At 40.2% G+C, this 72,089-nt stretch overlaps 2 protein-coding genes across 5 annotated transcripts; both read left to right on the plus strand.

Moving 5' to 3' along the window:
• The first annotated feature begins 1,962 nt into the window (after positions 1-1,962).
• cndp2 (carnosine dipeptidase 2) lies at positions 1,963-34,933 on the plus strand. 2 transcript variants are annotated; one of them, XM_008108739.3, is made up of 12 exons: positions 1,963-2,117; positions 9,491-9,583; positions 12,499-12,642; positions 18,202-18,364; positions 22,578-22,666; positions 23,792-23,992; positions 24,418-24,502; positions 27,796-27,956; positions 29,256-29,420; positions 31,015-31,156; positions 32,100-32,247; positions 34,103-34,933. In XM_008108739.3, the coding sequence occupies exons 2-12, from the start codon at positions 9,521-9,523 to the stop codon at positions 34,170-34,172; spliced, it is 1,431 nt and encodes a 476-aa protein (XP_008106946.1). In that variant the 5' UTR covers positions 1,963-2,117; positions 9,491-9,520; the 3' UTR covers positions 34,173-34,933. The 2 variants fall into 2 exon arrangements, with proteins under 2 accessions (XP_008106946.1, XP_016848405.1); XM_016992916.2 differs by lacking the exon at positions 1,963-2,117 and adding an exon at positions 2,317-2,447.
• A 5,378-nt stretch (positions 34,934-40,311) lies between these two features.
• Positions 40,312-67,316, plus strand: LOC100554161 (beta-Ala-His dipeptidase). 3 transcript variants are annotated; one of them, XM_008108740.3, is made up of 12 exons: positions 40,312-40,451; positions 47,541-47,666; positions 49,560-49,703; positions 50,417-50,579; positions 52,535-52,623; positions 55,164-55,364; positions 56,146-56,230; positions 58,719-58,879; positions 59,755-59,919; positions 62,537-62,678; positions 64,134-64,281; positions 66,678-67,316. In XM_008108740.3, exons 1-12 carry the CDS (start codon positions 40,449-40,451, stop codon positions 66,781-66,783), a joined length of 1,533 nt encoding a protein of 510 aa, XP_008106947.2. In that variant the 5' UTR covers positions 40,312-40,448; the 3' UTR covers positions 66,784-67,316. The 3 variants fall into 3 exon arrangements, with proteins under 3 accessions (XP_008106947.2, XP_062836668.1, XP_008106948.2); XM_008108741.3 differs by lacking the exon at positions 40,312-40,451 and adding an exon at positions 44,615-44,791; XM_062980598.1 differs by lacking the exon at positions 59,755-59,919.
• The last annotated feature ends 4,773 nt before the right edge of the window (positions 67,317-72,089 follow it).

Genomic DNA, 72,089 nt, shown 5'->3' on the forward strand with positions numbered 1-72,089 from the left:
TGTTAATTGCTGCAATAGCATGTTTTTATGCATATGTTTTTGTTTGATGTTTTTATAGTTTAATGGATTTAATCTACCTTTGTGGGTATTTTATTTAGATATGTTATATATTTTTATATATTTGTAAGGCATTGAATTTTGCCATTTATTATGTTGTAAACCGCTTTGAGTCCCCCCAGGGGTAAGAAAAGCGATATAGAAATGCAGTTAATAATAATAATAATACTAATAATAATAAATAATTTTGGTAGTGGAATCAAACTGTATTAATTCTACAGTATAGGTGCACCCTAAGAAGTCACTCCTCCATTTATAAACATCGATAGAATAATCCCATGGACTCTGAATCACAGTAACACTGGCTCATTGTTATTATTTTCTAAGTCTGGTGGTTTGTTAAACAATCTAGTTATTGTGTTGTTGAAGGCTTTCCTGGCCGGAATCACTGGGTTGCTGTGAGTTTTCCTAAACTGGGCTCTACAGGCCAATGGAGACTCCACCACAGACATCAGAAAAGCTGCAAGGCCAAGAACAAGCCACGAGAGTTAGGACAAAGATTCACCCAGAGGAAAAGTGTTCTCACCATGCATCAAGGGAACTACTAACCGCACAGAGAAGCTGATGAAGAAACACAACCTACAAACTATCTACAGACCCACTAAGAAAGTCCAACAAAGGTTACGTTCAGCTATGGACAAAAGGGATCCTCTCACCTCTGCAGGAGTCTACCGTATACCATGCAGCTGTGGACAAGTCTACATAGGGACCACCAAACGCAACGTTGCCCAAACATGAGTCAAAGAACATGAAAGGCACTGCAGACTAACTCAACCAGAGACGTCACTCATAGCAGAGCACCTGATGAACCAACCTGGACACAGCATATTGAGAACTCATAAATGCTGAACCACTCAAACAACTATCATGTCATACTACACAGAGAAGCCACTGAAATTCACAAGCATGTGGACAATTTCAACAGAAAGGAGAAAACAATGAAAATGGACAAAATCTGGCTACCAGTATTAAAAACTCTAAAATCGGGACAGTAAATAAAGAACAACACTCAGAAAACAGGGGAATTCCAGACATGAATCCATTATCAAGGCTAGCTAACACTTCCCAACAAAGGATTCCCCCAGGCAGGAATCAGCCAGGCTTTGAAGCTGCAAGGCTTTTCAATGCCAATCAAGTTGATTAATTGCAACATTCACACTTGCCTCCAACATACAAGAATTATTTCTCCCATCCTGGACCTTCCACAGAGATATAAACCTTATTTGCCTAGTTTCCAATATACCTCACAACCTCTGAGGATGCCTGCCATAGATGTGGGCGAAACGTCAGGAGAGAATGCTTCTGGAACATGGCCATAGAGCCCAGAAAACTCACAGCAACCCTGTGATTGTGTTGTCGAAGGCTTTCATGGGTGGGATCACAGGGTTGTTGTATGTTTTCCGGGCTGTATGGCCATGTTCTAGAAGTATTCTCTCCTGACGTTTCGCCCACATCTATGACAGGCATCCTCTGAGGTTGTGAGGTAGGGAGAAACTAAGCAAGGAAGGTTTATATATATATCTGTGGAAAGTCCAGGATGAGAGAACTCTTGTCAGTTGGAGGCCAGTATGAATGTTGTAGTTAATCACCTTAATTAGCATTGAATAGCTTCATCTCCTGGCTTCTTCCTGCCTGGGGGCATCCTTTGTTCAGAGTCGTTAGCTGCCCCTGGTTGCTTCATGTCTGGAACTCCTCTGAAGCAAGAAGCAGCAGCGGTCTTTGGCAGAGATTCTCCAATGGCAGGAGAAGTGGTGCCAGCGCGCATTCCTCCCCCAGTGTGGACGCGTCTTCCGCCTGCAAAGCGCGCACCGGGGTCCCTTCGCCTTCTTCCAGCCCCTTCCCTTCTGGCTTGCGGCCCTTCCTGCCTGGCGACCAATGAGCCCGAGCCGAGTCGGAGCGGATTGGCCTCGGAAAAGAGGAGGAGAAAGCAAGCGAGGAGGAGGAGAGGCCCAGAGCAAGGCTTGCAAAGCGCCGGGGCTCATTGGGCTTGCAGGCGCCTCGCTGGCTACAATTGCTCTCGCGTGGGAGGAAATCCTTAGCCTTGCATTGCACTGCGTTGGGTGAGTAGAGCAGCAGCTTCACTGTGCCAAAACAAGGCAAAGAGAAAGGTTTTCGGGAGGTTTCCTTGTCCGTCCTCGCTTTGGCCAACTTGGCAAAGTTTGCCCGGATTCCCCTCGTCCCTCCCTGCTTTCGTGGACAGATGGCGAGGAGGAGCCGCGGGGGATTTGCGCCTCTCTCACCCTGCCTGCCTGCCTCCCTCCCTCTCCCCCCGGTCTGCCCACGCGTTTTCTCCGGCCATGGCTGCGGCGCTCATCCTGTCCCGGGGCTGCCGGTCTTTCCTGCGACGCAGCCTCCGCGGCCGGCGATGGAGGGCCGTCCCCGTCCGCAGGGTGAGCAAGGGAAGTCCCGGGGCAACGCGGGTCCGGCCCTGGTGGCTTCCCCGTGGGGAGAAGGGACACAAAGGCGCCTTGGGGTGGGAGAAGGTTGGGAGGTCTCCGGAAGAGGAGGAGGAAGGCAGGACTTTTCTCTCCCAAGAGAGGTGAACTGGAGAACCAAAGAGAAGATCCTGGTCATCCAAGGAGAGGGGCCCAGTGTCCACTGAGAGAGTCCTGGTCTCCCAAGAGAAGATCCTGGTCATCCAGAGAGAAGACCCTGGCATCCAAGGATGGGTTTCTGATCTCTGAAGAGAAGATGCTGGTCATCCAGAGAGAAGTCCCTGGCATCCAAGGATGGGTCTCTGATCTCTGAAGAGAAGATGCTGGTCATCCAAGGAGAGGAGCCCAGTGTCCAATGAGAGAGCCCTAGTCTCCCAAGAGAAGATCCTGGTCATCCAGAGAGAAAATCCTGGCATCCAAGGAGAGGTGTCTGCTCTCTGAAGACAAGATCCTGGTCATCCAAGGAGAGAGGCCCAGTATCCTATGAGAGAGTCCTGGTCTCCCTAGAGAAGATGCTGGTCATCCAGAGAGAAGATCCTGGCATCTAGGGAGAGGTCTCTGATCTCTGAAGAGAAGATGATAACACCCAATGACAGGACCCTTATTGTCCAAAGAGATGAACCCTGATCTCCCAAGAGAAGATCCTGGTCACCAAAGAGAGGACTCTCTTTATCCAAAGAAGGCAGGCAGATCTCCAAGGAGACGGCCATGGTCATTTAGAGCAGTGGCTCCCAACCGTTTTTTGACCAGGGACCACTCCCAAACATTAGTACCAAAAGGGTTACGAATCAGATTTTAGTCAACTTTAGATTCGGTTTGGTTATTTGTGGTGCCAATTCACAAAATTGCATTGGATAGGCCACATCAGCTCTAGTTTCTGGTATAGAACATATGTCACCTAGTAGTTGACATCTGCTTGCCCACAAAAACCATATTTAATAATCTAGAGCTGATGTGGTCTATCCAATGCAATTTTATGAATCAGCACCCCAAATAACCCCAGGCCTAAAGAAGACACCATAAAAAATTGGGGTTGGGCTGTAGTAGTAACTGTGAGGCCGCGGACCATATTTTAATTCTTGCGGACCACTGATGGTCCACAGACTACAGGTTGGGAACCACTGATTTAGAGAAAAGATCCTTCCATCCAAGGGGAGGACCCTGGTCTCCAAAGAGAATATCCTGGTCACCAAAGAGAGGACCCTCTTTGTCCAAACAGAGAATTCTGATATCTCAAGATAAGATCCTAGTAGTCTAGAGAACAAATCCTGGCATCCAAGGAGAGGATTCTGGTTTCCCAAGAGAATATCCTGGTCACCCAAGAGTGGCCTTCTTTTTCCAAATAGAGGATCCTGATCTCTCAAAAGAAGAACCTGGTCATTCAGAAAGAAGATCCTGCTATCCAAGGAGAGGACTTTCTTTGACCAAAGAAGGCAGGCTGATCTCCAGGAAGATGATCTTGGTAATCCAGAGAGAAGATCCTGGCATCGAAAGAGAAGACTCTTGTCTCTGAAGAGAACATCATGGTCTCTAAGGAGAGGAGCCCATTGTCCAAAGAGAAAATCCTGGTCTCTCCAGAAGAGCCTCTGGTTTCCTAAGAGGAGATCCTAGCCTCTAAGTAGAAGATTATGGCCCCATCGACACTGACCATTGAATGCAGTTTCAAACTGGTATTGGAGAAAATAGTGACGTTGTGCAGATGCTTATATAAGAAATCCAATTTGAGGCCTGGATGGTGACTACACAAACCACAGAGCACTCATGCATAACAAAGGCTTTCTTTTGCACCTTTTCCTGGGCATTTGTTGTTGTCTAGCTGACATAGTTTGAAGCTAGCCTTGAATTGATTAAATGGTTAGTGTAGATGGGGCCCTGGTCTCCCAAGAGAAGAACCTGGTCCTCCCAAAGAGTGCCTCCCCGCCCTCAGTTCATTGACCCCTTTTATCAGGTGTCTTCTCATCATGGGACTTCAGGCAACCCAGATCTTCTCTATTTGGACTTTGGTGGAAAGAGTATAGTAGATGAATAATCACTGGATACCAGAAATCAGCACACTGGATCCCATCCACTATGTAGAATACATCCAAAGGAATTAGTTAGCTTCAGTATTTCAGCCAATGTGGTTTGATGGCTGCCAGATGGAAGTAATCTTTGAGTCATTCAATTAAAGTCATTCAATCACTCTCTTTGTTTGGACAGGTTAAGCATCCCTTATTTTGAATTGCAAAATTCTCTAAAATTGTTGTCACTAATTTATGAGCCTGTTACTTTTTCTCTTTCACTTTTGCTTTTTATCTCTCAGTTTTGCCTACCCTCTGTTTGGGGAGAAGGGCAGGTTGTGTATGTCACCTTGAGCTCCTTGGAGTAGAGGCAGGATGTACATACAATAAATAAGTTATAGAGGAAAGAAAATGGGTATTTACTAAAGGCAGAAACCTGCTGTTTCAGGAGCACTTATCCCCGGTCAGTTCACTTCTTATCTGGACTGTTGCTGTCATTTGTATTTGGGCACTGACCTTTTGAATTTGGGGATTCACAGCAGAAAGTATTTCTGATCCCTGTGCCAACCTTTTTTTCTTGTAACCTTCCATTCCCTCTGCCTGTTTCCAGCTCTGGTTCCCTTTCTTTCTTGTGTTGCAACCCTACTTCCTTCCCCATTTGATTTCTTTCATGAATAGAACAGATTTTTAGTGTATGGCTGGCATTGCCAGTATTGGTGTATGTGGTCAGATAATGGGTTTCTTGTATAAAATTTTGTTCCCTAGCCTACTGCTCTTCAAATTTGGTCTTCCAGATGTTCTCGACTTTAATTCTCAGAAGTACCGGCCAGCAGGGCCCATGGTCAGGAAGTCTTGGCATTGAAATAATGATATCATCTCTTTTTCAGAGTCTGCCGAGTGCTATTGACTAGAGTTTTGAACTGTCCGCGATTCAGATTTTATACAAATATCTAGGATTTTCAGGTCTAGGTATCTTGGATTGTAATGTCAAGATTCTAAACAATTAGAAGTATAACATGCCAATCATATTATTACTAGTGGGTATTTTCTGTTTTTGTCCAGCTAAGCTCAGGGGGGTGTAATTGGGTCTTCTTCACTCTACTTTCTCTTGTCAAGACCCTTGTGTTCAGCTGAAAGAGAGTATTTATGTGTTACTTTTACCAGTTTGAAGTTATGTTCATCCTCCATCTACCTCCATCAGCACTTTCTTCCGGTGGAATGCAACATATCCAAGGAAGATGAAGTTTCCGTTATGTGTAGAGGCATTCCCAGAAAGCAGGGTATTTGCAAAATCCAGGCTCTTGCTGGTTTGGAGAGTCTGCATGTGAAAAGCTTTCTTGTTCAGAGGCATTGCTTTCTATGGAGGAGAATAATTATGGAGTGAGATAGACCTTGATATTCACCTGCTATCATCTTGTTTCAAGATAAATAAGTACAGGTATGGCTAAGTGAGTGAATTAAATGTATTTCTGAACTTCTTTAACTGAAAGTTTGGTATAAGGAATGTTGTTAGTTGAGGTTTGCCCATAACACCTGAACAAGGCAAGCCACCAACTCAAGGCCTTCCTGTACATTTCCTAGCTCATTGGTTACTTGAACCCTAGTTATTCATCCCTTTCCTGCAATGCACTGCGCAAACTTTCTCTACCTAAGAAGTAGGGGTTCTGATAAATGCTACCCTAAGAAGCATTCATATACATACTTAACTGGGAGGAAATCACACACAAACTTACTTGAGTGTGGTTATTTTATTCAACCACATGGCTATAGTGTTGTATGTTACTTTGTTGCACTAGCCCTGGCCCAGTTTCTCACAGTTGTCTAGGCCCATTCTGGAATTTTGACCATTGGGAGTTGAATTTTAACCAATGGGGTGATACTGAAACTTTTAATTCTAAATGAGTATGTTTGTTTTAATAGTAATTATGTTTATGTTTTTATTATGGTTGTGTTGTATGTTTTCTGTGTTGGTACTGAATGCTTTACCTATGTTGGAAACCGCCTTGAGTCCCTTCAGGGAGATAGTGCAGTATACAAATAAAGATGTGTTGTTGTGCTGAATCTTTCTGAATGGCTTTTGACCTCACTTCAGTTGTGGAATCGTGTAACTCTTCAGAGCTTGTTGGGAGTGTGGCTTTGAGTATTGCTCGCCATCAGCTTTCATGGTTATGGCTGTCACTTGTAGCTAACAACATCTGGAGCACTGTTTTATTCCCACTCCTCCCTACATAATGATACGTTGAAGAGTCTTGTGGTGGTAGCCAATTCGGCAGGACAGCACTCCTAATTAAAACAGGCCAGCTTGGAGAACGTTTAAAAGACTGGAGTAACTCGTAGTTTAAACCTGAAATGTGAGATGTGGTTTCAGGATTCCGGAATAACTGGAGTGTAAAATATTACTGGGATTGTGAAATTCTCTGTGAACTCGCTGGAGCCTCTGAATATTTGTGAAAAAGCAACAAGTAGCAATAAACATGGTGGTGAGCTTGTCGTCTACATGCAGCCTCCCAATTTTGCCGTCCATTTTTTCTGATTCGAAACATCCCTGGGACTGGGGCAGGTTTGCTACATTTTGGATCCCAAATCTTTGGGGAAAGTATTTTTGTACTGCCCTGGAGTCCACATGATCCAAAGCAATTAGAAATGTCTCAGGTCAGTTTATACGAGAGTTGATAGACTGAAAACCTAAATTTGTTCCCATACCTTTAATGGTTGTGTAGAAGAGGAAATTTCAAGCAGTTTCACTTGTCACAATGCCAGGAAACAAGCAGCACCTTCTGTGATTTCCTGTTCTGCATCACCATTAAAGAATAATAGAGTCAGCTCCAGTGTTCACTCTGACAATCTAGTTCATGCAACTGTTAAATGTGTGATGAGTGGTCTTCTTTTGCATACACAATACCAGTGGTGAAATTTGCTTCTGATTTTTGTTTAAATGACACCGCGTGCTGTGGTGTGCATATAGGCTTTGGGTCTTCTTGTCCGGATCTTTGTATAACTCACTGAAAGCACAAGAGGAAAATTGTGACATCAGTCATATATTCAGTCTGGGTACGTGAAATGGCCTATATTTAAATTCTCTTTCCTGACAATGCATGTCACGAGTATAACTTCCGTTAAACTACAGAGCAGTAAGCATTTTAAAAGTCGGACAGCTGACACGGCCTTCCATTCTCTGTTTACTCCTATCATGAGATCTGTGAAATGAATCATATGGAGGTATCCGACTTAACAAGTTCTCATGCTTTTAAGCTGCTTCTCAGCAGTTTTTAGTAGAGGAAACAATGAATTAAAAGTGCAAGTGTGCATCACAAGACTGACTGGGACTCTGTTTGGAAATAACTAATTGTGATGAGATTATCTTGCCAAATTTCAGACAATTTTTCCCTTTCTGGTGCTGCATATTTCTTGCTGTAATACAGTGGTTTTCAACCTTCCTAAGGCTGCAACCTCTTAATACAGTTTCTCATGTTGTGGTGACCCCCAACCATAAAATTATTTTTGTTGCTACTTCATAACTGTAATTTTGCTACGGTTATGAATCGTAATGTAAATATCTGATTTGCAGGATGCATTTTCATCTACTGGATCAAATTTGGCACAAATATCTGATACACCCAAATTTGAATACTAGTGGGGTTGGGAGGGATTGATTTTGTCATTTGGAAGTTGTAGTTGCTGTGATTTATAGTTCACATAAAACCAAAGAGCATTTTTAACTCCACCAGTGATGGAATTGAACCACTCTTGGCACACTGAACTCCCATGACCAACAGAAAATACTGGAAGGGTTTGGTGGCCATTGACTGTGAGTTTTAGAATTGTAGTTCACCTACATCCAGAGAACACTGTGGACTCAAAACAATGATGGATCTGGATCAAACTTGTCACAAATATTCAATGTGCCCAAATTTGAACCCTGGTGGAGTTTGGAGAAAATAGACCTTGACATTTGAGAGTTGCAGTTGCTGGGACTTCACCTACAATCAAACCGCATTCTGAACCCCACCAACGATAGAATTGGGCCAAACTTCCCACACAGAACCCCCATGACAAACAGAAAATACTGGAGGAATTTGGGAGGAACTGACGGTGATTTAGGGGAGATGTAGTTCACCTACATGTGTTTTCTGATGGACTTTGGCGACCTGTCTGACACCTCGCAACCCCCCCCCCCCCCAGGGTCCCGACTCCCAAGTTGAGAAACACTGCTGTAATATGATAAAAACTTCAGTGATGGTTGTCCCTACCAAATATCGGAGAAATGTAGGACCAGTCTTTACATCAGTGGTGGGCAAATGACATCACTCCAGGTGTTGTATCTCGGCATCCCTAGCTAGAACAGCTGATAATAAAGATCCTTGTAGACCCAGACCAGCTAGAAGACTTGGGTACTTTCCCTCCCCCCAAAAGTATGATCTTACCCCCCAAATTTTACGTGATGTTCTTCTAGTTAAGAAACAAAAATAATCTCTATGTTTTCCCAGGTTCCACAGACCTCAACAAAACATATTTTTAATATATGCAAAAATATTTCTGCTATTAGAAGAGAATTCTAGCACAGATTGCTTAGCAGTAAAACAGTTCTATATAGTTTTTAGTATTTTTCCCACATAGCATTGTACTTAAAGATATCTGCTAAAATCTTGCAGTGGTTACAATACAGAGCTATCAGTCACAAAAATACATCATTTTCTATTTTGTCTCTCCTCCTTGTAATGTTTTTCTTATGTAGAACATACTATAATGGGGAAAATGGGCCATTTTTTCTAGTCGAGCATCTGCTTCTCAAATTCACATTGCTAAAAAATCATCAGAAGCAAGACCCACATTTGTTCTCCTTTTGAAGGAGCCCTTCTTTGAATCAGACAGATTCACTTCCAGATTCAGAATTTGTCTCGATAATTATGTCTTTTTTGCATAATGGAATAGCTTTGTTAGCTGAGGCTATGATCTGTTGAAAGCTCTGAAAGCTCTTTCCTTTTTTTTACATTTTAGGTTTTTCAGCCACACTGTTCAGATCAGAAAATGTCATCTGTGCTTGAAACCCTTTTTGAGCATGTTGATAAACACCAGGACCTGTATGTTAAGGTAAGTACATTCTTCTAAAAAGGATTAAAAACCCAGCATCTCATTTAATGACAGCAAAGCCTAGATATGTATGCACCACTGCAAAATCCAACTGTTAGAAAGCAGTGTGTAGAATCATAAAATCAGAAATTGAAGATGTCACGAGGGCCAACCTATCCGGACTCCTGCCATATAGGAATATACAACTACAGCACTCCTGAAAGATGCCCATCCAACTTCTGTTTATAGACGTGCAAAGAAAAGTAGGGTCCACAACCTCCGAGGCAGTATATTCCTCTGTTGAATGGTTATTGGTTTGTTAAGAGGTCTTGTTTTCCATGTCCTAATCCCATAGAAGAGTCAGATAACATTCTTGCCAGCCCTGTATTTGGAGAATCACACTTTCGCTAAGCTGTAGTTCTCTTGAATCACAGGTCTGGTATATAAGGCAGTCTGCAAGATCCAAACAAGATAGGTTCTGTAGGTTTGTTCTTAAGTTGAATTCGTATGTAAGTCCAGCCTATATATATATATATTGCAGCTTTGAATTGCATAGGGAAGAGTTAACACCCCTGTGGCATTTGTTTTGCTCTCTGTGCCCCTGTTGAGAAGATGTCACCTCATTTTCTGTCCCTATAATAATTGAATTTTAAAAAATTCTGCTTATTGTGGAAACAAGGATTGGCACTAAAGCTTTAGTGGAGACACCTTTCCCCCATGATAACTCTTTCCGGAGTGAATTTTCCTTCCGAGGGGTAGATTTCTCTGATTTTCTGTTCTCTCATCCCCATATTTAATTATGAGACGTTTGTAAGTTGGATGTTTGTAACTTGGGGACTTGCCTGTTTAAAGTCCAGTTTCTAGGTAAAAGAACCAGGAGCAGATTGTAGAATTTCCACCTCTTTGTGATTGTGATGAGTTGATCCTCTGACACTAGATAGATCGATTTTGGAGGCCTTGTTTGCATCTTGGACAAAATTTAACATCAGTTCATGGTATAGAAAGAGCCAATTTATATTGCTGGGTTCGTATTGGGTATTTACATGGCATTTTAAAGCTGGGAAAAGATGAAGGCTAATAATGCACCGGGGGAAAGTCATCCTGTGTTGCTAATCACCTTTCACATTTCTCGTCACTGTTGGCAAAGGAGACAGGTCACATTTGTAATCCTTGGTTATCTTTTTGTAGTTTCATCTCTGAAAAGAGATGCATTTCCTTAGTTAGGAAATCACTTGTCCAGGAGGAACAGAAACTAGCTGGGGGTAACTTCATAACAATGGACCCAATTTTAAAGCATTATATTTCACAATAGCTACATGTTATAATTACACAAAAAATACAGATGGTTTAATGAGTTCCCAAGTTTTACTAACCATTTTGAGCCAGAGACAAATCTAAAAAGTAGCTCCACAAATGGAGAATTCTCATTAGGCTTTACATTGTGGGGTTGCCATCTTGCGAATGATTGAGTGTAGGGTCTGTTTGTGTGCTGGGAGAAGCATCGCGTGATAATCATTTGAAACACTATGTTCCAGCCTTTCAAGTGGTTTCATTCATGGGTGGTTTGTGGGTGCATTGTTATAGCACATATAATTTCAAATTGGGTCCATCTTTTGGAAACACCCTATAGTGAACCATACATTCCTGGTAACATCTATCAATACGTTTTATTGATTAGCCCATCGGCAGTATCAAAACATTTAACGAACACATTTAACACATACACATACAGCATACAATCCACATTACAATCAAAGTTAAAATAAGCAAGTTGTTAATAAGATCAGGATCCTGATCCAGATCAAATATCTGCATTACCCCTACACCTTGCAACTTCTAGAGGCTTTTCTGACAATAACTAAGTTTTTCAACAGTAAAACAGTACAGAAGTAACTTTTAATGCAACTTCCAAACCATGTTGAATGAAGAGGGCCTGAATATAGTCAAAGGGCTCTGAAGAGTTGAAAAATCCATTTTGAACAGAAGATTTGGGAGTGGGGGGGGGGGGGGGGACAAAAAAGAAAGTCCTCACCAGAAATGGCAAGGATTCCTCTTTCAATAAAAGTAAGAGATTGCAGGTGGGAATCATCCATCTACGATGTGTTTGGGGTGCCTCCCTCCCAGTATTGTTTACTGTTGGCAAGCTTTGGACAGCATAGGGAAGGCTGCTGGGAGTTGCAGTCCCAACATTGATAGGGTTGTATGGCTCCCATCCCCAAATGAAAGAGAGATAAGTATGTGGCGAGTAATTGGGGCTTGAGAGTGCCTCAGTGAGCTGGATGGGAGGCATCATGGCCAGGATTTGATCTATGGACTAGAGCAGTGGTTCTCAACCTGTGGGCCCCCAGGTGTTTTAGCCTATAACCCAGAAATCCCAGCCAGTTTACCAGCTGTTAGGATTTCTGGGAGTTAAAGGCCAAAACATCTGGGGACCCACAAGTTGGGAACCACTGGACTAGAGATTCCCCATATCCCACTTTCCATAATCTGTGCTGAAACTGAGACTATTATACACTGAAACACAAGTGCCAGAGTGTGTTGACATATAATTGTGTCTCAGTTCAAGTTGACTTAAAGGTCAGTCATCTTTCCACTGGTAAAATTGCCATCCCCAGCCTTGCACTCTACAGATGTTTTAGACTTCACCTCGCAGGATGGATAAAACATTTCCTGTGCATTAGGGGTTGTTGGGAGATGAAATCAAAAGTGCCTGGAGTTCACCTTATGAAGGAAGTCAAGGGATTTGGGCAATGATGTAATGAAACCACATTCTTAAGGGCACAAGTAGCTTTTGTTGTCTTGCAAGAAGATTTGAAATTTTACCTCTGCAATGTATCTCTTTTAAAATCATAACAACTGCTTTGAAGTAACTGGGTATATGTTGTATTGTTTCACTTCCTCACTCCTACCTTTGCCTTGCCACCCTAAATGTATAGCGGCTTTCAGACTGGGTAGCAATCCAGAGTGTCTCAGCATGGCCAGAGAAGAGAGGAGAAATCCGACGAATGATGGAAGTGGCTGCCAAGGACATTGCACGGCTGGGCGGTACCACGGAGCTGATGGACATTGGGAACCAGAAGGTAGGAAGATGTGCATTTGTTAAGGCAGAGTCAGAGCAGTAAGAAGACTGTTCTAGCATTCCAGAAAAGTGTGCATTTAAAATTGCACTCATTTGGCCAAAACCGTTGCTCTTCTTGTGTAAACTTGGGAATTCAAACTTTTAAAATGGCAACAAAATGATGAGAAGATGAGCAATAATCCTTGTACAGTTAGTGGTCGTGTTAAAGGTAGTCCAACTATCAGATTGCAGCTACCATCAGCCTTTTATCTTCTTGTGTTTTAAACTGTGTATATTGTTTAATGTATTTGTGTTTTAAACTTTGTATATTGTTTAATGCTGTTACTTTTGTAACGTTGTGAGCCGCCCCGAGTCCCCACGGGGAGATGGTGGCGGGGTATAAATAAAGTTTTATTATTATTATTATTATTGCCCATCACCACAAATAGTGTAGATGATGGCAATTGCAGTCCAATAACTTCTGAAGGATGTTACTGGTTAAAGATGTGGTCAACTGTTGATAAACTGGGTGTAAGACCAAAGAGACCTGCTGTTCCAAGTTAGAATAACTAAAGCAGAATTACTCAGTCCTTTCTTCCATCTATCCGTTCATCTGTCTATTTATCTATCTGTCTGATGTGCAGGGGCAATTTCTGGTCTGGTGACTATGAACTTCTCAAAACATTTGGACTACAGACTTCTCCTATGTCATCCGTAGCTGGTGGATACATAAATAGCTTTTTCCCATCCTTCTTTGTTGAAATTTCCAGCTTACTTTTGTGCTTTTCTTGAACCTAGGGTCACTATCCCTCTGATTCTAGCAAGCAACTAATTTTACTGGAATGTTCTGCTCAGGTACCAAAAAGAAAGAAAAATGAAAAGGTATCATTTATAGGAGAATAGAAGGAAGGGCACTGTATTTTAATCAAGCCTGGATAAGTTTCTTAAAGGTCTATCTTAGGAATGCCCCTGAACACTCCCATATTAGTCTCTTAACATTCTTGCATCATTTTACAACAGTCAGGATTTAGCTGCCTTTGATTACTGGCAAGCCAACAAGGAAGCTTTCTTGTTTCTTTTCATTAGTTCCTGCTTGGACACAATTTCCATCAATATGTGTTTTTGCCATTGATTGAGCAAAGGGAACTGGAGACTATATTCAGCAATGGCCAGGTGTGCTTTCATTTTGCATCCAGCTGAAAGTGAGCTACTACTTGATGGTTTTATGTCTATCACTTTTTTTTTTACAGCATTTATATTCCGCCCTTCTCACCCCAAAGGGGACTCAGGGCGGATCACATTACACATATAGGCAAACATTCAATGCCTTTTAACATAGAACAAAGACAAGACAAACATAGGCTCTGAGTGGGCCTCGAACTCATGACCTCCTGGTCAGAGTGATTCATTGCAGTGATTCATTGCAGCTGCTCTCCAGCCTGCGCCACAGCCCGAGCTATTCATACCCTGCTTTTCTGTCGTAAACGACATTCAGAGCGGCTCACTGTTCTGGCTGGATTGCAGTCCTCTCCACTGTCCCAGGAGAAGCCCTTGAACAAGGCCAGAAGTTCATTTCATCACCTTTGTCACCCTCCTGCGTGATCCATTGCATCTCTGTGCTCTGCTGGATGTCTAGTGCAGACTCCTCCGGTTCAATAAATGCAGTAGTTCTTTTGTCTAACTCCATCTCAACATCTCTGTGCTTCTGCTCTTCTAACTCAATTGACGTTTTTCAAATGTATCATATTTGGACTTTCTTGTAGGAGAAAGTTAAATGTCCTGTACACAGGGGTACCCAACAGACCATATTAAAGACGTTGTGGAATGGTCCTGGAGATCCATACTACATTTCCACTGTATATTATGTAGAGCTTATAAACAGTGCTGTTAGAATCAAAACTTTCAAGATCCCACAGATAATATGGCTACATTGCTTAGGGAGTTTGGGGAACTGTCATCTAGAAACTACAGTCTCCCAACTTATTTTAAAATAAGACAGGCGATATTGCAGCCCTGATACATACAGAAAGAGACTGAATATGTGTGGCTTCAAGAATCCCACCATGTATAGCATCAGGATCCAGATTCATTATGAATTTTGCTACAGTGGTGTGCACTGTTACACAGGCAGTAGACAACCGCCGGGATTCATTATGGTAGGAGACCTATTGGAACAATTCACAAGTACCTTCTCTCCAAACATAACACTCCTGTGTACAACCTCTATCCAGAAGGTTTTGTACTATACCATTGTTTAGCACATAGCAACAACTCTTTGCCTCCAGGCCACATTTGGTCCCCGGACACCTTGATTGTAACTTGCTATGGGTTCCCAAGCCCCCCAAATTCCATGAGCAAGCCAGCAGTTCAGCTGTTTACTGGGCAGGGCATGGAAATGTCAAAAGGAAGAGGCCTATGGAAATGATCATTTGCATCTTCTAGTAAATCATATGTCCCTAGTTTGTTAAACAGTTATTTTGTTCAGGTATATGTGTGGTGTTCGATAGGGAAGTTACGCATCATTATTTTCATTTAAATATGCTTTCGAAGAGATGGAAATTAATAGTCCTGTTCTTCCTCTCCCCTCCTGACCTACACTGTGTTCCACTGTTTGAATAGGGAGAGAGGTGCTCTTTTCTTTTCTTGTGAGGAGAAAGAAGAAAGGAAGCTGGGTAACTGTGTTAAGAGTGGAGAAATGAGACTATGGAGGAGGATAGGTGGATAAGGTGCAAGTAGAGATACCAACTTTGTTCACACTCACTATGATTATCAGTTTGTTGCCCATTGACATGTGGCTTTGGTGGCCAAAAGTTTGTCCCGTCACATATAGCACAATGTTGCCTAGTTGAGTGCTTGTGTGTGTGTGGTATCAGGAACCAGCAGAATTTTTCCCTCAATGTGCTGGGGACTAGCATTATATTTGTGCCCATTGGCTATGACTGTTTCTGGCTTTTCTGGAAACTTGCCATGGCTGGCAGCCAATAGCTTGGAGAATATCACAGGCCCTTTGAATAGCACTACTCTAGTTTTTGCTACAGTGAACGCATCTAAGAATTAAAATCATTCTATTTTGTAAGAATTTTCTTTCAAGGCATTCTGTCCTTTAAAATCCATCCTCTGTCTTCCTATCCTCATCTTCCAAGTAATTGGTGTCAAGTAATGCCTCTTCTGTGTTGTGGGCTGTGTGTTTATGCTGCAAGGGTAGACTTAGTCTTTGTTTCCTTGTAGCCAACAGAGATTTGCCTTCATCTCAGTCAAAGCTTGGAGTGAGACATTATTCCCTGTTGAACACAAAATGTTATGTGATTTTGGAAGCTAAACTAACCTGGATAGTACTTGAGTGGGAAAAAGTCAACAGTTTCTAACTAGGACTAGGAAAGAATCCTGCCTAAAACTATTAAGAGTTGCTGGTAGTTATAAAGTTGTTAATTGAAGGTAAAAATTAACTCTTGAAGTTCCATTCAGTCTGTTAGTAGATTGATCTGTCTGATAGCAAGTCAGTTTTAATCTTGTCTGCCAGACTTTGCTTGGTGTTACATTTATTTAAACTGTATTTGATAGATTTAGGTCCCTTCCACACTACTGTATAAAATCCATATTGAACTGGACTATATGGCAGTGTGGTTCAAAGCAGATACTGTGGTTTATCTACCATGATATTCTGGGTTATATGGCTGTTTGGAAGGGCCCTTACACTCCTTTTATTAAACTTAAAGGGTTAAGCCCACCCCTACCCCCGTATTTTAGTATTAATTTAGATAGGGGTGTCAAACTTTTGGAAGAAGAAGAAGAATTGTTTTTGGCTACACATAAATATGTGAAGACTATCAATAACTGATGAGCATTTTTTCCCCTTTATATCCACCACCACAAATAAGGAAGAAAAGTCCTTGCATAATAATCCTAATTAAGTGCCACCCTGTTTAGAGGGTCTTTTAAAATCATCAAGCAGGTCTTCTGGCTGAGGTGTTGGCAGTTATAATGCAAATTTATGGATAATGCTCCAATGTTTGTAGACGCAACATACTCTGATTATTCCATTCTGTTATCATCTACAAAGTTCGCACTTGAAAACCATGCAGTCGAGTTAGAAAAAAGCCTCATAATGTTTTAAATAAGTTTATGATTTTGTGTTGGGATGCATTCACAGGTATTCTGGGCTGCATGTGGCCCATGAGGGAGGTGCAGGTTGAACAAGCGTGGTCTAGATGGAGCAATGCTTTGACTTCCAAGTAGACTTGAACGTACTTAGTCCTAACCTTTTTTATACTGGTTTTAAACCACTTCATTGGATGTGTTGCAATAGCAAATTCCCAGATTAGTTTAGTGTTTACACCTTATATTTTGGTTATTTAATATTTAATGTTTATTTTACTTAAGTGATATTTGTCTTTACTGTTCTAATGTATGTAAAATAATTATGTAAAATCATACTATGTATTTTTGACATTAATATTGAAATCTGAAATATATAGTTTTTACTTTCTTACAAATTATTTTTAACTCTCAGAATCCTTCAAACAGTAAAAAATTAAATTTACCAAGTCATGATCTTAATCTTCCTATTGAAAACCATTGAATCATGCATTGCATAAATTATCTGATGCTAATGAAGCATAATAAATCTGAAAATGCTTGAGATAATTGATGTTGATGAAAGAAGGGTCTGTTCTCTTTTGTCGAAATATTTTTTACTTTATTCCGATTTCTCCAGGTTGAGCTGTAGCCATGTCCAAAGTTTGAAGTTAATACTCAGGAGAAGTCTATATGTTGTGTTCAGTGTGTATTTGCACTTACCATGCTTCCTTTGACTGTAAGATATGATTTTGCCAGAAAGCATTTCGATTGCGTCAGCCTAGGAAAGGAGTTCCTTAGTCCAAGAACCAAACAAGTTAAACAACTTCTAGCAGGAAAACATGTAGGAAAATGTAACTGAAGGCAAATCCAAGGAAAAGGAAGCAAACATATTTTAGGGCTAAAGATCTCTATGCATGATGCAATGACAGTATTTCCACCTGTTTGCTATCTGTCCTTTGCTTTAAAGGCTCCTATTTGACTCCAAGGATAGATTGGGCCTCTGTCAAATTGGTCTTACAGTTAGCTGTAAGACATTTTCCAAAATGTTAAACTGAAATCTGCTTTTCTGTAATTTCCCTGTTTTAGTCCTGTCCTTTAAAAGTGCAGAGAATATGTCCGCCCATTTCCTATATGGCAGATGTTCAGATATTTGAAGACACCTATCATGTGTTTTTAAAGTTTCTCTTCCCCTAGAGGATAAAAACTGTCAGTCTTAATATGTTTGAGAAGCAATATGCAATTATATTCCAGTTGCTGGGGAACATGAGCTGGAGCGTGTTGCTGGCTGTCCTCCTGGGGATTTCTCATAGGCATCTGGTTGGCCGTAATGTGAACAAAACTCTGCACTAAACAGGTTTTTGGTTTTTGGTCTGGTCCAGGATGGTTTGTGTTTTTCTTCATCTTATAGATATTTGGTTTAGATTTTGTAATGAAATTAATAGTACCTGTTGAAAATCCCCCCCCCAAAATATTTGCCACTGACATTTACTACGTCAAATTCCAGTTGCCTGACGGTTCCAAGATTCCTCTGCCTCCAATAATTCTGGGTAAACTTGGATCAGATCCTCGCAAGAAAACAGTTTGTGTCTATGGCCATTTGGACGTCCAACCTGCAGCGCTAGAAGATGGCTGGGATAGCGAACCCTTCACTTTGGTTGAAAGAGATGGTAAGTTGTTTAGATCCTTGGCTTTAAATTTCTGATATGAGAGATACAATAATAATAATAATAAAAATAAAAACTTTATTTCTAGACCGCCCTCTCTCTCCAGAAGGACTAAGGGCGGATAACATACATATAAACGGCAAACATTCAATGCCACAATTTCCTCATGAACTAATGTCTGAACTATTCTTATTAAAGGCTGTCTTTTAGATATGTTGTTTCTCTTTTAATTAAGCATCCATAACTATTGCTTTACGTTTTGTAGTTTTTTCTGTTAACTACTTGGGCTGTGTCACTTCTCTGTGAGAGTAAAATAACTGCTTCTGCTTTGGTTTGCACCACAAGCCACAACTGGAAACAATATTTGTGGTGGCAAAGTTGATGATGCCAGAATACTTGAATGTAAGCAAAGCAATGGTAGAGTCCTAGTTGTGTTCATTTGGATATAAGTCTCACAGCGTGTTCAGTAGGTGCTCAGTCCTTTGCAAATATGTTTTAGAAATGTGCACATGCAAAATGATTATATTAAGGCACAATCAGTGTACGGCCTTCTGTGCATACTCTTCTTGTCTCCCAAGAGATAGAGAAATCAATATAAAACATCATACCCAAGAGCGTGAAGGGCATTTTTAGGGGGGAAATCCCAGGGAGGACTCAAAAGTGAGTTAGAGGGTTACATGTGGCTATGTGACTCTGGCTATATTGGATTTATCCATTTGTGGTAATGAGTTGTGATTAAGTGTTGAGTGAAACAGTGTATTGTGTTTTGATGTAACAACATGGATGAACCAGTTCATGTTTCCTGCCCTTAAAGATCAGGAGGAGGAAAATCTAATAAAAATTCTAGGCTGATGTAAAAATTGATGTGTGTTTATGTTTGTTAGAGCATGGGTTTGAGAAGAATAGGATATGACACTAATATGTTTCTTATTTATACTGCTCACTGGTCATGGGTGGCTTGGCATGCACTTCACAAAGGAAAGGTACAGTGCCACATTCTGTTGTACATTCAGTTTTTTTTAATGACAATGCATCTTTCGGTAAAGACAAAGTGCTGAAAATACCTTTGCATTTTTATGCTACCTCAGCCAGTCCCGCAATGAAAATTACTTTGTGCTTTATCCATTATAGTAATAGATAAGCTTGTGATTTTGATCCAGAAGCTGATGACTCAGCTAATGTAAACTGTCATTGTGGCTACTATAGTATCCTATGGCTTGCCAGTCAGAGTTCTTTAAATAATGAAAACAGTCGGTGAGAAGATTCAGACATGGCATTGAGAATTAAAAGTGAGCCATGAAGCCTTTGAGCTACAAGTTCCTTCCCTAACAAATTCTGAATCTTTATCCATGTCTTCAAGGGTAGATAATAATTTTTTACTCATTCTAAACATAACATTGGACTGTCAGTGTAATTTGGGTGTGCTCACCTGTGCGAACTGAGTTGGAAGGATAGGGATCATATGCCCAGGCCTGGCGAAATGCCATTGGGAAAACGTTAAGCAGAGCCTTCATTTGCAACTTGTGTAATATTTCAACATGAAGCTGGGTGTCCTTAGCCTGTTATACCAGAATGCGTAGCAGAGATAACTTCTTCCGCTTGGCTTGTTCCATGCTACGGGAATAGGTTTTCAGTGCCTGCTGCACATCATGTTTAAACTGGCCTTGAAATCAGAAAATGCTCCTGGTTTGGGGCATGTCCAAACACCAGCGAGTCATGCTCCAAAGCAAAAGTAATAGTAGGGCAATGTGACGGGGGATGTGTTTTGTGCCTTGTGTGCAATTGCATTCAACGTGCATGTGTTTTCTTGTTCAGAACAGCAGTTGTGAGAGACCAAATCAGGATGGAGAATGCAAGAAGTAGGGAGAACTTGAGTTTAACTTCTTTTTCTTCACTACTGTCTTAACAGTTGTGGTATAAGACAGGGGTCCCCAAACTTTTTAAACAGGGGGCCGGTTCATGATCCTTCGGACCGTTGGAGGGCCGGACTATAGTTGGCCACCGAGCAATAATAATAATAATAACAACAACAACAATAAAAAAGAGGGTTGGAAGAGACCCTTTGGGCCATTGAGTCCAATCCCCTTCTGCCTTTGTGCACCAAAAGGACAAGCAAAGCACCCCTGACAGATGGCCACCCAGCCTCAATGTTTATTATTATTATTATTATTATTATTATTATTATTAATAATAATAATAATAATAAAGAGGGTTGGAAGAAACCCCTTGGGCCATTAAGTCCAACCCCCTTTTGCCTTTGTGCACCAAAAGCATAAGCAAAGCACCCCTGACAGATGGCCACCCAGCCTCAATGTTAATAATAATAATAATAATAATAATAATAATAATAATAATAATAATAATAAGGGTTGGAAGAGACCCTTTGGGCCATTGAGTCCAATTCCCTTCTGCCTTTGTGCATCAAAAGCACTAGCAGAGCACCCCTGACAGATGGCCACCCAGCCTCAATGTTAATAATAATGATTTTGTGATACGAAATCCAGCATATCTATCTTGTTTGCTGTGTCATACAATATAATAATAATAATAATAATAATAATAATAATAATAATAATAATAATAAGGGTTGTGAGACCCCTTGGGTCATTTAGTCCAACCCCCTTCTGCCCTTGTGCCATGGGGGCCGGATAAGTAGCTTCGATGGGCCGCATCCGGCCCCCGGGCCTTAGTTTGGGGACCCCTGGTATAAGATGTAGTTCTTTTAACCTTGGTTGTAGGACCCTGGTATCATTGGTAGCTTTCCCTCTGGGACAAATAACAGTGTGAGGAGCAGTTTTGGTGTTTTGTTTTTTGCAGTTGCAGAACAGGGATTCCTTATTTTAGGGAGGATCTTTCATACCCTGTTTCCCCTAAAATAAGACATCCCCAGAAAATAAGACCTAGTAGAGTTTTTGCTGAATTGCTAAATATAAGGCCTCCCCCGAAAGTAAGGCCTAGCAAAGTTTTTGTTTGGAAGCATGCCCGCCAAACAGAACATCAGAGCATGCAGGATTGGTAAATGTATGTACCATAAAGTGTTGTACATGGAAATATTGGTAGTAACAAGAAATTCTAGATAGGATTCACAGTTTGTCTGGTTATGCTGGTTTATGATAACTACTCTACAGTATATAATAAATGTTCATTTTTTTTGTTCAACAATAAATGTGAATTCTTCTTCATGGAAAAATAAGACATCCCCTGAAAATAAGACCTAGAGCATCTTTGGGGGCAAAAATTAATATAAGACACTGTCTTATTTTTGGGGAAACACGGTAACTGATCTTTAAAGGCAAAGCAATAATACACATCTTAACCACATGATGTTTCAGCTGAACAACCTTTTCTCTACAGTGGGCTCGCGAATGCAGCCAGAAGTCAGCCATGTGGCTTATAAGTAGTCTGTAGCTGCCCCTGTGAACTGTATAAGTTAATGGTGAGCAAGCACTGACTGTGATATAATCTCTGTGAGAAGATATTGTAGTGATTGTATAGAATTGAAACGAAGCATCAGATTCCTTAAAAGGTCTTCCTTTGTCCCTTCTGCTGTTGAGGAACTACTATTCCCATCAGACCTCACTATTAGCAGTTCTGGTTCTGGCAGGTAGATGATGGGACCCAACAATAACACACAGTTACAGCACTATGATTCCACTCATCTGCCATGACTACATCTTGTGAACACCTGGGAATTTAATTTGGTCAAAGCTAAATTTCCCTCCAGCAGTGAATTAAAATATTCCTCCTTAAAATGCAAATCCAAGGATTCCATAGGATGGAACCAGCACAGTTATAGTGGAAACATAGTGCTGCAATCGTGTAATATGAAAGAGGGTTCCCAAGGCCTGCTACTTTGCTAGCTCTGCCATATAAGATGCTACATTTGAGTTGTTCAAGGGGTAGCTTTATAAGGTATGTTCATAACCGGATTGCATGGATGTTTTGTGAGTCACAGCTGGATATATGAGATACCTTCATTAGCAGGTATTGTATTTGAGGAGGATATCAAAACTTTTGTCTTCAGCCGCTCTTTCACATACGATTTGGGGCAACTAGTGTCCAGAGGCATTGTTCTTACTGGGATTTCAGAAGATGAGCTTTCTTTAAAATAAAACTATGGTAAATGTGCTAAGATGCAGCAATCATGAAAGAACAATAGTTTTGGATCGCATGATAAAGGTATCATGCTTCGGTTTGTCATTTGTCATTGCTTTAGGTAAGCTCTATGGCCGAGGGTCTACAGATGACAAAGGCCCAGTCCTTGCCTGGCTAAACGCCATTGAAGCTTATCAACAAACTAATCAGGTATTGTAGTGCATTCCATTAAACTTGCTTTGCTGGTAGAAAATTAAACTCTTGGCCTTTGTATCAAGCTACTATGGTTATCGGTAGAGATAAAAAATTAAACCTGCTGAATTTGAAATAAGATAAAGAGAGCTGACATAGTTTGCTTTCATGCTGAAGGTCAGGTTTTGTGGTTTTTTAATCATGATTTGCTTTTATCTTTTATGTTCTGGTCTCTGTGGTTTCAAGAGCACACCATTGATACAAATAACCTGAATGCACTTCTCTTTGTTCTTATATTAATTGTTTGGCATTATTAATTATTGTTTAGAAACGGTGTACTTTACACACCATCATGTGTTATTTCTTCTATTTTCCTCTTTCTCATCTCTCTTCTGCTCCTTCTGTCACAATGTTCATTCATATAGTTCTTTTCACATGGTGATAGAAGGGCTTTTTTAAACTGTTTGGAGGTCTTTCAAAGAAAAGTTAATATCCAGCCTTCTGTGGTTAGGGAAATCTGCAACCTAGTGACATCAAATGGCACTGCAGTCTACAGATTTATATTAACTAAAACCAAATAATGCTGCATATTCCTAAGGATGCCTTGGCATGAATGCCAAGTTGCAGATGGATACCTAAGTTACCTTTTATGATTTATCAGAAGTATCTAACATTTTGTCATCAACTTACAAAGAGCAGGATACATTTTACTTCCATTTTTTCTTTTTTAAATACAAGACATAGAAAAAGAATAAAGGGAATGATGAAGAAAACAAGCAAATATAGGTACCAGAGCACCTGAATACATCTTATTTATTATTTATTTGTTTACCATATTTATATCCCATTTTTCTCTACCCCGAGGGGGACTTAAGGCGGCTTACAAATGGCAGTTGTGCAGCGCCTTGGGCATAAAAACATAAACATGAAATAAAATTATATTAAAATTGATACGAACATAAAACATAATTAAAATACATTCCAATGTTAAGACACGTCATCCAAAGGCAAGGTCTAAATCCAATCCATAATCAATCTTGATAAGGGGGAATCATTACTGAAAAGTTCAGATTTGAGAAATGAAATGCCTTATGAAAGGGAAAACACTTTTGCTCCTATGATAATTGTTTTCTGTCCCTGCAGGAAATCCCAGTTAATGTCAAGTTTTGCCTAGAAGGTATGGAGGAGTCTGGCTCTGAAGGCCTAGATGACTTGATTTTTGCACAAAAGGATGCTTTCTTCAAAGATGTAGACTACGTTTGCATCTCTGATAATTACTGGCTAGGGAAGAAGAAACCCTGCATCACCTACGGTCTCAGGGGCATCTGCTATTACTTCATAGAGGTAACTCACCAAAAAGTATTACTGTTAGAGAAGCCAGGACAAGAACTGGGATAGTACCTGCAATTTTACATATATATATAGTCTATAAAAGGTCAGTTCAGTTTTTGAGCAAAGGATAATAGGAAATAATAAGTAGGCTTTCTGAAACAAAAATCCCACAGATCAGTCTACAGCAGTGGTTCTCAACCTGTGGGTCCCTGGGTGTTGTGGCCTACAACTCCCAGAAATCCTAGCCATTTTACCAGCTGTTAGGATTTCTGGGAATTGAAGACCAAAACATCTGGGGACCCACAGGTTGAGAACCACTGGTGTACAGAGATTTGTATCAACAATTTAATTTTGACACTGAAAGTGATCTGAAAGAATAAATTAGTAGAAAGCATGGTTTCTGACTATTAATGAAACGTGTTTTTGTTTGCTTAAAGGTGGAATGCAGTGACAAGGACCTTCACTCTGGAGTGTATGGTGGCTCAGTGCATGAGGCTATGACAGATCTCATTTCTTTGATGGGTAAGGCCTATGCTTTCTAGTTCTGGTTTCAAGTAGGAATTATCAAGATACTGGTTCAGAAGCAATAATACATACTTAGTTCAAAGGTGGTGACGTCCCACACTCAAGCTGAAAACCTAGGATAATAACAAGGTTAAAGATTGACAGATCAGCTAGAATCTTAATGAGAGGGCAAAGATCTCTCTGTTGGACAGAATTTATCAAATCTCTTCTGCATTTAGACAACGTGCATAAGGCACGGTGAAAAGGTTTCAGCTAATATGCAGTGAGCTTGCATTGCACTCACTGTGTGGCCTCAGTTTTGTTCCTCAGATCTCACTAGCTGCAAAATAAGTATTCAGAAAAGAAGTCTGGCTTGCGCAAGTAAAAAGGGATGGTGCACATACATCCCTAACTAGGCCTGGTGAGCTTCTTTTGTCCAATTTGTCACTGTGGTTGTACCTTCCTTGCTCTGCTGCTTGCGGTGGTACCAAAAACATGCCTTGCTTGCTACAACAATAACAACAACAATAACAACAACAACTATTGTTTCTTATCCACCTCTTCTATGGCAGGTTACAGCATAACTAAAATGCATAATCATTGTAAAAATTATATAAATAATAATTAATACATAATAAATACTAATAATAATAATTGTGGTAAACAGTGCTGTTATCAAAATTATATAAATATACCTGTTTCTTCAAAAGATCCATATTAAAATGTATTTCTATAATATACATATTAAAATACACAGAACCGAGATTAGCCCTCCCCTTGGACTGATGTCTCCCTTTGGCATCTTCTCAGCTGAGCTTTTGAAGCCAAGGAGTCATAGCTTGGATCCGAACTCTTGAGTTGTGGGATTTTTTCATTTCACCTGCTAAATTGGTCTAGACTTCTTGAACATTTTCCACTCGTGGCCCCCTTCCACTCGAGAAATGTTTACATGACTCCCAGGTATATAGGTACAAAAATCAAACATTTACTGAAAATAAATCAGTATTTGCAAGGCCTGTTAAACAGGGTGATTTTCTTTTTTGTGGAGTACAGTTGGAGCACTTTCTGTTGGATTCACTGTAAACACGGCACATTGTTGCTAACAGATTTGCGTAAATGGGTAGCATTCAGAAATCTTTTTTATTGCCAAATTCATGTGACCCCAGCATTGAGCTAAGGCGTCAGGATCCACAGTTTAAAAAGCAGTGGTCTAGACTACGTTATAGTTGTTCTAAGTTTATTTATGTGTTCAAGGCCTTTCTACAGACCATGTGTAAAATATATATATGAAGCACAAATAAACATTCATATTCATAGTTGGACCCCGTCACCAAGATATTTCTTTGTGTATTCAGAACACTTCTGGTCCCAGGCATTTGGGATAAAGGATACTCCATGTGTACAGATATTTTTGTCCCTTACCTAGATCCCATTCGCAGTACACAATTATGACAAAAGAATTCTCCTTTAATTGCCAGGGTTTCATTTTGTTTGTAGATGATAGATTGGATGTGTAGATTGTTGAGGCGCTACGGCATCATTTTAGCCACTTGGATCATTCCTCAATCTTGCCTGTAAGAGAAACAATGTGGTTTACAATTGCACCAAATGTTTCTTGGCTCTGAAAAAAATCAGAAAGGTCACTGCTTCTTAAAGCAATTAGACTAGGAAAATCTCTAAAATCACGTACACCCAGAGAGTTGTGTGTGAGAAAGAAACTTTAGACTATTCTAGTGGCAGTAAATTATCATCTTCTAGAAATTAATAACTAGAGACATGTGGTTGAGCAACACCAAGCAATTCCTTGGAAGAACTGTAGACAGATGAATCTCCTGAGCAAGCAGTTAAAGTAAAAGGTGTGTGAGTGATCATTACCTTTGAACCTGGGGCAAGTTGTGGTGTGAAAGAGTTTGTTTTTTAAATTGTGGAAGAAGAGTCAGGGTTGTTATTTTCCCATTGATACCATAGACGAATGTGCAGCATATGAGGTGCAAGTAGGTAACTATTCTTGCTCACAAATTTTCTTCCCTGAAGATCTTCCAGGGACCAAAAGGACTGCCTAAATGCATAAAAATACATGTGACAAAAACCAAAAATGACCAGAAGTTCACTTTTGTTTTGAAAACCAAGAGCTCTTTCACACTACACTATTACACTACACGATGGGTGTATCTACAGTGTTCCCTCACTACTTCGCGGTTCACTTTTCGCGGATTCGCTGTTTCACGGTTTTTCAATAAGCTCTAAAAGACTATTATAAATCATAAAAAATTACAATTTACATCCTAAGGAAGGAAGGAAGGAGAAGCCAAAGGGAGAAAAAAGGAGCCCAAGCAGCAACAGAAGGAGAAGGAGGCAATTTATCAACACACGATTGGTTGATAAAGACTGAAAATAGTGTATAACTTCTAAAATAATGTATAAATATTAAAATAAATATAGTGTCCCTACTTTGTGGATTTTCACTTATTGTGGGTGGTCCTGGAACCTAACCCCAGCAATAAGTGAGGGAACACTGTACACTATAGAATTAATGCAGTTTGATCTAACTGCCATGGCTCAATGCTATGGAATAACAGGATCTGTGATTTGGTGAGGCACCAGCATTCCTTGGCAAAGAAAGCTGAAGACCTTGTAAAACAACAACTCTCAGAATTCCATAGAATTTAGGCATGTCAGTTTAAGTGGTGTAAAACTGCATTAATTCTACAGTGTAGATGCACCCAGTGATTCCACTTTAAGAGCCATGTTGCCATCCTATGGAGTCCTGTGCTTGGAGGCTTACAGTGGGACATTTACAATTCTCAACCATTCTTGCATCTCCCCCAAACTACAAGTCCCAGGATTTCATAGCATAGAATCTGTGTAGTTAAAGTGGTATAACTTTATTTTATGAAAGGGCCCAGGTATGTGTTCTTTAAAATGGCAAATTGTGCTGAAAGCTGCTATCTATTTAAAAGGTGAATCTGAAAGTTTGCGGGAGAGGCAATTCATTTACTTTTTTTGGTCAAAATATGATTGGTCCCACGTTGCTTACTATTGAACAGAAGAGTGTTCAGTGACTGTTTATTTTTAAATTACTGAAGGTATTAAAACAGTTTGGCCCTGTATCCATGTCCAGTTGATAGGCGGATGATAGTGTACCACATTTCCTAATTCATCATCACCATCCCAGCGTTACCACTTGAGTTACCATTGAAATACATGGAGTGTTTCACAAAACGGAGATGTCTAGGAGTATCAACAACATGCATTTGAAAATTTCTGGATATTCCGGCTGCCTCTTAATAATGCATTATTTCTTCATGCAGCATCCTTAGTGGACAAGAAAGGAAAGATCCTCATTCCTGGCATTTACAATGCGGTGACTGCTGTCACAGACGACGAGCATGAACTTTATGACAGAATTGACTTCGATTTGGCAGAGTATGCAAAGGATGTTGGAGCAACACGGCTGCTGCATGAGACAAAGGTGTGGTGGCTCTCTTCTGTCTTGGGAGACCTGGACTTGGTTCTTTAGCAGTGCATGTCTTCTGTACCAATGATTCTCAAACGTTGGTCTTTCAGATGCTTTGGACTTCAATTCCCAGAATTCCTGTTTGTTAGTCAAATTGGCTGGTGCTTCTGGAAATTGTAGTCCAAAATACCTGGAGCACCAAAGTTTGGGAACCAGTGCACTCTATAGACACAGATGTAAATCAATACAGGTCGCATATTCAAAATTTCAAAATCCAAAAATTGCCACATGGGTGGCTGAGATACTGATGCCTTTGCTTTCTTGTGGTTTGATGTAAAAACAAACTTTGTTTCATGCACAAAAATATTGTGTGTAAAATTACCCTTAGGCTGTGTGTGAAAGATGTATATGGAACATAATTTCAAGTTTTGACCTGGGTCCCATCTCCAAGATATCTCATTATGTACATGCAAATGTTCCAAAATATGGAAGACTTCCAGTCTCAAGCATTTTGGATAAGAAATACTCAACGTATATATGTTTTGGCATTCTGGTTACCCTCTGTCAAGGATTTTAATATTGTTGTTCAGGGGACAATAGAATTGGAAAACAACATCAATTTGGTCAGATAACAACAACAACAACAACTTTATTTTTCTATCCCGCCTCCATCTCCCTGCAGGGACCCGAGGCGGCTAACGCAGGGCCAAGGCCCGAAAGCAATAAAACAAACTAAAAACAGATAAAACTAGCATCTTTAACTAAGTAAAACACATTAAGAACAGGCAATGACACTACAATAACAGTGAAAACCAATTTAAAACATGGAATAATAAAAAGACCACCATTTAGGAGAATAGAATAAAATGGGAGGGCAGAAATGATACTGTATTTCCAGTAATTTGAGAGGAAATGGTTTTCTGAAACCAGTGCTTTTCTTAAAAGCAACATTTTTGTACATTGAACTATCAGAAACCAAAGGTGTCAGTATCTTAGCCACACATATGGACAATTTTGTAGTTCTGGGTAAGTAATGTTCAGCCTGTAATAACAGAAAATCCACTCAAAGCAAACAATATCAAGCCAGATGAAATCATGATGAGTTGCCCAAGAGATTTTTGAAATAAGATTTTTGGAGTAGGTTGGAATCCATGAAGCCTTTTGGTCACGAGCTACACCTCTTGTCCTGATGGGATGACACCATTGGACACAACCCAATATATGTATAATTCGACATACATTCATTCTGGCTATGGACGTATAGACATATTATTTGAGAAGGAATTTACCTCTCCTATTTAATCTACTTTATAGAAAGATATCCTGATGCATAGGTGGCGATACCCCTCCCTATCACTTCACGGGATAGAAGGTGCTTTCTCTGGATCGGGTGCTAAAACGGTGATTCCTCGGAAAGTGATTGGAAAATTTTCGATCAGATTGGTGCCAGACATGACTCCAGAAACCGTAACCCAGCAGGTATGTGTCACAGATGATGAGAAAGCTAAGCCAGCTCAGCAGGATTCAAACAGTTGGCCTTCTCCTGCAGAGAAAGAACCCAAGTTTTAGGCTGGTCTAGGATGAATCAAACCACGTATAGTCTTTAAAAATGAAAATGCATCTTATATAGCAGATATACTCGTTGGCTCTAACATTGTCATTTATTGGGTCCTGCATCTAGTACAGTACTATCCACTCTGACTTAGAACCACTTCACATTTTGTACAGTGGAATTGCAGTGCCTACTCTGTACACAATGTGAAGTCTTATTATTTCTGTTCTGTTTGGGTTTTTTTATTTAAAAAAACATGACATTGTGTAAGGCAGGGTGCACATGAAGCGTTTAGAGCATAAATTGAAGTACACTTTACTTCCCAGAACAGTGGTGCTCAGGGAACCATGGTTCACCTGGAGAGCCGTAGAATGAGAAGACATGCTTCACACTTGCCTCATATGTTGCAAGCTAAACCCCATTTTCTAAACTGCAGGATGGCCTTGAAGATTGATTTGTTTTCTGTAATCCTTTCATGATTGTGGTGCAGGCAGACTCCACTGGACTTTAATTCCCCCCCCCCCAACAGACATACACAGATATTTTCTGTACTCATTCACTCCTGAACTGTTCTTACATAGATGTGTTTTTTTCAAAACCGAATGTGACCATAAGTCACTTGGAAAAAGATTTGGAAAAAGATTCTCTCTTTCATATAAAATAAGTTGGTACAGTGAGTGGGGAGGTTTTTAAAATCTTATATTCTCTAGGGCAGTGGTTCTCTACCTGTAGGTCCCCAGATGTTTTGGCCTATAACCCAGAAATCCCAACCAGTTTACCACTTGTTAGGTCTTCTGGAAGTTGAAGGCCAAAACATCTGGGGACCCACAGGTTGAGAACCACTGCTCTAGGGGCTGATTTCCACACATCCCTTACAGGGCATGGGAGGCATTTTTTAAGGAATTGTGAAAGGTGACATAGTGAACAGACAGTAACCATGCTTAGCCTGTCTTAGAGGCTAAGATGCATTTTCTCTTGCGAAATCTTTTTTTGTTTATGTGGTAGAAGATTTGGAAGAATTTGAGGAATGTGAAAATGTGTGTGGGGTAAAGAGAAGATTACAAGCTTGACCAAGTGTGTTTCACCCTAATTTTAACTGATCTTACTATCATTTTTTTTCTTGACATATAAGAGGGAGTCCAGTGGCAGAGCTGTAGATCAACCCTGAATATCCTGCACAGATACTGACTTGCGGAGTGGGGATTGCTGCCATTGTTGTAGAGGCAGGCCATTATGGGTGAAGCTGTTCCTTCAAACTGTGTGATTAATGTAGTTGGCAAATAAAATATTTGTGTATGCATAATTCTAGGTTTGTATGCTCTGAAAAGGAGGTGAGCTTCACATCTCAAGAACAGTCTAGAGTTCACTTTTTAGAGGTGTTTTTTTTTTTTTTTTTTTTTGGATGGGGACAGGGACGACAACTCTTAATTCCATTCCAGGTTTGCTTCTTCCTGAAAGCCTTAACTAGTAATAGCGGTGGAAATCATCTTCATCTTTCATTTACTTATTCTATTGATACAGGTTCAGGATTACTTGTCCAAAAAGTTTGCTGAGCTGCAGAGCCCCAATAAATTCAAAGTGTATCTCGGCCATGGTGGGAAGCCTTGGGTGTCAGATTTCAACCATCCCCACTATATGGCTGGCAGAAGAGCCATGAAAACAGGTCAGTTGTCTTTCTTAAGATCTCAATCACTTGATTAGAATGCCCTAAAGCAGTGGTTCCCAACCTGCAGTCCGTGGACTACCAATGGTCACCAAGAACTAAAATATGGTCCACGCCCTCACCATTACTACACCGTTGTAACAAGAGTGACTGGTCTTGCGAAACGCTCTTATAGTGCCGAGGCAATGAGGATGTCGGGAAGGGTGGGGGGGCTGGCTACGAAAGGTGCAACAAGCCTCCTGACTGCTGCTTCTCCTCCTCCCTCCCCCTGAGCAGAGCCGTTCCATGTGGGGCCTGGAAGCGGGGCGCTTTGGTGTTTTCGTTTTTAGGTCTCTTCCTGGGGTTATTTGGGGTGCTGATTCAGAAATTGCATTGGATAGACCACATCCGTTCTAGATTATTAAATACGGTTTTCTGTGGGTGAGCAGATGGTGGCTACTGAATGGCATATGTTCTGTATCAGAAACTAGAGCTGATGTGGTCTATTTAATGCAATTTTCTGGATCAGCACCCTAAATAACCAAACCGAATCTAAAGTTGACCAAAAACTGATTTGTAACCCTTTTGGTACTAATGTTGGAGAGTGGTCCCTGGTCAAAGTGGTCCCTGGTCAAAAAAAGTTTGGGAGCCACTGCCCTAAAGAAAGGACAGTTGTTAAAATTCAGTTAACAAACATTGTTAGTACAGAACTTAAATCAGGTAACCCTTGCCATTGAAACCAGTGTTTATCAGTGTTTTGATGCTACTTAATTGGTTTTTCATACTGGCTGGATCCGAATAATCTCTTGGTCTGTGTTCATACAAATTCGCTTGAATATTCATCAAAAGATGAAGTTAGACAAGATGGATACTACAAGAATCTGCTTACTGATTAAAAGATGTGTGTGTTGTAGAAGTATTTGTTACAGAATGTGAAAATAGTTTTTGTATTCTTTCCCTGAAGTATTTGGTGTGGAGCCAGACTTGACAAGAGAAGGAGGGAGCATCCCAGTTACCCTGACTTTCCAGGAAGCTACTGGCAAAAATGTGATGCTGCTGCCAGTTGGGTCTGCAGATGATGGAGCCCATTCCCAGAATGAGAAACTCAACAGGTAAAGCACATTGCATACAGAGAAATAAGCTTAAACTTTTGAAAGCTATAGATGCATCTTTCCATTCCTAAGAGAGGATGTGCGGAATAGTCCTGTTTCCAACCTTATGCCCCCAAAGTTTGAAAAAGTGATGTTTTTGGATGATGATTCCCAGCATTGTCCAGCTGGCATTCTGAGAGCCGTCAACCCAAAAGGGCAACCTTTCCAAACCCTATCAGTTGCACAGACATATATGCCCTTATTCATTAACTACTTCCACCCTTTTGTCCCCTTTTTGCCACTCTCTAATTCTGACTCCTCAGCACAGTTCCCTAATTCTGTCTCTCATTTGTTTCACAGCAGGTTATTTTCAGCTCTTACTCAACTCCTTTTTCTTTTTTGCCCCAGCTAACCCCTTTCACATGTAAATCGTCATTCACTTTCTATCCTTTTACATTCACCTAGAACTCCTACTTAAACTTGACTCATCATACATGATTATAGTCTTTTGGTGTGTGGAAGACTCTGGCGTTTGCAGTTTTAAAAGAATACCAGACAGCTCTAGTGTCTCACTAAACTACATATCCAACAGTTCTATGGGATGCAGACATGGTAATTAAAGTATTACTAAAGTGCTTTAATTAAGTAGTGTGAAAGGGAGCAGTAGCAACACCTGTTATTACAGATTGAGGATCCCTTATACAGAATTCCCAAATATGAAATACTCCTAAATCCATGAGTGGCTGAGATAATAATACCTTTGCTTTCTGATAGTTCAAAGTACACAACCTATGTTTTCATGTGCAAAATTATTTAAAATATTTTGCATCAATTTATCTTCAGTCTATGTGTTTAGGATATATATGAAACCTCAGTTACTTTCATGTTCAGACTTGGGGACAATCTCCAAGATACCTCTTTATGGAAACCTGAAAACTCAAAAATTCAAAACACTTTTGGTTCCCAGTATTTTGTACAAGGGAATTAACTTATAGTACTAAGTAAATAATACTGAATCTTCCACCTCCCCCTCCCCAAGTATAATACTGGTTACATAAGGCCAGTTTAGGGATTGTAGCAATGTATACCCACTGAGTTTGCAATCCTGATTTGATCTAGCAAGATGACTCTTTCACTTCATGCCATTTATTTTTTCAACCTGTACTATTTATTTATTTATTTATTTTTATAGTATTTATATTCTGCCCTTCTCACCCCGAAGGGGACTCAGGGTGGATCACAATACACATATACATGGCAAATATTCAATGCCATTAGACATATGACATATAGACAGATACAGAGGCAATTTAACATTTCAGCTTCCGGCTTCATGAGGGTATGCTCGATTCTGGCCACAGGGGGAGCTGCTGCTTCACTGTCCACTTGTGACACCAAGTCCTTGGTGGAGTACTTCCTCATTCTTCCGCACACTGCTAAAAGGTTTTATGGTGTCATAAATTAGTTAAATTAGCCTCCCCGCATAAAGCGGTACCTAAATTTCCTACTTGACAGATGCAACTGTCTTTCGGGCTACATAGGTCAACAGCAAGCTTAATGGTCAGGAGGTCACTCCTACCTGGGCTGGCTTTGAATTCAACCTCTCGGTCAGTAGTGATTTATTGCAACTGGCTACTAACCAGCTGCGCCACAGCCCAGTCCAGCTGCGCCACAGCCCGGTACTAGGTTTCATCATGACAAGCATTGCTTCTATCCCCTCCAGTTTATGTCATTTGGGATTGCCAAAGGGACAGTAGCTACCTGAAGCTGTTGTTGCTTTGGGTCAGTTTAACCCTATTTGAAACACACACACTAGCATTGGTTAGCTTGGTCTGTTTTGTCTGCCCACATTAATACCACGTTTTTTCTTTCCCAGGTACAACTACATTCAAGGTGTCAAACTGTTGGGTGCATACCTCCACGAAGTTGCTTTGTTGAAGCACTGAATCCGAACCTTTTCTTTTGCAAATGAAGTTGCTTTGGGACGTGGAAGTTCCTTGGAGTCCTTCCTTGCACCTTTTTAGAAGTGCACTATTCTTGCTCCCTCTTCTGTCAGACAAATTTACACTGAAATGCTTGGCAAAATACTTTTGAACTCATTAATGAGCACTTTATGTGAACAGATCCCTGATTTTTTTTTATTTTGAAAAGGAAAGTGTGCTCACTTGCAAGCACTGCTACAGTACTGTGACTCCCTAATCTTTAATTCATTGCCAGTTATTCCAGTTAGAAGGGAGTGAGAGATGGGACAGAAGTCTAGTTTTTTTTTTTCATAACCTGATGTACGTGGTAGAAAATGACAACCCAAATCCCTTTCTTATTCTCCTGTTTTTTGTTTAGCAATCTTCCATTTCTCACATTGAACTGCACCAAGCCAGAATCGGAGGCCAACGTGCACATTTTTTGCTTGTGGGGAAACGCAAATTCTTGCCACACGTTTGGATAAGGCAACAAAATCCTCTGGAAAAGTTTAAAATGAACTGGAAGTAACTAGTAGTTAGGATAGCCTATGCCCTCCATTTTCTCCTATTAGACCTTGACAGACAATTTGTTTTCTGACTTCAGGCTTCTTTCATTTGTTTAACGACCTCCAGACACCATGCTCAATTGCATATCTTTGATTCTTAAAAACAAATTGATATTTTTTTTCTAACTGCTATTTGTATTTCATATGGAAAGCTGCTAAATAAATATAACTCTGACTCAATCAATCTGGTGGTAACTATTTCTAAAGAAGGGGATTGGGTAGATGGTTGGTATGCTGCAGTTAGCTAAAGGTAAAGGTTTCTCCTGACATTAAATCTAGTCGTGTCCAACTCTGAGGGTTGGTGCTCATCTCCATTTCTAAGCCAAAGAGTCGGCATTGTCCGTCGACACCTCCTAGGTCATGTGGCCAGCATGACTGCATGGAGCACTGTTACCTTCCCGCAGAAGTGGTACCTATTGATCTACTCACATTTGCATGTGTTCGCACCGCTAGGTTGGCAAAAGCTAGGGCTAATAGTGGGAGCTCACTCTGGATTCAAACCGCCAGCAAGTTCTGTTGGAATCTAGTCATGAAAATGAGCAAAATCTGGCTTACCAGTATTTAAAAAACTCTTAAAATCAGGACAGTAAATAAAGAACAACATTCAGAAAATGGGAATTCTAGACAGGAAACAATTAGGTCCAGCTAACACGTTCCAACAAAGTATTCCCTCAGGCAGGAATCAGCCATGCCTTGAAGCTGCAAGGCTTTTCAATGCTAATCAAATGCTAATTGCAACATTCACACTTGCCTCCAACAGACAAAGGGTTCTTTCCCCCACCCTGGACCTTCCACAGATATATAAACCTCCCTTGCCAAGTTTCCAACAGACCTCACAACCTGAGGTCTGTCATAGATGTGGGCGAAACGTCAGAAGAGAATGCTTCTGGAACATGGCCATACAGCCTGGAAAACTCACAGCAACCCATGGTTTAATTTGACCAGAAGAAACTAAAAAGCCATGAGCTTGCCCATTGCATCCTCTCTTTTCCAATATAGTTTAAGAAGATGGAAAGCTATTGCTTTTTAAATTAAATTACTAGTTTCTTATTGCACTTGTGGCCTTACTCTGATTAATATAACTATGCTTTATTCATACAAGCTAGTTTCATAACCCAAGATTTGAAGCTAGCTTTTTTCAGACCAGCTAGAGTTGTTTTACTACAGCTTACTGATTCAGACAAAACGACAAACTATTCTAAACATGTCAACTAAAGATTTTGATCTACCCATGGTCCTGTAGAAAGAGAAAGACAGAAACTGCTGTTGCTCAGGTTTTTTTCATCTTTATCCAAACTGGTATATAGACCCCCATCTACACCAGCCATTTAATGCAGTTTGAAGCTAGCTTCAAATTGTGGCAGCCAGACAACAAACTCCCTCAAAAGTTTGCGAAAGAAAACCCTTAATGTGCATCAGTACTGTGTGGTTGTGTTATCATCGTACAGGTCTCAAAACCGGTCTCAGGATTTCTTATGTAATGATCTGCACAGTGGAAACACTTTCTTCAATACTGGCTTGAAACTGCATTGAATGGTCAGTGTAAACTCACTGAAAGCTTCCTATTGCCAAGTTAGACTATTGGTTCACTTTATTCAGAATTGTCAGTTGTGACTGGCAGTGATTCTCTTAGGCTCCAAGCAAATTCCCGTCCTATTTATGTTCAGAAAACCCCCATACAACTCCTGAACAGTCTTTGCCTGTTTTGAAATGAAATTAGACTGTTAGTATATTTAAAATGGTATGGTGATCTCAAAATCTGTTGAACATTATCTCTGAAAATTGGTTATCCGGAGGCTGATGGGAATTGATGTCCAAGACATTTATGATCATATCTGAATGTTATTTATTTAGAGGGAAAGAGTTATATCTGATACTTTACTGGTAAAAAATAATTAAATATATTCATGTGTTTACATTTACAAAATTTCTGAGCTTTTTGTACCTGAATCTGTCTTCTCTTTATTTTCTATTTAATGTTTGTAATTCTGTTCTTTATCTACTCTCCACACAATACAATAAAAGTATTCTTGTTCATCTCAATAGTTACAATTCTGTCTCTGCTAGCAGTGCAAAAAAGCCGTGAAGAAGAAGTCCAAGGAGCTTAGGAAATCTTCAGGATAGGGTTGGATAAACTGCGCCCACCAGTCCTTGTAGGACTGCAACTCCCATTAGCTTTAACCAGTATTGTCAAAGGTGTTGCTGTGTGTTTTCAAGTCATTTCTGACCTAAGATGACACTAGGGCAAACCTATCTTAAAGTTTTTGAAAATGTTTTGCCATTGATTTCTTGGGCTGAGAAAGTCTAACTTTCCAAGGTCCCCCAGTGGGTTTCCATGACTGAATGGAGATTCGAACCCTGCCCCCCTAAAGAGTCCTAATCCAAAACTCATAGCACTATATATTGCTGGCTCAACATAGCCAATGCTGAAAGATAATGGGAACTGGATTGCTGTGAGTTTTCCAGGCTGTATGGCCATGTTCCAGAAACATTCTCTCCTGACATTTCACCCACATCTATGGCAGGCATCCTCAGAGGTGAGGTCTGTTGGAAACCAGGCAAGTGGGGTTTATATATCTGGAAAGGCCAGGGTGGGAGAAAGAACTACTGACCAACGCCATCTAGGGTTATATTTCCTCAGAATCCTGCTTTCTGGCAGCTGCAATTGAGGTTTTTTTTTTCTTTTTGTGCTATCACTAATCCTAGGAAAATGTAATGTCAAGATGGACTTTGAGGGAGGTTGCCTGGCCCATGAGACTTGAATTTCAATTTGTGAACCGTTCGAATGATGAGTAGGGTTAAAGGCACAGAGCAGAGCCAAGAAGAAAACGAGAGAAACCATTTGCGGCAAATCTATTTTGCCACAAAGTTTAAGAAGCTTAGTTTTCTGTGGAATTACTCAGAATTAAGCCCCGCTGCAACAGGCCTGCAGAGTAAAGTCCACCGGAATACCAGGCAGTGGCTTTTCTGAAACGCTCTACTAAGTTCTATGCCGAGTAATCTATTTCTGTCTTGGATTCGAGATGAGGGAAGGAGTTTGTAGGCTAGATGGGATGTTTGCCATGAGTCAAATAAGATTTCTGTCTTGGTTCAACATTTCACAAAGTTAACTTGCAGAGATGTAACCTAATCAAATATGGTTTCTTCTTACTATACAAAGACTTGCTTCAATTCCTGAGTCTTTATAATAGAAAAGAATTAGAGTCACCTTTTGTTGACTCGGACCATGGTTCTTCCTAACTCAGTAACATCTTAACATTGGCTGCCAGCAGCTCTCTGGGATTTTAAACTCTATTTTCTAGTCTTACTTGGAGATTTAATTTTGATACTTTAGTATGTGTTTTGCCACTGAGCTATGAAGCCCTTATCCAGCACAAATAAGTCACACGCCTCTTTCTAGAGAGAGGAACCCCTGCAACTTCTCACCATCAAGAGTTGGCATTGGGGTTTAGGAACAGATGAGTCCAAAGAAAATACCTCCCGTGACTCAAGACATTCCCCCACATGGATTATATAATGTGATCTGATACATCCTGGATTGAATAGACAAGACTGGATGTAGTTGGGTAGTAACAGCGTGGTTTCTGAAAGAAGGGACACACAAACACCCCTTCAGTATAAAACATGTAGACTTGAAATCATGAAGTAAGATTTCAGGAAGTGCTGGTGGGATATTAAGGGTGATAGTAGGCAAAGATCTGGAAGTAAAGTGTTCCAAAATGGTGCAGGAACAACAATAAAGACCATTTCCTGAGTACCCATCACCGATGGTATCTACTGAAGATATTGATCATGGGTAGATTTATCTGGATGAGCATGGTCCTTCAGGTATCAGAATCCTATGATGCTCGGAACACCAAAACAAGCTCTTCACTAGTAATTGGATTTAATTGTTTTGAGATTAGTGATACATTTTATTGGGTCTTGTAAATGATGTTACTAATACATCTGATGAACTTTCCTGAAAGTCTTGAAGGGCTGACCCAGATCAGAGTAAATTTGACTAAAGGATATGTTATGAAACATGACAGTGATCAGAATGCATTTGTCTAGTAAGGATTTCACAGGTAGAGTTTAAGATGCTTGGGACAGAGAATCTACTTGGGGGTTCTGAAAATGCTGTTGAAGGATGCAATTATATGTACTCACCAGCTGCAATATTCAAAGTATACCATATATGGGACTGTAGTATATAATTTAGACTAAATTTTCTTTCATGGTGTACTAAAAGTTTTTTTGGGAGGAGGAGAAGAAGACAAAGAAATAAAAGAAAGACTGCTTCTTTCAGGGGGTTGGACTGGATGGCCTGTGAGGTCTCTTCCAGCTCTATGATTCTATGATCTACCAGATTGTCAGCTATCTAAATACACAGTGGTTCTCAACCTAGGGACCCCAGATGTTTTTGGCTTTTAACTCCCAGATATCCTAACAGCTGGTAAATTGGTTGGGATTTCTGGGAATTGTAGGCCAAAAATATCAGGGGACCCCGGGTTGAGAGCCACTGTTTGACTCTGAAGGTTGGTGCTCATCTCCATTTCTAAGCCAAAGAGCCGGCGTTGTCCGTAGACACATCCCAGGTCATGTGGCCGGCATGACTGCAAGGAGCTCTGTTACCTTCCTGCTGGAGCAGTACCTATTGATCTACTCACATTTGCATGTTTTCGAACTGCTAGTTTGGCAGAAGCTGGGGCTAACTGCAGGAGCTCCCCAGATTCGAACCTGCAACCTTTTGGTCCGCAAGTTCAGCAGCACAATGCTTTAACATGCTGCACCACTGGGGGCTCCCATAATGTCTTCAAAGTTGCCTTAATTTTATTAATGGGATGCTTTCAAATACTGTAAAATGCAATAAATTACTTAATTAAAAACTGCTGATGTGTTCAGAGCAATTGCTTTTCAATTGGAATAAATCACCTCTTGCTAATTAATAAAATTATAAGCTTTAAAACATTTCTCAGGCTATGTACAATGGGAGAAGTTAAAGATGAATTGCAACTACTCAGTAGCTACCTTGATAATGCCGTTGTATGTTGCCATGGTAGTAACATCCGTACTGCTAAATGTTCGAGGATACTTCCTGGATAACACACTCCGTGGATGCTCAAGTCCTCTTCTATATAATGGCATATTAAAATGGTGCCCTTTACATACAATAGCAAGATCAGTTTGCTTTTTTAAAATATATATACTGTACATACTTTGATATTTTCAAACCATGAATTGTTGAATGTATGGATAAACGCATCGGTAGATATGGAGAACTTCTATTGTTTCTAATGAAGCTTGAGGTTTCAGGATCTTGCTTTCCTTGGTTTCTAGCCATGCACAACTGTGTCCACACAGAACAAACAACAAATTAGTTTCAAAGAGAAGCTGAGATGGAGAACTGGAAGACTAAGATACAAATAGTTCAAAGGTGTCTTATTTATCCTGAAGTCTCAAACCATAGTATCTGGAATGTTGGCTCTTTTCCTTAGAAAATAAAAATATTTTGCCTAGTTGCCCTGTTGCCACATGATACTACAAATGTGAAAAATCAACAAATAAAGGCAGAGGAGGTGCACTTTTATAAGAAGGGTTAGCTGTGAATTGCAAGACGGTCTAACATGAACTGAAGACCTTGAAATCGCATTAGTTTCTGTACTGAACAAGAAAAGAGGAAGAAACAGTTGTATCTGTCACCTGAACTTTTATCATGGTAAGCCTTCTTTAAACTGAATTCTTTGATCATGACTGCGGATAACGTACCTGTCAAATTTCTATATCGTATATACTTACAAAGGATTCCCAAGACCTCTGGAGCGATCATCTCTAGAGTAGCTCAGGTCATTTGTATTATACAGAGAGTTCAAATGGAGAATTGATAAAAGATGGCTGTTTTATGGTGCGATCCACTATATATTTGTGCAACATGGATTTAGTAAATTCCTTATCACTAGTACATGCAGTCTGACTCTACTTTAACTGTTATGGCTCAATACCATGGAATCCTGGGATTTGTAGTTTCGTGAGGCACCAGCATTCTATGTTAGAGAAGGCTAAGGATCTGGTAAAACTATAACTATGATTCTATAGCATTCAGGTTATTAAAGTGGTGTCATACTGGATTAGTTCAACAGCGTGGATTCACTCTAGATCAACTATGCTGGGCTATCTTGGAATGGAGTACCTTAAGCTGGGATAGTACAAACTGGGGAAAGGCAGCTGCATGCGCAAATCTCCCTTCTTTGTAGCAAAAGTACAAAACAAAATGACCCGAATGAAAGAGGGAAAAAAAATGCCAATGTGGTTGTATTCCCACCAACCTGGAAGTGAGCTCCACTGAACACAATAGATGTTATTTCTAAGGAATCACACACAGCTTTACACTGTTAAACTCCTGCAGTCTTTTCACACTACAAAAAATATAACACTGTCTCTACTTTAAATTCCTTGGCTGTGCTTTGTGGGATCCTGGGGTTAATAGTACGGTGTGGCTGTAGAAATCTCTGGCTGAGATTTTCAAATGTGTGCGTGTACCTTCATGTCTCCTGATCAATTTATGGCAATCTCAATCATTTCAAAGGATTTTCTTAAATGTTGCTTGCCACTTCCTTCTTCTAAAATATAGCCTACAGCACCTGGTGTCTGTTTGTGGTCTCCCACCCAAGTACTAACCAAGGCTAAACCTGCTTAGCTTCACAAGATCAAAGGTGAGCTGATGTTTTTAGGGTATTTAAACCTATTCTGTAGATTGTACATCCCAGTACACTATTATATAGGATGGCACCATGGCAATTAAGAGAGGAATGATAGTTCAGTAGTTGTGTAGTTTGAAAGGGCTCCATGGATGGAGGCAGGAGTACATCTGGATCTTCAGAAATTGTTGCATTTTTAAATTCTCCTTGGTCCCATTTGGCCAATGGACAGAAATAACGAGAGCTGAGGTCCAAGAAAATTGGTTGGACTGTGTGTTGATTATGTCAACATTGTGCCTTACTGCAGAAAGGAAAGGGCATTAAACAAGGTATTAGGATTTAGAATAATAGAGTTGGAAGAGACATCATGGGCCAACCAGTTCAACCCCTGCCAAGAAGCAGGAAAATCGCATTCAAAGCACCCCCGACAGATGGCCATCCAACCTCTTAAAAGACTCCAAAGAAGGAGCCTCTACTACAGTCTAGGGAGAGAGTTCCACTGCTGAACAGCTCTCACAGTGAGGAAGTTCTTCCTAATGTTCAGGTGGAATCTCCTTTCCTGAAGTTTGAAGCCATTGTTCTGTGTCCTAGTCTCCAGAGCAGCAGAAAACAACCTTGCTCCCTCCTCCCTGTGGCTTTCTCTTACATATTTAGACATGGCCATCATGTCTCCTCCCAGCCGTCTCTTCTGCAGCCTAAACATGCCCAGCTCTTTAAGCTGCTCCTCATAGGGCTTGTACTCCAGACCCTTGATCATTTTAGTTGGCCTCCTAAATGGCTGAGGGAGAAAAGGAAGGGGACTGAGGCTGTTCGGAATTGTGGGAGTTGAAGTCCAAAACACCCGGAGGGCCCAAGTTTGCCCATGCCTGGAATAGATGTACTCTGTGCAGATGACTCTTGAAAGGGTAATCGATCATAAACAGAGTCTGAGAAACCATTTCCCTCTGGTCAACCTTTCCTAGACTCATACTAACAGAGGATTCCAAAAAGGTAACTCTGCTCTAGTAACTACCGCGTTTCCCCGAAAATAAGACAGTGTCTTATATTAATTTTTGCTCCCAAAGATGCGCTAGGTCTTATTTTCAGGTGATGTCTTATTTTTCCATGAAGAAGAATTCACATTTATTGTTGAACAAAAAAATGAACATTTATTATATACTGTACAGTAGCTGTCATCACAAACCAGCATAACCAAACAAATTGTGAATCTTATCAAGAATTTCTTGTTACTACCATTATTTCCATGTACAACAATCTATGGTACGTACATTTACTGATCCTGCAAGCTCTGGTGTTCTGTTTGGCGAGCATGCTTCCAAACAAAAACTTTGCTAGGTCTTACTTTCAGGGGAGGCCTTATATTTAGCAATTCAGCAAAACCTCTACTAGGTCTTATTTTCTGGGGCTGTCTTATTTTCGGGGAAACAAGGTAGGCTCTATCTGTGCTCCCAAGAACATATATAGAGCCCTGGTTCAAACTGGGGCCATTTGTTTATTTATTTGGTTTGTTAATATTGTTTGAATATATCTTCCATTTTAAAATGGTGTCGAAATGCATTTCTCCCAGGGTGTGGATGCATCTTCTAGATCAGGCATAGGCAAACCAATTCTTATTAGGAACTAGCTTGGGGACCCAGCGGTGTCCAGGTTATTAGAAGAAGGCATTGTTTGTTTTGGGATGTTAGGTGATATCACTGAAGTTTTGTCCAGATCCATCGTTGGCTGGGTTCAGTGCTGTCTGGATAAGGGTGAACTACAACTCCCAGATACCTAGGGCAATCACTCCCAAAGCCTGTCAGTATTCGCAGTTGGCCATGTTGGGTCTGTGTGCCTAGTTTGGTCCAGATCCGTCATCAGCTGGGTTCAGGGCTCTCTGGATATGGGTGAACTACAACTTCCAGATCCAAGGTCAATCACCCCCAAACCAGGCCCATATGCACAGTTGGCCATGTTGGGTCTGTGTGCCATGTTTGGTTCAGATCTGACATCAGCTGGGTTCAGTGCTTTCTGGATGCAGGTAAGTATAACTCCCAAAACCAAGGTCCATTCCCACTAACCCTTGCAGTATATTCAGTTGGTCATGGGTAATCTCTGTGCCAAGTTTGGTCCCATCCATTGTTGGTCGGGGTCATAATTTATCTGGATGTAGGTGAACTATAACTCCCAAAATCAAGGTCCACTCCCACTAACCCCTGCAGTATGTTCAGTTGGTCATGGGGCTTCTCTATGCCAAGTTTGATCCCAGTCCATTGTCGGTGGGGTTCACAGTTTCTCTGGACGTAGGTGAACTATAATTCCCAAAATCAAGGTCCATTCCCACTAACCCCTGCAGTATGTTCAGTTGATCATGGGGCTTCTCTGTGCCAGGTTTGGTCCCAGTCCATTGTCAGTTGGGGTTTCTCTGGATGTAGGTGAACTATAGCTCCCAAAATCAAGGTCCACTCCCACTAACCCCTGCAGTATGTTCAGTTGGTCATGGGGCTTCTCTGTGCCAGGTTTGGTCCCAGTCCATTGTCAGTGGGGGTTTCTCTGGATGTAGGTGAACTATAGTTCCCAAAATCAAGGTCCATTCCCACTAACCCCTGCAGTATGTTCAGTTGGTCATGGGGCTTCTCTGTGCCAAGTTTGGTCCCAGTTCATTGTTGATGGGGGGCACAGTTTCTCTGAATGTAAGTGAACTATAGCTCCCAAAATCAAGGTCCACTCCCACTAACCCCTGCAGTATGTTCAGTTGGTCATGGGGCTTTTCTGTGCCAAATTTGATCCCAGTCCATTGTAGGTGGGGGTCACAATATCAGTATGTACTGCAAGTCCCATTGTCCATGGCAAGTTTGGTCCAGATCCATGGTTGGTTGTGTTAACAGTGCTCTCTGGATGTAGGTCAAATACAACTCCTGTTAATCATGGTGAATTCTCCCCAAACCTCTTGTTCCGTCGCTGATCAATTCCCCTGTTAACTGTGTGCCACACATACACATTTTTCACTTTGGTTATGTGTATAGATGGTGAGAGTTAAAGTCCAAAACCCCCGGAGGGCATTTTGCATGAGCTGCATTTCAGGGCGCAGTGTGGACGAGTGCAGGCTTGTGTTGTGTGTGTGTGTGTGGGGGGGGGGGGGGGGATGCGGCCCTCCAGGTGTTGCTGGGATTGCAAATGCCATGGGTCTGCGGCGGGTTGCGCAATCCCCGAAGGCAGGCAGGGAAAGGGAATTGGCCAAGGGAAGACAGCGGTGTGGCTGTGGCTGGTGGCCAAGGAAGCCACCCACCTCGCCCCGCTCTCGCCGCCGGGAAGCCTCCCTATAAAAGCCACCTGGGCCAGGTGCCATCAATGACAGCGCCACGTCTCCGCCTGGACCCGCAAGGTAAGTCGCTCGTCGCTCCCAGACCTCCCTTTGCGAAGAAGAGTAAGAGTCACTGGCCTCCTCGCTGGCTGAATCCCTGCAGAGATCTTTGGGGAGCTCCTGGGAAAGTCGCAGTTTTCTCTCCTCTCCTCGCTGGGCAATCATAGAGGGCATCCCACCCCTTCTAAACACCCCAAAGGCTCTGATCTTGGAAGCTAAGCATGTACAGCCCTGGTTAGCACTTGGATGGGAGGCCACCAATGCATCCCAGCTCATATAGGCTGCCTCTCAGAGGAAAGGAACTGGCACAGCCAACTGTTGAGTATTCTGTGGGTTATATTTCAAAGCAAGCATCTTGCTTTGCCAGACTGAGTAACCTCTGAGCTGCTGAACGTGCTGACCAAAAGGTCAGCAGTTCAAATCCAAGGAGTTGGTTGAGCTCCTGCTGTTAGCCCCAGCTTCTGCCAATGTAACATGCTAATGTGAGTAGATCAATAGGTACCACTCCAGCGGGAAGGTAGCCACACTTCATGCAGTCATGCCGGCCACATCACCTTGGAGGTGTCTACAGACAAGGCCGGCTCTTCGGCTTAGAAATGGAGATGAGCACCAACCCCCACTGACTTAATGTCAGAGGAAAACCTTTACCTTTACCTATTATATAACAATGGCTTCATACTACAGGAAAGGAGATGCCACCTGAACATTAGGAAGGACTTTGTCACTGTGAGAGTTGTTCAGCAGTGGAACTCTCTGCTCCAAAGTCTGATGGAATTCCCTCCCCAGGGAGATTAGGTTAGCTCTGACCCTCATTGTCTTCCGGAAGCAATTAAAAACATGGCTGTTCCGTTGTGCTTTTGAGTAGACAAGTCCGTTATAACCTGGCCCATATCCACATTGAAACTTGCCCTGTCACTTTATAGTTTGATTTCCGTTCAGATTTATCTTCCCTGCTTATTGTGTCTATTTGATGTATGTTCTATTTGTAATAGACACTCCCTAAATCAGTTTGACTGTCGCCCAGACTGTTGTCCTATATTGGACCTTTTAATGCCTTGGATGATTATTTAATATTTTAATTATGTCTATTTTAAATCATGACTTGTTTAATTTGTTTTTAAATGCATTCTTTGATGTCTCAGCTGTTGATTTTATGATATTATATGATTGTATTGGGCTTGCCCCCATGTGAGCCGCTCCGAGTCCCTGTTGGGGAGATGGAGGCAGCATACAAAAATAAAATTATTATTATTATTATTATTATTATTATTATTATTATTATTATTATTATTACTGAAGCTCCTTCTTTGGAGGCTTTTAAACAGAAGCTGGATGGCTATCTGTTGGGGGTGCGTTAATGCGATTTTCCTGCTTCTTGACAAGGGGTTGGACTGGATGGCTCACAAGGTCTCTTCCAACTCTATGATTCTATGTTTGAGACTATTCTGCAGTATATTTCAGAGTAGTTATTGTTTTTGTAAATAAACCTTCTGTAATTCTAAAGATTGAACTCTGGATCTTTGGCTCCTAAGCTCTAAATTATTTACAGCCACATGGCATTTCACACTCTGCTTGCTGTGAGCTGATTGCTCAACTATACGTATCCTATTTTGTAGCTGATTTTAAAGTAGATATAACTGCTTTTAATTTTAATGTTTTAATGTTTGTGTATATTTGTAATTATTTTATGTCCCGGCTTGCCCTGAGTCCCCTTCGGGGTGAGAAGTGTGGAATATAAATGTTTTAAATAAATAAAGTATTCTGTAGTTTACATTTCACTGCCACCTTTAAGGTCAGGTTGAGTATTATATTCGGGTCGGCTTATACTCGAGTATATACTGTAAGTCCTGCTCAATTAAACAGGAAATAACACACTTAAACCAGGAACTGAATTTTTTTCAAATGTTGTTACATAGTGTTATACTTGAAAGTATTCTGTAGGATCTCCTGGGTCTAAACTATAATTTATTCAAGAAATTGGAGAGTATTTAAACAACCGGCATATATGTCTGTCTACCTACTTATCATCTATCTCTTACAGATGTATCAGGGACAAAGTATTCCTGACAGATAGTCATCCAACCTGTTTAAAATGTTGCAAGGAAGGAGCTCACTCAGAGGCAGAGAGTTTCACTGTTGAACAGCTTGCATGGTCAGGAAGTTCTTCCACAGTAGAGTCTACAGCAGAGTCTCGCTTATCCAACATAAATGGAATGTTGGATAAGCAAAAATGTTGGACAATAAGAAGGGATTAAGGAAAAGCTTGTTAAACATCAAATTACGTTATGATTTTACAAATTAAGCACCAAAACATCATGTTTTACAACAAATTGACAGAAAAAGCAGTTCAATACAAGGTAACATTATGTAATAATTAAGGTATTTACTAATTTAGCACCAAAGCATCACAATGTATTGAAAACATTGACTATCAAAAGGCAGACTGCGTTGGATAATACAGAACGTTGGATGAGTGAAGGTTGGATAAGCGAGACTCTATTGTATCTGGATCTGTTTCTTTTGTCCCTGTTGAATTCTGATTGTCTTGCTGCTGAGTCCTTCTTGAATAACAAAACCATGTGTAAGATGAAGCCAGTCCTTGACTTCTAAACTGGAGTGATGCACTCAAATACGTCAAAGGGTCCAGTTGGTTTCTGTATTTGGAATATAACAGGACATCATCCTGTACTTTGACCTGGGCTACAAAGTGTCTCAGATCTGCCATGGGGATGCTCTTTAATGTATTGGATGTTGACTTCATTCTCTGCAGATATTCTGTATTTCCCTCATCATGCTGCTCCTTGCTGGAGGCAACTCGTCATCCCCAAATTCCTTATCACAGGAGGAGGAGCGGATTTTTCAGTACATTGATGGCCATCAAGATGAATTTGTTCAGGTACAAATAACACAGAATTTGAACTCTGCTAGCAACTCCACTCTGTGTTGCAGGAACTACAATGCAGACAGCAGAAGAATTAGCATTTGTCCCATCTATCAAATGCTTTATTATCAAATCTTATCAAGACTATCAAATCATATACACTTCCAGTTAGAGAGAAAGAAGACAAAGATGTGAATGAAGAAACAGAACTTTCCCTTTACTATTAGTAATGTATTCTGCAATACATTAATGGAACTGGCATTACTCATTGTGCTGGTGGGGACTCTTGAAAAATCAGGAAGATGCCTCACAATAGAGAGAAATGCAATTACCCCGTCTAAACAAAGCTTCAAGGAGGGAAGACTGTGTAGGTGGATGTTCTTTTTCTTGCTCTTATTCTTCTATGCTTCCTTTTAAAAGGACAGATTTCACAGCAACAGATCCCTTAGAAATAATTAGATGGAAGTAGGATTTACAAAGATGGATCACTCATGCAAAGCCTTCCTGACTTCTATCATTTTTAATAAACCAGCCAGGGAAAACTTACTGTTTTCAAAGCACTGGTGTAGCATAATGAGCACTATGAATCAGTAAGTTACATTCTTGAGATGATGTCTTTGGTTTTAGTTAGGTAATGATTCTACCAGAACTTAAAAAAAAAAAACTTAACAGGCTTCTTGTATGATTTACAATAGGATACTGCATATAAAACTGTCAGCCCTCTACATTTGTTGGTGTTAGTGACACAGGACACCCGCAAAAGTGAAAAAATGTAAATAAAGAAATCGATTTTTTTACCTGAGATAACACCCTTTTAGGAATTTCTAGGTGGAAATTCTGGTGGAGCTGAGCGTAGAATAATGTTGGAGAGTCTACAGAATCTTAGAAATCTCTCTAGGTCCTCTCTAGAAAAATCTAGGCCCTCCAACATGACTAGAGGAAGTTGACCATAGAGTTGTACTAGAAGACCTAGAGGTTGATTGAGAGAACATTTTTTATTTAAATCAGTGAATAATCAAATTCTCTAAAGTCAAAATTGCAAGTGTGGAGTGACAGGTGGTTCTCAAGACTGAAGGAAGTGTCCTGATGCCATGGATTATATCAGTGGTTCCCAAACTTATTTGGGCCCCCTTTCCAGAAAAAATATTACTCAGCGTGCCCTGAAAAGGGGGTGTGTGTGGCTTAGAGGGGTGGGTGTGTCTCCTGATCAAGAGGGTGGGGCTGAGCCTCTCCCCTAGCCCAAGATGCAGGGCTGGGAGGGGGAGGTGGGCGGGACCACAAATGGGCGACCAGGACTGGGATGGGCGGAGTTACGAGCTCTGAGGCAGGGCTGAGCTTCTATCCCTGTCCTGCGACGCCTGCCAGGACACAGGGAGCGGGGTTAGAGGAGGGCCTCTTCCCAAGTGCCTTACGGGGCTGAACCTTTATACCCTCCCCCGTGTTCTTACAAGCGCCTCGGGGAGGTAAACAGAGGCTCAGCCCTGTCTCGTGCTCTTGGGAAGAGGCCCCGCCCCTGCCCCTAGCCCCACCCTTTAGTCCTAAAAGGCCTCTCAGGAGAGGTATAGAGGCTCAGCTCTGTCTCAGGCTCTTGGAAGGAGGCCCCGCCCCCTTCCCTAGCTCCGCCCTCTGTGTCCCAACAAGTGCCTCAGGAGAGGTATAGATTCTCAGCCGTGTCTCGGGCTCTTGGGAAGAAGCCACACCCACTCCTCTAGTTCTGCCCCCTGTGTCCTAACAGGCGCCTCAGGTGTTCAGCCCTGTCTCCGGCACTTGGGAAGAAACCCTCCCCTGGCCCCACCCCCGTGTCCTAATAGATGCCATCACCGCCCCCCTGGATCACTGCAGCACCCACCAGGGGGCAGTAGTGCCCACTTTGGGAATCACTGGATTATATCATGGTTTTCTTTGCAGAACCTTGCAGGATGGGTGGCTGTGGAGAGTGATTCCATACAACCACATCTACGAGCAGAAGTAACACGAATGGTGAAGATCGCTGCAGCCAGCCTTCAAGACTTAGGAGCAAGTGTAATGCTCCGTGACACTGGCATTCAACAGGTATCCAGATAATATTGATTGCATATAAAAATCCCAAAACAGGAGAAATCTGTGCCAACATGTAAGGGTAAGCTGATTCACTTTCAGTTCCAAATTTCTATGCTATATTGTATACCATCTTGAATAGTGAGCTGTACTTCAGAGACAGGAGGCAATAATGTGAAGATGGAAGCAGGTGTGCAAGACTCATAGTAAGATTGGAGAAAAGTGTCTTATGATTCAGGGTTGTGGCACCATTTAGATTTGTTGACCCAGGTACTTAATATGAACATGTAAGTATTAAAAATCCTATGTTCAAGTTCTTGGTTAAGAGAGCTATTGGCAAAGTGTTTTTTGGCGCGCCATGACAAAGGGGAAGCTTCCTGAACTGCAGTGGTCAACAGCAGCACTGTGCTCAGCATCACATGGCTTAGTGCTGCCATTTTAAATATGCCTTTAAAGCATTGTGGAAAATGTTAAATGGTAGGTCAAAGGAATTGTGATGTGTGAGTATATGGGTCACAGCATGTATCAACCCATTTTGTCTAGACTAAACTAAATTTCTTTCACACCCACATCTGCTTAGGTCTGTAAGAACTAGAGAATGTAGGGTAATAATCTACACCGGAACCCAAAACGAGATCTCATAGGAATTGCCATTGTTTCAGAAGGCACCTCAGTGAAAAAACTGCTGCTAAGATTTTAAGTTTTCATTTGCTATTGTCTCTCAACAGCTACCCAGTGGCCAGAATATTTCTTTACCTCCTGTTATTCTAGCAAAGCTTGGGGAAGATCCACTAAAGCCAACTGTGTGCTTTTATGGTCATGTGGATGTGATGCCTGCCAAAATCCAAGATGGATGGAAAACCTCTCCCTACAACCTGACTGAAATTGATGGTATGCATACCACATTAAAAAAAAAATCTGTATTTTTCAGTTGAAAAAAAAATACTAGGTTTTGGGATAGTACTGATGTTTAAAAATATTTTGGTGTTTAAGAGATAGTGTCATTATAGATAGCAATTGGTGGAATTTTGAGTGAAATTTTTATTTTAAAATGGAAGGGATTTGGCAGGGCTGGGGAAAAGTAGCAATTGTAAAATAGGGGTAAGAGGCTGCATGTAGCTGGTGGGTCACACCTTCCCTACCCACATTCTAATCAATATAGGTTCTTCTCCAGATCTCAGCATTCTCAAAGTTTAAGATTTTGGCAACCTCAACTCAGATTAAGGATTAAAGTAGCACTTTAATCTCCTGAAACCATGTGCATGGTTGACCGTTGATGCCCATAGTTTATGACCCTATGCAACTTCTGAAGTGGGTGGCACTACACCAATTTACTCAGCAGTTGAGGTTGAGGAAAAGGAGAGCAGGATACATTAAGTATCAAACACTGTAGCACTAAACATACCACATTTTTAAAAATGACCAAGTCTAATAACCCAAGAAATTCTGGGGATGCTCTGCCAGCTGCTAATGCAATGTCAGTGGCAAGTGCGAGCCCTGGAGGGCAAGGAATCCAGGAACATGGACCACACACAATTGTCCTAACTATGTTGTATGCTTGTACTGAATCTAAGCACTTTCAAGCTAATTCAAAGCCCATCACAAACATTATCAAGCTACAATTTCCAATATTCCATTATTTTTACCTTATTTTTCTTTGTTTAGATCAGGGGTCCCCAAACTAAGGCCCGGGGGCCGGATGCGGCCCTCCAAGGTCATTTACCTGGCCCCCGCCCTCAGTTTTATAATATATTTTATATCAGTTTTAATAATATAATATATTGTATATACATATAATATTGATAATAATCTTATGTTATACAATATAATACTAATAGTAATACCATATAATAATATTAATTATATGTTATATATTACATATTATATAATAGTATAGTGGTATAGTTCAATATAGTAATATATAATGCTAATATTGTGCTAAGCTAATAATATAATATATTGTATGTACATACAGCTGCTCTGAGTCCCCTTCGGAGTGAGAAGGGTGGGATATAAATGTAGTAAATAAATGCAGTAAATAAATAGTTAATTTTAGACTTAGGCTCGGGCAAAGTCTGGCATGACTTGAAGGCACACAACAGCAACAACAATCCTAATTAACTTGACTATCTCATTGGCCAGTAGCAGGCCCACACTTTCAATTGAAATCCTAATAGGTTTATGTTGGTTAAAATTGTTTTCATTTTTAAGTACTGTATTGTTCTTTCATTGTTGTTGTTTTGCACTACAAATAAGACATGTGCAGTATGCATAGGAATTTGTTTGTATTTTTTTTCAAATGATAATTCGGCCCCTCAACAGTCTGAAAGATTGTGGACCGGCCCTCTGCTTAAAAAGTTTGGGGACCCCTGGTTTAGATTCTGGCTGTTTCTCCCCAATGTAAGCTGCTGAATTGTGTATTTTTTATTATTTAAATTCTTGTTAACCTGTGGTTACTTTTGATGTAGATGTGGTTTGTTTTGGGTTAGGGTGGGGTGGATTATTTTGTCTCGGTCTACTTTTTGTGGCATTGAATATTTGCCGATATTTGTTGTTAACCGCCCTGAGTCCCCTTGGTGAGATAGGGAGGGATATAAATAAAGTTTCATCATTATAATAATATTAATATTATTATAAACCTTAAAGGCAGATCCCACAGAATTTCAGAGATTTGTACTTCTTGCCTATAGCCAACTGGACAAATAACTTTGTGGCAAGTACAAAAATTGAACTAGGGACATTCTTGGGTCATAACTTAGTCTTTGAGGCACTGTGCTACACTTACTTTTCTCTATCATTAACATCATCAGAGATTTCAGCATCTTATTGGTGTTGTTTATGTCAAGGAAACCTTTTTGGACGGGGAACAACAGATGACAAAGGACCTGTCCTAGCCTGGATAAATGCAGTGAAGACCTTTAAAGCACTGAACATAGTATGTAAACATGAATGACTATCTCCTCTGCTGCTACCTCCACATCCTCCCCACCTTCCTCTATTTCCATCATTGTCTTCCTCTCCTCCTCCACCCTCTCCTCCTTCTCCTACATGGGGGGCGGGGGGGGGGGGGGGAGGTAGAATTATGGCCTCCCAGATGTTGTCATTTTATTACTCTCATCAACTCTTAACCACCATAACTGTTTGTGATCATGGGAGTAGCTGGAGAGAGGGAGAAGAAGAGGCATGCACAACTGCATCATGATTTGGTCCAGAAGCACATGTTAGGCTCTTTCTCTCTACCTCCATTGCTCTGGCATCAGAAGGAGAGAAGAAGACTGTCCGTTGTACTGAATCCCTTTCCACACTGGCATCTCCTTTTCTTTGTGTGTCATGTCTTCTTTAGATAGTTAACCTTAGAGCAAGTTACTGTCGAATTATCAATTTGTAAGCAACTCTGAGAGTATTTGTGGTTGAAGAGTATGATATCAATACTCTAAATAATAATAATAATAATAATAATAATAATAATAATAATAATAAGCTGATGAAACCATTGATCATATCCTCAGCTGCTGTAAGAAAATTGCACAGACAGACTATAAACAGAGGCACAACTATGTGACCCAAATGATTCATTGGAAATTATGCCTCAAGTAACACCTCCCAGCAGTAAAGAACTGGTGGGATCACAAACCTGCAAAGGTAATGGAAAATGAACACACAAAGATACTGTGGGACTTCCAAATCCAGACTGACAAAGTTCTGGAACACAACACACCAGACCTCACAGTTGTGGAAAAGAAAAAGGTTTGGATCATTGATGTCACCATACCAGGTGACAGTCGCATTGACGAAAAACAACAGGAAAAACTCAGCTGCTATCAGGACCTCAAGATTGAACTTCAAAGACTCTGGAAGAAACCAGTATAGGTGGTCCCGGTGGTGATCGGCACATTGGGTGCCGTGCCAAAAGATCTCAGCCGGCATTTGGAAACAATAGGCATTGACAAAATTACGATCTGCCAATTGCAAAGGCCACCCTACTGGGATCTGCGCGCATCATCAGAAAATACATCACACAGTCCTAAACGCTTGGGAAGTATTCGACTTGTGATTTTGTGATACAAAATCCAGCATATCTATCTTGTTTGCTGTGTCATACAATGTCGTTGTGTCAATAATGATGATGATAATAATAATAATAATAATAATAATAATTGATCATATCCTCAGCTGCTGTAAGAAAATTGAACAGACAGACTACAAACAGAGGCACAACTGTGTGGCCCAAATGATTCATTGGAACTTATGCCTCAAGTATCACCTCCCTGCAGTTAAGAACTGGTGGGATCATAAACCTGCAAAGGTTGTGGAAAATGAACACGCAAAGATACTGTGGGACTTCCGAATCCAGACTGACAAAGTTCTGGAACACAGCACACCAGACATCACAGTTGTGGAAAAGAACAAGGTTTGGATCATTGATGTTGCCATCCCAGGTGACAGTCGCATTGATGAAAAACAACAGGAAAAACTCAGCCGCTATCAGGACCTCAAGATTGAACTTCAAAGACTCTGGCAGAAACCAGTGCAGGTGGTCCCGGTGGTGATGGGCACACTGGGTGCCGTGCCAAAAGATCTCAGCCGGCATTTGGAAACAATAGACATTGACAAAATTACGATCTGCCAACTGCAAAGGCCACCCTGCTGGGATCTGCACGCATCATCCGAAAATACATCACACAGTCCTAGAAGCTTGGGAAGTGTTCGACTTGTGATTTTGTGATATGAAATCCAGCATATCTATCTTGTTTGCTGTGTCATACAACATCGTTGTGTCAATAATAATAATAATAATAATTTATTTATTTCTATCCCACCACCATCTACCCGAAGGGATTCAGGGTGGTTAACAAAATACAGTAAAGTACAGCAATGTATATAAACAATACATAAATCTAAAATGATAAAACCATAAAATTACAATCATGCACATACATAATTACAATATAAAACATTAAAATGCATAAAATGCAGTCATAGCTGAGGATAGAGACAGGTTGTTTCCGGTTGACACATACCCAGTGCTGAAGCGACACCAACAGTAAGTCCTCAGACTAACCCTTAAAAAATCTATGTAAGATCAAAGGCTTGTTTAAAAAGCCACGTGTTTACACTGGAATGGAAGGCTTGAAGCAATGGGGCTAGCCTGATCTCTCTGGGGAAGGCATTCCAGAGCCGAGGAGCCACCACTGAGAAGGCCTTCTTTCTCGTCCCCACCAACAGTGTTTAGGACAGTGGTGGGACAGAGAGAAGGGCCTTCCTGGTAGATCTTATCTACATTTCATTTTGAATCTACAGCAGTGTACAAACATTGTGAGAGTTCTTCATGAAGATATGAATCATGGAAAGCTTGTCCCCAATTATAGATGTGTCTATTATGAATCTATCTGGGCACTGTAATGAATTTCTTTTAACTGTCATGTTATTGAGAGTACTGTTCGAGTGTGACTTAAGGTTTATTTTTTCCCCTAGGAAATACCAGTAAACATCAAATTTCTGATTGAAGGCATGGAAGAAGCAGGGTCCATTGGCCTAGAAGAACTAGTTGAAAAGGAAAAGGAACATTTTTTCTCCGATGTCAACTATATTGTGATCTCAGACAATATTTGGCTCAGCACAACAAAGCCAGCTCTTACGTATGGGACTCGGGGGAATGCCTGCTTCTCTGTGCAGGTAAAAGACTTAGCCTGTCCAAAATATTATGAGTTTCCACAGCTACTATTTTGTCTCACTATCACTATTAGGCATTTATCATGATTGAGCATCCCTTATCTAGAATTCCAAAATCAGAAATTGTCCACACGAGTGGCATAGAAAGTGACACATGTTCTGAAAGTTCTTCCAGAACTTTAGTTATCTTCATTTTTAATCTTCTGTAAAACTGTCCTCAAATGGCACAGATCAGAAGTGGAGATGAATAGGCTCATTTATAAATTTCCATAGTATCTGTCAAAGTTCTGAAAATTTTTATATGCATGCTTTGCATCAGATTTGCTGTGAGGCACTCTGCCAAAAGGTTCATGATCACTGAAACAGCTTGCTGCTTTTTGTTTCAATGTTCTCAGACTTTGTTTCACCCACAAAACTATTTAAAATATTGTATAAAATTACCCCCAGGCTATGTGCATAAGGTATATGTACAACAAATGAATTTCATGTTTAGACTTGGATCTCATTTCCATAATATGTCATTATGTACATATATGCATTGCAAAATCAAAAAGATAAGAACTCCAGATCCAAAACGCTTCTGGTGCCAAGATAATGGATCCTCAACCTCTATATGTTTACCACTTCCTAATCAAGTTTGATATCTCACCTTCTTCCCGCAATAATATTCTGAAATAGATGACAACTTACAAAAGAAATATTACATCTCCATCCCTCTCATTCCCTTTCCCCTTTCTTTCTGCAAATTCAATTTAGAATAATTATTTGTCTTTCTTTCAAATAGGTTGAATGTGGCGAAAAAGATCTTCATTCTGGAAGTGTTGGTGGCATTGTCCATGAAGCCATGTCTGATTTGATAGCCTTGCTTGGTAAAAAAGGACTACCTTTATTTGCCTACATGTTACTTGGCCAGAAACTAAGTTGCATGCATGCCTCAAAAGAGTAAAAATCCTAAGTTTAGTTTGTAAAGGAATATTAGAAATGTAAGCTTTTTATTGTCTCAAAAAATGAAATGCATGGTGGTAGTATTGTTATTTTTTGTTTTTAATGTTCTTCCCCCCTCAGCTTTCTTCAGAGGAGCATACATTTATGAACATGCAAATCCATATGTGGGTTGTCCCAAGAAAAGAACAGGATAATTGCTCAAACTGATGACTCTACAAAATGTTTATCAAAGCTCTTCGGAATCCAAACTGCATCAGAGACAGCATTAGGGATAAAGTTAGTTAAATGACCGAAAGTGTCCTTCCTTCTTGTTCACAGTGAGGAAGTTCTTCCTAATGTTCAAGTGGAATCTCATTTCCTGTAGTTTGAAGCCATTGTTCCACATCCTAGTCTCCAGGGCAGCAGAAAACAAGCTTGCATATTTATATATAGCTATGATGTCTCCTCTCAGTGTTCTCTTCTGCAGGCTAAACATGCTCAGCTCTTTATGCTGCTCCTCATAAGGCTTGTTCTCCAGGCCCTTTACCATTTTCATTGCCTTCCTCCGGACACATTCCAGCTTGTCAACGTATCCCTTAAATTGCAGTGCCCAAAACTGGACACAGTATTCCAGGTGTGGTCTGACCAAGTCGGAATAGAGGAGTAGCATGACTTCCCTGGATCTAGACACTATACTCCTATTTATGCAGGCCAAAATCCCATTGGATTGTTTCACTGCCTCATGACATTGCTGGCTCATGTTTAACTTGTTGTCCACAAGGACCCCAAGATCCTTTTCATAGTTCCTTGGTCATGGCCCTCTATGATGTGAACTGATACTTATGCATATTTTCCCACCACTTCTCTTCCCACCAGTTGACTCTGCAATTCTAGTGAATGCAGCTAGATTAATCAGTAACCTTCCTATCTTAGAATGTAATTCTTATAATAAAGCCTTTAGTGCCCTTCTCAAGTGTCCTGGATTTGTAATCAGAGTCTCCAATTGCTGCAGGCACTTTTCATTAAAAACAACTCTTTAAGATTGTCTAAACCAGGGTTCAAAAAACTTTTCCATTTGTGACCCCTTTCTCCCTGATAAATTTCTACATGACCTTGGGGATATAGGTATATAAAATAGGTATAAAAATTGCTGATAATAAATCAGCATTTGCAAGGCTTTCTAAACAGGCTGATTTCCCCACTGTACACTGTTGCTAATAGATTTGTGTTAATGCATAGCGTTCAGAACCCTTTTACTGTTGCCAATTTTTGTAACCCCCAACACTGAGCTAAGGGAACCTCTTTTGGTGTCAGGACCCACAGTTTAAGAAGCAGTGGTCTAAACAAGAGATGCTGTGGTAAAGTTAGTACCTCCATTCTGGGCTCCCCTTCCATTCAGCATCAGCCTACTCGGTGGAAGCATTAACATTACCAAAGGTCAGTGGTTCTCAACCTGTGGGTCACCAGATGTTTTGGCCTTCAACTCCCAGAAATCCCACCAGTTTACCAGCTGTTAGGATTTCTGGGATTTGAAGGCCAGAACATCTGGGGACCCACAGGTTGAGAACCAGTGCCGTAGGTACTTCTCTGTCTTGGAGGACATACGTCTGTGTCTCACACAGCCTGACCTACACCGTCCTACTTTCAGGGTCTGCGAAGGTCTAAGGCAATGGGGTACAGTGATTTGAGCTTTGGAGGACCAGGGTTTAAAACAACGCTATTGAATGAAAACCCACTGGATGATCTTGGGCAAGTCAAATGGTCTCTCAACTCAGAGAACACCAATGGCAAAACCCTTCTAAAAATTTGCCATAAATTGAAATCAACTTGAAGACATATAATGATAACAACAAATATCCTATTGCAATGGCTGATTTGTCTAGTCCTAGCTGGATTCTATAAACAGAAAAGCACCATCTTGACCTTTTCTTTCATCGGGGGAATGTCTTGGGCCATCCCTGCCTATTTTATGAGGTATTAACTGCAGTGCGGACAACATAGAGGTGAAACATTAATTGGAACAGGACATGAAATTAGGTACTTCTGACTGTACAAGGTGCACTTGCTGACTCAATTTGTGTGAACATTTATTCAAGGAAAGATAATTAACATTTATTCACAGGACTTGGAACCTAGATTACTTTTGCTGAGCTTGGTTTGTAATGCAAATCTAAAATGACCAGAATGTACTGCCCTATATTTTAATGGCTCTACTGCCCTTCCTGTTCCTACACAAACATAATATTAAAAACCACAGGAGAGAGAGAAAAAACATTGTTTAATATAATATTAGTAAAAGGGAAAGGAATCTATGTTTGTTCTTTTACTTTAATGATACATAGATAAGAGCCAGGCAGGTTCTCAGCTATATAGTAGAAAGACATGATGCAACAGTAATTCTGAGTTATTTCTTTTAACGTGCTTGTTCCATAGACAGTCTTGTGAATTCATGTGGTCACATTCTGGTCCCTGGAATCTATGATGATGTTGCTCCACTTACAGAAGAGGAAAAAAAGCAGTATGAGTTGATAGAATTTGACTTGAAGGAATACAAAGCTAGCATTGGTGTAAAGGAAATTATCTATGATACCAAGGTATGGTTATCTATGATACTCTCAGTAAGAATAATCTCAAGAAATTTATAATGCAGTCCTATTTGTTTATTTATTTAGTGTATATCCCAAGGCCTCCAAGAAAATGGAGGAACCAAAAGTACTAAAAATCTTATTATTTTACCCGAGAACGCCACTCTAGAAATCTGTAGCAATCCAGTGTGACTCTGTTGTTAATTCTGACCTAGGGATTTCTTGATAAAACATATTAATCACATGTATGAATAACTGAATCAGCAGAAGTTCAACCTGCAATTGTATAATTAATAAACTCTCCACACAAAAGTGGAAGTACAATTGTCTTCAAACAAGTAAATCCCATTGAATTCAGTGGAACTTACTATCAGACAAACCAATGTAGGATTTGTGTTGTCAGAGGCTTTCATGGCCGGAATCACTGGGTTGTTGTGTGTATTCCGGGCTGTATGGCCATGTTCCAGAAGCATTCTCTCCTGACGTTTCGCCCACAGATATATAAACCTCCTTTTCTTAGTTTCCAGTATACATCACAACCTCTGAGGATGCCTGCCATAGATGTGGGTGAAACGTCAGGAGTGAATGCTTCTGGAACATGGTCATACAGCCCGGAAAACTCACAACAACCCAAAGTAGGATTGCAGCCTCAATCATATTGCCAGAGGTTTCTCTTCATTTATAGTGAGTTTCTTACTTATTATTTAAACATTACATTTTATGCCATTTGTGACAACTGATTGCCAGTAAAGTCTGAATTTTGATAGGTTGGGACCATTCACTCTAGCCTACTTCCTGCATTACGGTGAGCACCAACTCTGTCCCTTCTGTTCAGTGAGCTTTGGGTTTCTAAACTCACTGGTTTTTGTCCTTATATTTCCAAGGAGGAGATTTTCTCACACTTGTGGCGTCTTCCATCACTTTCTATTCATGGGATCGAAGGGGCTTTTTATGAACCAGGGATCAAAACAGTGATTCCATCAAGAGTCATAGGAAAATTTTCCATCCGCCAAGTTCCTCACATGGACCTTTCTAAAATGGAATGCCAGGTAACATAGTTGAAATAAGCTATGACTATGGCTTTGCACATTTTCCAAATAGGTTGGCCCTTCTCACATTTTGAGTTATAATGCTCTTATACTTATTACTTATATATGTGAAGAAAAGAGAGCATGACTAGAATATATGTTTGTGACCACCAAATGCATGTCCTCATGTGTGGCATTTAAAAGGAAAGACTTTTTCACCTTAAAAATCTAGTACTGAATACATAATACATTCTGCTTGCTACTGATGGAAGATATAACTGCTATTTTCTGAAAGATCACTATGTAACAAAATTTGAAAACTTTTCTGTTCCTACTTTGAAAGTGTTATTTCCTGTTTAATTGTGCGGTGCTTCTTTTGAAAGTAGTTGTTATACTCCAAAAACCTTATTTTTGTGGCTGCCACAAACTATGTTGAGTTGGTTGAGACTCAGTGAGATATTCATTGAAAAACTATTGCAAAATATGCTGCAGGATGTCCCGCAAAAACAAAGTTTTTGCAGTTTAATAAACCTTTTTCATGTTTTTATGATAAAATCAATTAGGAAATGACATTTATATATCAAGAACAAATATTGTGTTACATAGTGTAATGTTTTCTTGTTCTTGACACTCTCATATGCACATTTAGTAGAGATGCAAGGAAGGGGCATTTTGCTAGGAAAGCTAGAATGACCTCTTTTTTGCTATTTCTTAACAAAGAGCAAATGCTCTTCTTCTAGAAAGCTTTCAAGGAATGAGTATTTTAAAAGAAAGACCTTCAATAGTTTGTAGTATTACTAGTATTTTTAAAACTATGTTTTATTTATAATGTACACTATAACCTCTGGATCTATGGGACAGGTAACCTCTGTTTCTTTTATCCATATCTGACATAATATGTCCTTTAATGGACCAGATTTCCTTCATTTCAATAGGGTTTGCTATTACAGTAGAGTCTTACTAATCCAAGCCTCGCTTATCCAAGCTTCTGGATAATCCAAGCCATTTTTGTAGTCAATGTTTTCAATATATCGTGATATTTTGGTGTTAAATTCGTAAATACAGTAATTACAACATAACATTACTAAGTATTGAACTACTTTTTCTGTCAAATTTGTTGTATAACATGATGTTTGGATGCTTAATGTGTAAAATCATAACCTAATTTGATGTTTAATAGGCTTTTCCTTAATCCCTCCTTATTATCCAAGATATTCGCTTATCCAAGCTTCTGCCGGCCCGTTTAGCTTGGATAAGTGAGACTCTACTGTATCCACAGTTTTGCTTATCCATGCACAGTCTGTGAACATATTCCCCATGGATATGAGGGTCACATGATACGTTATATTTATTTTGTTTTAGCCATTCTAGCCATCTACGCTCAACAACCATGCATTTTACTTGATACCTGCAGAGGACAGTCTAGGGCCAGAATGTGTTTTTACTTTATGTAGATTTCCAGCATGTGATTGAGAACCCTGACTGACTGAAATATCTCATTATGTCAGAGCCAATCTGAGTACAGCTGTTTGCTTAGCTGTTTGCTGTACAAAGGCTGGTCTTAACAGGGCCATGTTGGTGGAGAGAAGGGCATTATTGGTGGACAAGATATTATGTGTGTAAGGTCAGCAGAGATGACCCTCTTTCATACATCCACATGGAAAAGGGGAATAGCTAACAGGAATGCCCAGATTTGATCAGCCTTTGAACAGTGAATTGTGTGTTGTGTGTGCATTTACACATACACACCAGGCCAATTAGCCTTTTCTACAGTTGTCTCCGATTTCTATTTACCATCCTACACTTTATTTCTGTTCCTTTTCCTCAACCCATTCCCTACTTTCAGCCTTTCTGTTATATATTAATTTTCTTCTGTCTTAGGATGCATCTACGCTGCAGAATTAATGCAGTTAGCCACCACTTTAACCATCATGGTTTAAGACTATTGATTCCTGAGATTTGTAGTTTAGTGAGGCTTCAGCACTCTTTGCAAAAAAAAAAGCCTAAAGACCTTGTAAAACTACCACTCCAATGATTTAACAGCATTGATGCATAGTAACTGAAGTGGTGTCGACCTGCATTAATTCTACAATGCGAATGCATTGTTAGAAACTCTTCACAGTCCTTGGCTTCAACATTTAGTTCCAGGAAAACTATCATCTTTCTCTTCCCTCACAGAAGCAAGACAAGTGGTTTAGTTTTTCTGTTTGATAAAACATACCATATTGCCACTCTAGATTAGTTAATCAGTGGTTTCACGTCCATAATTAAACATATAATATTAAAATAGAAGAAATACTTTTACTGTAAAACAGACTCGGAAGTGGAGTGGGCAGATCTAAAGACAACTTGGCAAGGTGGCACTACCTGGAGGAATCCTCCACCTTGTGTGACTATGGAGCTGAACAAACAACTCCGCATATGTATGCTTGCCCACAATGCCCTGCCTCATGCACGGAGGAGGAGTTGTTTAAAGCTACGGACAATGCGGTTGCTGTTGCCCTCTTTTGGTCTAAAACTATTTAGTTGCTTGTGATTTCTTCCCCCCCCCCCCCCAATCATTTTAAAATGTATTTATCTTGCAATGCTTTTGACACGAAATAAAAAATAAAACTGTAAATATGTTATTTCTTTGTAGGTGAAAAGGTACTTAGAGAGGATATTCTCTAAACGGAAAAGCTCAAATAAACTGACAGTGTCGATGGAAATGGGTGCAAAACCATGGGTTGCTAATATTAATGACCCTCAGTATGAAGCTGCTAAAAAGGCAATACAAAAAGGTTTGGATGGTTTTCAGCATGGAAATTGGTTTTACTTAGAACATTTTGTCTTTTGTAAATTTGCAAATGTGTGAATAAGAAAGCTGGTTACCATATATATTTAGAATCTATGATGCAGTCTAAAACCATTTATTTTCCCTTGTCAACATAGACCAAAACATACAGGATTAGATAAGTGTAATACTTCAGATGAAAATTTCATCCAATTTGGAGGATTCCTTGCATAGACATAGGAAGATGACGCCAATGATCCACTTGCAATTTTCTAAACTTTAATATGAATTTCAACTTATCCATCCATTCATCCATCATCCATACTCATATGTATAAGTAGTAACGTAAAGGTTTTCCCCTGACGTTAAGTCTAGTCGTGTCCGACTCTGGGAGTTGGTGCTCATCTCCATTTCTAAGCCAAAGAGCCAGCGTTGTTCATAGACACCTCCAAGGTCATGTGGCCGGCAAAGCGGTACCTATTGATCTACTCTATAAATAACACTTGTTATTTACAATTGCAAATAAAAAGTATGTTTTCCACAATGTGTATAATGCATACAGTAATACCAAATTTGTAAATAACACTTCGTAAATAACACTGACATATGTATAAGTGTTGTTTACAAATTTGGTATTACTGTATGCATTACACACATTGTGGAAAACATATTTGTTTGGACATTGTCAAGTGTCAAATATGTAGACTGTCCAAATTATTTTTGATATACTTTCATAGGTTTAAAATACAGAATAATTGACTATACTGATATCTACAGTTTTCACATTGTGCAAAATCCACTCAAATCTAGTAGCTGGTAGATTTCATCAAATACATAGAAAAGTCATGGTGTCAAAAATTGCGAACATAGCTTTGCACTCTCTGTATGCCCTTTCTCTCTCTCACCCCAAAAAATTCAGCTCAGATATACCAATCTATATGTCCCACCATAGACCACTTATAAAGGTATTGCTGAATAAGCACATGCAATTTGGGTAAACCTTGTGCCATTTTCAGTGTCAGCTGACCCCAATCTATTTTTTTGGGAGCTACCTGAATTCGGTAGGGCAAATAGCAGTACTTTGATTCAGCAGCCCGAAAATCCATTTTTGCTCCATCATAAATCACTATTGCAGAAGTGATTTATGATGTAATACAAAAATGATCACAGCCATTCAGTAATAAAATACAATAATTTAAACCCACCCCCTTGCCAAAATAGGTGAGATTGATCACAAACATGGTATGCAAAATTATTTTGCCTCTGAAGTAGGGGAAAACTGTATAATAAAGTTAATCACCTTAACATGAATAATTGGAATCAGTGACAGAATATACAACTCTACATTATGTGACTTGCAGTTCCTGTTAGTTTTGCTTGCTTTTTTTTACTTGTAATGTGACGGTATGATTTTATTTCATTTTAATTGAAACATTTCCTCTCTCCTCCCTGTCCATTCTAGTTTTTAATCAGGATCCAGATATGATCCGGGATGGTGCAACAATTCCTATTGCCAGAATGTTTCAGGATATTACAAAGAAAAGTGTGATGATGTTTCCCATTGGAGCTGCGGATGATGGAGAGCACTCCCAAAAGGAGAAGATAAGCAGGTTCCCATGTACAACCAATTTCATTAGTGTGTTTTAGAAGAAGAGTTTGGGACTGTTCCTTTGTTGGGACTACAGCTTCCAGAACGCAGTAGCCAGCATGGGCAATGGAGCTTTTGAGTCTGAAAAAGTACAAACACTAAGCTGTAATTAGAAATGAGGAATAGTTACAATTCTCCTGTGATTTGCACTGTCTCTACACATTGGGGATGATTGAAGAAAGAAAGATCACTTCCATAACAGTAGAGAAAATTAATTCATTTCCCCCCATTTTCCTGTACACCAATTTTAGGTCTGTAAGAGATCCAGAAGTGCTGGAACTAATTTGGGTTAAAAAAAAAATTATGTCTCTCTTCTATAGAAGCGATGTAGTCTAGGCATATTGCACTTCCAGGTTTTTCTGGAAATAAGACTGTTTTAACCAGAGGTTTTCAACCTTTGGCCCTTCAAATGTTTGTCAGTTCTCAAAGGTCCCAGCCAAGCAGAGCTTATGTTCAGGGATTCTGGGAGACAAAATCTAAAATATCTGAAAAGTTGAAAACCACTTTCTGCATGGCTTAAACATATTGAGGTACACATGTCTTCTGGTTTTGAGACAATTCTAATAGGGAATTTTGTTTTATGAATAGGTATCTAAGACATATGGAACTGCATTAACAGTCTCTTAACTGATGTATTGATGATTCATCTCTCCCTCTCTCTACCGCTGCACATACGTATGCACACATCCACACTGATATGATACCCTGTTTTCGTGAAAACAAGACATCCCCTGAAAATAAGACCTAGTAGAGGTTTTGCTGAATTGTTAACTATAAGGCCTCCCCTGAAAGTAAGACCTAGCAAAGTTTTTGTTTGGAAGCATGCCTGCCAAACAGAACACCAGAGCATGCAGAATTGGTAAATGTATATACCATAGAGCAGGGGTCCCCAAACTAAGGCCCGGGGGCCGGATGCGGCCCATCGAAGCCATTTATCCAGCCCCCACAGCACAAGGGCAGAAAGGGGTTGGGCTAAATGACCCAAGGGGTCTCTTCCAACCCTCTTTATTATTATTATTATTATTATTATTATTATTATTATTATTATTATTATTATTATCATCATCATTGAGGCTGGGTGGCCATCTGTCAGGGGTGCTTTGCTTGTGCCTTTTGGTGCAGAAAGGCAGAAGAAGGTTGGACTAAAAGGCCCAAGGGGTCTCTTCCAACCCTCTTTATTATTATTATTTTATTGTATGACACAGCAAGCAAGATAGATATGCTGGATTTCATATCACAAAATCACAAGTCGAACACTTCCCAAGTGTCTAGGAATGTGTGATGCATTTTAGGATGATGTGCGCAGATCCTAGTAAGATTAAATAGATTAAATGGCCCAAGGGGGTCTCTTCCAACCCTCTTTATTGTTGTTGTTGTTGTTGTTATTATTATTATTATTATTATTATTATTATTATTATTATTATTATTAACATTGAGGCTGAGTGGTCATCTGTCAGGGGTGCTTTGCTTGTGCTTTTGGTGCACAAAGGCAGAAGAGGGTTGGACTAAAAGGCCCAAGGGGTCTCTTCCAACCCTTATTATTATTATTATTATTATTATTATTATTATTATTATTATTATTATTATTAACATTGAGGCTGAGTGGCCATCTGTCAGGGGTGCTTTGCTTGTGCCTTTTGGTGCAGAAAGGCAGAAGAGGGTTGGACTAAAAGGCCCAAGGGGTCTCTTCCAACCCTCTTTATTATTATTATTATTATTATTATTATTATTATTATTATTATTATTATTATTAACATTGAGGCTTGGTGGCCATCTGTCAGGGGTGCTTTGCTTGTGCTTTTGGTGCAGAAAGGCAGAAAAGGGTTGGACTAAAAGGCCCAAGGGGTCTCTTCCAACCCTCTTTTTCATTATTATTATTATTATTATTATTATTATTATTATTATTATTATTATTGCTCGGTAGCCAACTATAGTCCGGCCCTCCAACGGTTCTGAAGGATCGTGAACTGGCCCCCTGTTTAAAAAGTTTGGGGACCCCTGCCATAGAGTGTTGAACATGGAAATAATGGTAGTAACAAGAAATTTTGGATAGGATTCACAGTTTGTCTGGTTATGCTGGTTTGTAATGATAACTACTTAAATGTGAATTCTTCTTCATGGAAAAATAAGACATCTCCTGAAAATAAGACCTAGCACATCTTTGGGAGCAAAAATTAATATAAGACACTGTCCTATTTTCAGGGAAACATGGTAGTAGACCATAGATTATGTTGCAGATATTTGTGTAGTTATATGGAACCACTCCATCCAAAGAGGTGATGATATATGTCTTTTCAAAACAACATAACATCTTTTTGGTTGGATTCATAATTGTTTTTGTCCTCTTTCTTGATCAGGTCTAACTACATTAATGGAATAAAGGTGTTTGCCTCCTTTTTACTGGAGATTTCAAAGCTCCACAAGACGCTACAGGAAGCTCCCAGTTTGAAGACAATGACATGAAGCACATTATGGACTGCCTGCCTAGTGCTTACTTCTTTGGGAAATTTTTCAACTTCAGAATAAACAGGGATACAACCTCTGAACCTGTGCGAGTGCTTCCAGAATTCACTTCTGTGACTGTCACATGTATTTGTCATTTTGAATATATTTTATCGTTTAAATCTATGCATTTCAGTTATTTTCCTATCTCTGATTCTATTCTAATGAGAAAAATGAATACGGTTATTTCCTGATGAAGTGCCCCTACTGGTCATAAATGAAACATTTATTGTGTCATATAATATCAAAGTCAATCCATTCCTATTTTGAGATGCATTTCAGTGTAATATGGTTTATCTTTGTTTTGGTTTGTATGAATTTAGCACCACCATATCTAATGCCTATTTAGGCTGGATGACTATATAACTCTCTGTTCAATATAAATATCTGTACTGTTAATTTTTATTCCTTACTCCTCCCTTTATTCTTCATTGTTTGTCTACAATGTTTTTCTAATTTCTATCACTGCTGACAATAAAAACGTCCTTTCTGACTATGCTGCAGTGCTTTATGGATTGTTGGAGAAATTCTCATCTTAGGTTTTCATTACTAAGTAAATGAAAGAAGCCTAGCATGAAATATGCTACCTGAGGCAAATGAAAAGGTGGTCTCTCACGTGAGATATAGAAATCAGCTGGATTGTTCATTGAACAATAAAGATGTAAGTCTTCACTAAGTTTCTTCTTGAAGGAATCAATGAGTAATTTTAGCACTTTTCTTTCTGCTGTGATTGCTCTGCTGTGGTCTTTGAAAACCACAAAGCTTTAGAAACAATTGAAGTTCAGTTCTTCTTCTGCACAAAAATCTGCACAAAACACATTTTTTTTTGTACAGTAAAATCTTTTCCTGTTCAGAAAATGCAAAACAATCATATGTCAATTTTGGGCATAGTAAGTAACCTATGGATGCGAGAGTTGGACCATAAAGAAGGCTGAATGAAGGAAGATAGGCGCTTTTGAACTGTGGTGTTGGAGGAAAATTCTGAGAGTGCCTTGGACCACAAGAAGATCAAACCAGTCCATATTCCAGAAAATAATGCCCGGTTGCTCACTGGAGTGAAGGATATTAGAGGCAAAGATGAAGTACTTTGGCCACATAATGAGAAGACAGGAAAGCTTGGAGAAAATAATGATGCTGGGGGAAAAGGAAGGAAAAAGGAAGTGGGGTCGACCAAGGGCAAGATGGATGGATGGTATCCTTGAAGGGACTGGCTTGACCTTGAAGGAACTGGGGAGTGGCAATGACCAATGGGGAGTTCTGGCATGGGCTGCTCCATGTGGTCACAGAGTCAGAAGCTGCTGGACAAATAAACAACAAATGTTTCCAATTACAGCACTTTTAGCTTTAATCATCTTTCCTGCATCTAGTAACTGAATTATGATAATCTATTTTTCCATGCTACTTTTCTATAATTTTCCATTTATTCAATTATTTTAATACATCAGCTAGAAGGTCTGGCAGGGCATCTGGACACTCCCCCCGCCCAGAAAGGCACGGGCTTTCTAGGACGTGTGGACTGCAATGCGGGCCCAATTGGGTTTTTTAAACCCAACTGTGCCTGCATTAAAGTCCTGTCTGGAACCGCCTTAAGAAAAAATAGTATAATGTAAGCATTTGCATTTCAGTCAATAATTGTGAATAGTTTCACTATGCTCTTCTGTTAAATAAATTATTTTGTTTATACACACACATGCGCACATAGACCATTTGGGGTTGCTATACTGAGATGGCTACTGATCAGGCCAAACACATTGATTGGTGTCTATGTTGGCAACACCTTAGGTAACCAGAAAGGTGTTACCACATGGGGTGACAATGGTATGGCAAACACAGTTCCCCACAGGGATCAGAAGAATCTCTAGGACAAGAAGTTTTCTCAGGTGGAATATGTGGCTACAGAAAAAAAAAAATTCTCAATCAGACAAGGAAGAAAATATGAAAAACACATTCAGTACAACTCTCATATCTATGTGACCAGTACCCATAGTTTCACTAACTAGTCTGAAAAACATGTTTCTAGGTCCTCCATGCAATTCTACAGTATACTTCCACCAGAAGTTCATCAAAGCGTAGTGTGGGTAGAGACCAGAGAACAGTGCAGCTAGTGTTATTTGTATGAATTTCTAGGTCCTCCGGTGCAGTTTTATGGTATGCTTCCACTGGAAGTCATCCATTTCAATAGGCTTCATTATTATCTGTGGTTTACATTTCCACAGTAAGTTTAGGAAGCTATCCCCCAAGGACATGGGGGTCATATTGTATAGCACGTAATTTTTTGTACAATTTATTTCTTTGTGGAATCTCTTGTATCTACAAGCAAATGGTTTGAGGTTTTATTTCCCACAAAGGCATGGGTTTGTTGATCATGGTGGATGTTATCTCTTTCCAGATGTTTTCTCTTTAATCTCTTTGAACATCAATCGTTGCTGCTCTTCTCTTTAGATGACAGCCATTTCCTTCCTAGTTTTGTGAATGTGCTTTTGTCAATAAGTAATTTAAAGCTGTTAAAATGCTCCTTGATGCATCCGTCTTTATGGGTTCAAACCTTTGTGAAACATTAATTGCTTGCAGCGTTTCATCAGAATCAACTGCTCTGTTGTTAATTATACTAGAAAACCACTAGAACTAAAAAAAACCAAAATAATTGCAAGGCATTAATGTGTGAGAACTTGCTTGTGGCTATTTCTGATGAGCATAGCAAGAAAAGAACTGTTTCCTATACCAGACTCATAATTGGAATTTGATTATCATATTGAGACTAAAAACAGTAATTGACAGTGCAATTAGATTTTAAATCTCATTAAAATGAAACAGTCTTGTACAATCACACTTCACATATTTTTGTTGTTTTTAGCACAACCCCTTGACTTTTGTCATAGTCTTCTTATCAGTTTGTGTTTACAACATAGATTTTGTGTACTAGAGAATGTACAGTACTTCCCTCCATTGAACACTGTTGGCTCAGTCAAATGTGATTGTGCCCACTATCAAGTAGGGCTGTGCATTGATCCATTTTTCAAAATGGGGTCCTGCCGTTTTGGCTCTTTCAGCCAGCTGTAATTACATGGACACCGCCACCAATTTTTTTAGGCTGCAATAGACCACGTGGCTGCCGAAAGTGGCTGCATTTGGTTTCTTTCGGCTACATGTGGAGTGTGAATGGAGTGCGGAGAGGAAGGCAGCCACGCACCCAAGTTTTCCTGTGAGCCCTGCTGCCTACCTGAGCCAATCAGCTTCTCTTCAAGCATGGAGAGGCACTGAGCTCATCACATGAGTTAAACTACTTCTGGCCATCATCCATAACCCGCTGTGGTTGAAAAGAGGCAGAAGTGTCCCGGAAAAGAGGGAATTCCGGCAAGTGACCTCATCACATTGAGCAATTTCTCCCTTATAGGACACTTCAGCCTCTTTAAAAGCAGGTAGAGGCACAGAGCTTATCACATGTTCCAGGGTTGAAAAGAAACAGAAATGTCCTGAAAGGAGGGAACTCTGAACATGGGCCAGCAACTATGTTCAGAGGTCCTACATTTTTTCACGCTTTAATCCCATGTTTCCAACTGAAAAACAGATGGAATGGGAACTATCAAAGTTTCCCATCCTGTTTCATTGTACAACCACCAGCAGTCTTTTGTATCATGTGGGGTTTGGTGCAGAACAATATGATCCCATTGAAAGAAATCGGTTTAAACTGGATCACTGTCTCTTGTAGCCTAAGGGGTCTGATGCAGAACATTAGGGTCACATGGAAAGGAATGGTTTTATTTATTTAGTTAGTTATTTATTTCCAACATTTATACCCCGCCCTTCTCAGCTGAGGGGACCCAGGGCGGCTTACAAAAATTGGCAAAATTTAATGCCCAAAATGCAATCATAAAAACAAAACAATATAGACAAATCCATTAATAACATTGTTAAAACACATTATAAAAACCTTAAAAACGTATATATAATTAATGCCATTTTAATTCCATTTTGATCCATTTTAATTGGGTTCACTGTCTCTTGTATCATATGGGGTTTCATGCAGAACAGTATGATCCCATGGAAAGAAATGGTTTTAACCTGGATCACTGTCTCTTGTATCATATGGGATTTGGGGCCGAACAATTTTATCCCATGGAAAGAAGAGGTTTTAATGTAAGGGGCTTCGGGCAAGCAAGGGATCTTTTGGTTTTCAGATATTGTTGTTTCTCCTGATTTTTAAAAAAGTAATACTGACCATGTAATGAATGTAAGATGAATGCATTGCCAGCTCTTAAGTTTCCACACGTCAGTGTGTTGGGGAGGCAGAACTCAAAACAGAACTGCTGATGATATAAAAGGGGTGATTCGCTGTGCTAAAAGGATGGTCACCCATGCTATCCGCCTTCAATGTGATGAGGTCCTTTGTCAGATAGCCTGGACCTACCAGCAAATTGCATTACAAACCACTTAGTCCCTATGTGGTGTGCTTTTTTTCTTTCCCTCCACTATTTGTAGCCCTCTGTACCCAACCACTTTTCTAATTTTGCTGCTCTTTCACTTTACCATATTCCACTTTCTCAGATCAAGGTAGATATACATTTGTAGAATATTTGCTGTTTATGCAGATCAGGTGCTTGGTTGTGAAAGGTTGACAAGCACACATGTAACTTCCCACTTGGACACTTTGTACATAATAGGCTGGATTTGTGAGTGAGGTTTTAACACACACTCTGAAGCCATGTGTTTTTTTTTTCTACCCCTTTGGATGTACAGTTTCCATCTTTTTAACAATTATAAAAGATACAGATAGTTTGTCAGAAATGGGGATTCCACGAGGTCTGGGATCCTGCTTGAGGTATCCAAAATTATTTAACAGCAACTATGCTTCACCTATAAGGGAGACCCTGGTGGCACAGCAGGTTAAAACACTGAGCTGCTGAACTTACTGACTGAAAGATCAGTGGTTCAAATACGGGGAGTGGGGTGAGCTCCTGCTGTTAGCCCCAACTTCTGCCAACCTAGCAGTTCGAAAACATGCAAATGTGAGTAGATCAATAGGTACCGCTTCAGTGGGAAGGTGACGACACTCCATGCAGTCATGCCAGCCACATGACCTTGGAGGTATCTACGGACAACGCCAGCTCTTCAGCTTAGAAATGGCTTAGAAATGGAGATGAGCACCAATCCCTAGAGTTGGACATGACTAGACTTAATGTCTAGACTTACCTTTACCTATCCTCCACCTGATTCCCATCTCCTACCTGCAAAATGGCAACATGCATGGTGACCTGACATATTTAAAG

The sequence above is a fragment of the Anolis carolinensis genome, chromosome 4 (genome assembly GCF_035594765.1).
Source record: "Anolis carolinensis isolate JA03-04 chromosome 4, rAnoCar3.1.pri, whole genome shotgun sequence".
NCBI classification, from domain to species: Eukaryota; Metazoa; Chordata; class Lepidosauria; order Squamata; family Dactyloidae; genus Anolis; species Anolis carolinensis.

Coding starts and splice junctions, on each gene's coding strand:
- cndp2 (XM_016992916.2), top strand. CDS start 2,355: ATGGCTGCGGCGCTCATCCTGTCCCGGGGCTGCCGGTCTTTCCTGCGA. Junction 18,365..22,577: donor CACTTTGGTTGAAAGAGATG/GTAAGTTGTTTA, acceptor TCATTGCTTTAG/GTAAGCTCTATGGCCGAGGG. Junction 24,503..27,795: donor AGATCTCATTTCTTTGATGG/GTAAGGCCTATG, acceptor TTCTTCATGCAG/CATCCTTAGTGGACAAGAAA.
- LOC100554161 (XM_008108740.3), top strand. Junction 56,231..58,718: donor TGATTTGATAGCCTTGCTTG/GTAAAAAAGGAC, acceptor CTTGTTCCATAG/ACAGTCTTGTGAATTCATGT. Junction 58,880..59,754: donor AAATTATCTATGATACCAAG/GTATGGTTATCT, acceptor TATATTTCCAAG/GAGGAGATTTTCTCACACTT.